This window comes from Atractosteus spatula, chromosome 2, assembly GCF_055471065.1.
Source record: "Atractosteus spatula isolate fAtrSpa1 chromosome 2, fAtrSpa1.hap1, whole genome shotgun sequence".
In the NCBI taxonomy this organism is placed as follows: Eukaryota; Metazoa; Chordata; class Actinopteri; order Semionotiformes; family Lepisosteidae; genus Atractosteus; species Atractosteus spatula.
Genome location: NC_142707.1, coordinates 9,549,313 through 9,620,217, shown reverse-complemented (window position 1 = coordinate 9,620,217; position 70,905 = coordinate 9,549,313). Strand labels below are relative to the sequence as shown.

Genomic DNA, 70,905 nt, shown 5'->3' with positions numbered 1-70,905 from the left:
GTGGGCTCCAGTTGTGAGTTGCAGGGTGACATAGCTGCTGGCTGCTGATCTTCTCTGCTCTTCACTGATTGAAAAATCACATTTATACCAAGGTCTCTCTTCATTCAGGGAAAAAGAGTTCAGCTTTGCTCACACCCTAGGCCTCTGAGCTAGAACCACAGCTTTAGCTTTTAAACAAAATGCTCAGCTGTTGAGGGTTTCAACTAATTGGGGTTACTAATGCAATTGCACAGAGCAGTGAAAATGGACACTAATATACAGGTAGGTTGCTTTGGATAAAGGAGTCAGCAAAATAAATTATTAACAATTGTTTATAGAGATAACTTGGGTTAGGTGTTGGTGGGTTTCAGTAAATATTTGGAAGACAGAACATAGCTGACACCACGAAACAGTGATATGTTTTCTATTAAAAATGGAAGTTCAACGTTTTGCAGACCATTACTCAGTACAGTACATTAGTTGTTCCCCTAGTGTGTTGAATTAGGCCTGTTATAATCTTTAACAATCCGAGACAGACATAATTGTTTGAGGTTCCTCTCATTGAGCTGTGTGACGGGGACACTGCAGTTTCGTGCCCTACAGGCTACAATATCCCAGAGGGAAGAAGCACCTCTGTTATTTGTGCAGAGTCACTGTGAGGCCAGCTTTAACCTCTGCCTCCTTTTCATCCTCTCCTCTCATGCTTTCCTCCTCCTTTTTCTTCTGCTTGTCCAGCCAGCTCCGTTTCTACACATTTCAAAGCAATTACTTCATGTTGATTTAGCTGTCATGCAGGGCATGTGTTTTAACATGATTTATAGAGTGCGCTCTGTGCCAGTTGACTTGCGATAAATTGCACAATATTCAAAAAGGCTCATTTGCTTAGCATTACATTAGAGGGCTGATGATTGCTACACAAAGTAATGTAAATGAGTTCTGAGAGGCTCCATCACTCATAATGTCATGTACTCAATCCTATTATTATTTATTACCATAATTGCACCATGTTTCCTCAGGCGATGAGTTAGAATTGATGTTTCTGGTGACGGCTCTACTCAGACACACTCGGTGTACTGTACTGTGTGTGCGTTTGAGTGTGTGCGCTTGTGAGCATGAGTAACAGTGTCGGTATCCTACTCATTAACATCTTACTTCCCGGTGCTAATTAAATAAAAGAAATGTAAAACATGGCTAGTGCCACATTTAAACTGCCATTTATTACTGGATATTGCCTTTCAAAATATTAAGATGTAATTGGATGCCATTTCAAACTACAGAATAGGAGTTTCATGGTGTGTGAAAAGTGTAGTTTACACACACTGTGATAAGCACTGTACTGTCCAGTGGAGTAACTCAGCATTTATTCAGAGGTGGTAGTGGGGGCAGACCCTACTTAAGGAATCTCAAAGATGGCTCACATTGCACGTACAAAATGAAGAATTGCATGGTGTAGTACTGTGTGCATTGTGTTATATGTTTATTCTTAGCGGGAAAAACTTGACTGTGTTGTTAGTTTGGGATCTCAAAGTTTTTTCATTCAGAGCTATCAATAATGTCTTCTCCCCCGCCCCCCCAAATAAAAAACAACGAGATCTATGATTGCAGATGTCTGCCTAATCTTTGCATGAGGGCAGCGATCTGACAGGAAGCTGTCTACTATCAAGGTCTCATCTTCTACACTAAGTGTAAAAATCAAACAGACAGTCATGGTCTGTGTGTGTATATGAGATGTGTTTTTATCTGTATGAGGAAGGAGCCAACCTCTCATGGTTATCTCAGTCTGAGCCTTCCTATCTGGAGATGGGTGCAGATTGGGCATTCCTGACTCCTGGAGCAGCTCCCAGTTCGCCTACCCTGAACTGCCACACACACACAGCCAGCTGCACTCTTCCCACAGTGGATCACCACTGGGACCGCAGTTGTCTTCTTCAATTCTTCCCAGGTTTCTTGTTTTTCCCCTAAAATGTAGAACATCCTGTTTTATTCATTTTTGCCACAGCATGCTTTGGTTTGCGATGGCCAACAGCACCCATTCTGTAGATAGAATGGATAGAAAACAGGGAGTAATGCAAAGGGTGAGTACTCAGATAGATCCAGTTAGTGGAGTTCTGTAGGGATATTTATTAGTACCACTGCTCTTGCTAACATCAGTGATCTAGATTCTGGTTAGTCAAGTTTGCAAATGGTACCATAATAGCAGGATTAACTATTAGCTCCCATTTGAGCTAGATGGGCTGAATGGCCTGTTCCCATTGGTAATCTTTCTTATTTTCTTGCATAAAGTTCTATCTGCTCCCTTACATAGATGGGTGCATGCACACTGCAACCTCTTAGTGAATTCTCCACAGTGCTGTTGCATAGGAAGATTGATCACTTACATTAATGTCAATGGCATTTTCGGAAACAGAGTTATATGTATTAAGTACCTACTGTATACATTGAAATGCATGCAATGGTTTTGTTGACCATCCTTGCCGAAAGCACTCTTTCTTCCTCATGCACAAGAAAGCCCACCTGGGCCATGCATTCTGAATTTGAGAACAAACAGCACCAAAACATGGTTCCTTTTGAGCACGAATACGGGACTGCTGGATAAAACACCGAAAACTGAAAGTAAAGTACAAATCTGACATTAAAGGGAAAAAGAAGGTGGCTAAAAAAACAGCAGGGTTGTTATTGTCTTTTCTTTTTTTCCCCTTCTTTCTGCCTATCTGTTGTTCCCAGCCCTAGGATTCCTTTGAAGGGCTGTTTTTTAACAAATGAATTATTGACTTAAACTGGCACAATTAATCAAAATATAATGGGATCATGGGACATTAGCGGGCCATGCATCAAGGCAGATGATGAGCTGTGTCTGGGCTGAGGAATGGGCCTCTTTAATCACTCCCAGATTAACGGGATCAGGAGAGAGGGAGAGGGATGGGATGGGAGGGGAGAGGAAAGACGGGAGAGAGATGAAAGGGGTGAGAGGGGGAGTGGGAGGTGGATCAGGAGAGGATGACAAAAGGGGAAGGTGAGAGCTTTTTTGGGAAAGCAAAGCTGTTTTAGAGAAGGGACTAGGAAAAGACCCAGGTGAGCTCAGAGATCCAGAGACATGGAGTGAGAGGGAGGGAGATTTAAAAAAGAGAATGGAGCAGAAAGATCAAGGTGTTGTGCAGGCGAATATGCTGTGATCTTTTTGAAAATGATCCTTCACACTATGACAGACTCACGTAATGTAAAAAAAAAAGGTAGATTTGGTTGTTTTTTTTGTTTTCTCACTTGATCTTTAAAAGGGATATCCACTCAAATCTCATTCTGTTTGTATAGTGATTATCTGAAGTGTTAAGTGTAATTAATTGCATTTTTAAGCAATAAACACAAGGAAATGATAAAAATTCCCCGCTTTAGGTGGTGTTGCTGTTTATTAATGGTTTCTGTTAAGGCAGAGGTTTGCCTCCCTGGTCCTGGAGAGCCATAGTCCTGCAGGTTTTAGAAGCAGCTTTGGAAGAATAAAGACTGCACATCTGGAAAGCATGTTAACTCTTGCTAATTAAGTAACTGAAAGATCAAATTAAGAACTTCAGACCTCAGCTGGAAAGAATCCCAGAAGAGACTGTGGATCTCCAGAGCCAGGGGTTTTGGAATACTCATGACCCACAAAAATGTTTTGCATATTGTTCAGAGGTGAGTTGGCATTAGCCTGAATGCTTGCTCCAAGCGCTGTGTAAACAGATGAAATGTGTTCTGGAAAAAGCACATGATAACACCTGCTCATGTCACCTCCTTGATCATTTTTTGTTTCTGCATACAGGTGTTTAACTTCAATATGAGGCAGCCACATGTATGTGCGGGTATCCCAGGATCAATACAATATCCATTTAAGACTGTACTGTAGCTCCCAGTTCTTCAGTCCTGCCCAAGACCCCTTCTGTTTCTGTCTGGCTGTGCCATTTTCTATTTTAATATCAAACCCTCGTACATTCCCAGTCATGTGTACAGCTAGGGTTCTTTACTAGAGAAAACTGAGCACAAAACCAGTGCCTCATCTGGGATATAAAGCCAGAATTTGCCACGTCTGAGTCTAGAGCCCTGACCGCTCCTCCACACTGCTGCCCTGCTTGTGTCAGATCAGTGCAGGCATGGAGACAGTATTGTACTCAAGAGCAGAAACCATATTCTCAGTTAATATACTCCTTTTTTTTCCAAATGCTGTATTTGGAATCTCAGTTGTGCTGTATATATACCGGCCCTGATGCTGGAGGATGGCTAAGATGCAGCATGTGTTCTGGAGCTACTCTGTCAGTGTGTGCTATAGACACACCTTGATTTGAAGGGGGACTTCTGATCTCTGTCCTTTTTGTTGTGTGCTATTGGTTAGGATTAGCTGATATTAGTACAGTACCAGTAAGTTTCTGACAGTGGAGCCATTGTACTTAATGTCCCTGATTGGAATAAGAACTGATGGTGAGGCTGGCAATTGGCAGGAGGGAACTTTAATCCATCAATCATGCCCTGCTCATATTGTCGACAAGGATTAGTTTTCCTTCATGTTGTGTTGCTTTGCTGCTGCTAAAGGCTCTTGTGATTTGGTGGAGGGATGGCTTGTGTGTCTGCTGTGGAGAGTGTGTACAGTGGCGGCTGCTTCGAGCTTGCATTCCCCCCACCTCTGTGGCAGGGCCCTGTCTCCAGCTCCCCTGTCTGCGATAATGTATGTTGTGTCTCGGACAGATCAGATCTGCAGTGCCGAGGGTCTGAGCCAAGCATGCACCGGGGGCGAACAGAGGCTTGTTGGCCACACACTGACCTCTGGCTTAACCCTTCCGGGGCTGCAGGTTGAAGCTCTGATCACTGGAAATAAACTCTCAATCGGCTTAAGGTTGCACCAAGAGTGATTGTCCTAGTATACACTGTTTGTATTAGCTGTTTTCATCTGTCACCAATGACTGGCAGCAAAAGAAAGGGGTCTTTGTATTATATCAAATGCAGCAGACAGTCGCACATATTTTCGCTCTTAGTTAAATGATTGTTTTGTCAGGTACTGTTGGTATAGACATGTGGGGAATCCTAGGTGTATGGCCCATTCGCTCATATGCCTGCAGCTCACCTTATTTAGAAACCACAGGAATTTAATATGTCTCTTATTGGGATATGAGTGTCTTCAGTAATTAATGCATGTAGTAGAAGGCTTTGTATTACAGTTGAGTCACAAAACCTCTTTTAGTATAAAAATATCTTTGCCTGTTTGCACAATTACTTACCAGTGAGTAATTATGTGCACCCAAGGTATAAAAAGTATAAACGTCTTCTGTAAGTTTGTGTGAGAAGTTAAGCCTGTATCTTGTGTGGTAGGATTGTCTTGGTTAAGTGAATGTGAACAGCACAGCCTTGTCAAATAGAGGAGGGGTGTCAGGAGTACTTTAATGGCTGTCTCTAATGACTTAGAACCATTGTGGCTTGACGGGACTGCATCCCAGCCTTCCAGGCCTGTATGATTCTAATGAGGAATAGGATTCTGGTGCAGAGATGAGGACCCGCGCTGGGCTGTGTGAGTGTTTTCCAGACGAGGACACGTGACAGCCATGTTATCGACAGTGTTAACTCAGATTCGTAGGGCGACTTGACTGTGGGCCTCACTCGGCCCGCTGTACCGTAGCGCAGGCTCTTTTAAAAAGGTAAACACTGAATTCCCTCTTGCTCTCTCCGTCCCACCCCAGCCTCCCTCCGCACCCCTCCCACTCTCTCCTTGCCCAGTTTTGTCGAGATGAATTAGCGCGGCAGCGCGCTCGTTGTCAGAGCAGGTTAGCCGTGTCGGTGATATTGTTCCTGGCACCACAAGCTCCTTCTCTCCCTGACATGCGTGGCGCCTGTGACAGGGACTGCATTCGCAAGGCATTATCACACAGCTCTGCTCCCCGAGCTGACAGCAACATTAATCAGACCCCCCCTCAGCCCCCCCTGCTTGCTTTCTTACAGCCTTCCTCTTCCTTCTGCCTCTTCTCCTGCTCTCTTCCTTCCTTTCACTCCTACTCCACACTCAGTCTCCTCTTCTGTCTCTCCACTCCATTTTTATTGTGGAAACTGGAAAAACAAAGTTTTTTTCTGTTGTTGTTGGGCCTTAACGCTTTACATACACACGGTTGCTTTCATTGCTCTATTTGTGGGGACTCCTCATTGACTGTGATTCCTTTTTCTTTACTGTTCTGTGCGTCAGCAAAATGAAGCTGAACACACGCAATGAAAGTAGAACCAGAAGGAATAATTCAGGCACTTTTAGGTTTAAAAGGAGGCATTGGTTTATAAGCAGGGCATTCACATAGTTTGTCAGTTGTTACTGTGATTGTGGGAGAATGTCCTCAAATTCTGTTCCTTCACAGACAGTGGTGCATGCCCACACACACAGTATAACATGCTCCTCCCCACCCCCATATCTCTCTAAAAATGACGACAAGCAGCAATCTATCTTCCTGAGTGACAGGCGCTCGATGGACTGCATTATTTACGCTTTGTTGGATTTAAAGAAGGAAAAAAAAAACTAAGTGAATTGAAAGAAAGGACAGAGGGGGGAGAAATAAAGAAGTTAGATCATTTACAGGCCTGGGGATGCTGTCAAGCCAGTGGAAATGAACAGAGACAGAAGAAGGAAAGAAACGTCATTCATAGGAGCCGACAGAGAGGAAACTCTGCCAGGATAGCAGACACCAGTACACACACCTGTACACGTCTGAGTCATGCGGACACACATCCACTCAGATAAACAGACCATGTACTCATGTCATGATCTTGAACAGGGGTGTCCATGGCAGAACTCCATTGCGGATTTGTTGGTTACCTTTGTATGTGAGAATTGGGTTTGCACTTCTAAAAATCAAATGTAAAGTACAAGTAACATCACTAGTAAAGATGATCAATTCAGTGATGGGAAAAGTCTAAATGCTAGCAAAAATATAATATACAGAGCATCAAAGAAATATATCAGTTACAAAGGCAACACATTGACATAGCTCAAAAAGGTTTTGTGCATCAGGTGCACTGACATTAAATTGGACAGACGTGACATAGGCTATATTCATTAAACAAAGTAACGTTTGTCACCAAGAGGGCTGGCCAACAGAGGTTCTCATCGCTTGCTGTCCCTCACAGTTCAAGATGGTGGTCTTCCCTAAATCTGGAAGTGGCTGACAAGAGCAGTACTGGTGCTGTCACTGTCTGACAGGTGGAGCGGGTGTTGCCTCAGGAGGAATCTGGATCTTGCACTGCGCAGCCCGCTCACAAGCCCGCCCGCTTTTCCATCCTCTCACCTTGTTTTGGGTGCTTTTTCAAGGCCCCTCCCCTGAAGAAGTGAGCAGAGCTATATTCTTGCACCGATGAACATTCATCTATCATATCACACAGCAAAAGGGCTTTTTCAGTAGCTGCTCCGGCTGAACTCCAGAGCCAGCTTGAATCTCGGGCCTTGTTCAACTGCTACACAGCTCTTGGCACAAGTCTCATGTCCACACCCTTCTTAGAGCCCTGCGCCACTCTGGCCCTGCCAGACGCCTCCTCTCCCCTCCGTGGTGACACACACACTGGGCTGTTCTCACACAACATTGCTCTGAAAGAGGCCCTATACTTCTCTGTCCTCTGTTATGATGTGTTTCTCTTTCACGCTATGCTCCATTCGCCACCCACATGCCCCAGTGCTGGTGTTTATCCTTCTTCGGTTTTGATTTTTATTTTTTGCTGCGCGATAGATGTGCGGGTGATGGTTTTGGGTGGTGTGGAATTTTGTCTGTCATCTGATTAAGGGGAAATACAGTTGAGCTGAGATGCCTGATAAAGCCCTGCCAATCTTGCTGCCCCTATGCCGGGGTGCGTATGTGTGCTGGCGTGAAGTGTACATGCACTTTCTGTAGTTTATGTAAACGGCTTGCAGGAGAAACTGTTGTGGAGAGGCTTGGAACAAGTAGCAAAGTGGCCAAACATAATTACATTCCTACTAGCTGCCTGCTTTTGTCTGTTTGATGACTAACAGACACATCAAACAGAGCAGGTCAAAGAAGAAACTCAAAACCAGAACATAAGAACCTAAACAGTTAAAAATCAAAGGAGACCATTTGACCCATTGTGCTTGTTTGGTTCCTATTAGTTTATTGACCTGAAGATCACTTTGTCTAATTTCTTGAAGACTCACCAGGAACCTGCTGCTTCTTCCTGAGACCCTCCACCCTGATACTGGCCGAAACCAGAATACTAAATCCCCAGTACCAAGAGTACTTAATCCATGCAGCGATGGCCTAGAGGTTATTTTTTAACAGAAATCAGAGTAAGGTAAGGGGTGAAATGGAGAAACCGGTGAACTGTGGCCACCTGAATAGAACACAGTGCCTGACAAGCTAACAGCAATGTTGCTGGAATAGCAATGGCCAAGACTGTCAGCCTCAGAGAGCGTCTCCTACATTACTGCACTGATGTAGAATCTCCATATGCTGGAGAGAACATTTCTTGTTATACTGTTAGGACGGTCTTATTTTACCCTGACTCAAAACAATAACACTTCCTCTGTTACAGAAAGGCACGTTTTATCGGTGAGGATCCGCAGAGAGCCTAGCTGTCACTGCTGGGCTGCTCTCAAAGGAGGGGGGAGGGTTAACAGAGTTAGTGGGCTACATTTCCCCAGGTAGCATTGGGGTGACAACAGGAAGCTGCTGACAGAATATTCATCCCTTGTACCCCCCCCACCCACCACATTTATGAGCCACAGCCACCCCCCTCACCCACACCATGTCTCTCTAACAAGAAGCGACGCAGGCAAACGGGGCTTGTCAGGCTCAGCTAGCGTCTCCACGGCCCCTCTCCGTGCTGAGAGGTTCAGACAGGCGTTCCAGAGATCAACCGTCCTGCAGCCCCACTCCAGGGCTGTTCCAGAGGCCCTTACTACAGTGAAGCAGGGTAGGAGCATCCCGGCTCCTGCCTGCTCAGCACACCCTGCACTTCAGCGCGACTGTCGGGGGGGTGCAGCTGTTACACAACAGCGAGAGCTGGACTGCGGACTCATGCACAGTGGGGTCGTGAAGCTCCTGCAGGCAGCCAGCGGATGACAGCAGGGGCAGGGCTGTGGCTTTCTTAATTGTCTCTCGCTCTCTGTTAAAATCAGATTGCGACAGCGCACTGGACACAAATTCACTCGCTCTCTCCTGCATGTACTGTCTGTGTAAGTTATCAAACGTTGATGATAAACAACAGAAAATATCTGTACTGCTTTTGTGCAAGCTGTTCTATATGTACAGCGTATATAAATTATGCGTGTGCTACATTTTCCTTAGTGGTCCCAAAGCTTTCCTGCGCCATTTAATACATGACAAAAGCCCGCCAGTTTTTCCTTTGTTTTTTTTCCAAAAGGGTTTCGCGAAAGCGATAGAAAATGACAGGTTAAGACATTCCCAGTTCCTCACTCTGCAGGAACAAAAAAAAAACTAAATTAAAATGCAGATGTAAGCTTTGTGCTGGAACAAGTTGAATAATGTTCTAAATCTTTCCCCAGTGATTGGAAAATTAGGCCTCATGGTGGAAACCTGTGCCCGCTTAAAGAGAGAGGGAGAGAAAATACTTGGTCCAGGTTTCAGGCAGGATTCCCTGTGTGCCGCGCTTTGTCTCCTCCTCGCTGTCTCTCCCCGTTGGCGTCTGTCTGGACCTGCAGAGGCAGCTGGACAGAGTTTTCTGGGGGTGGCCGTGGGTCTCCCAGATCCTGGAGCCGCGGGTGGGTTTTGACAGCCTCCTGTCATCAGGCACTCCTTTCCCCTGCTGCTCCTTTCAACGGCGCCTCCTCCCCTCCTCTCCCCTCCACGCCGGGCCTGGCCTGGCCTCGCTCCACTCCATGCGGCCATAAACCTTTCAACAGCGCGTCCAGGCGGAGGAAAGGGGAAAACTCTACCATGACACGCAGTATAAATAGCCTTTTATATTTCTTTTGGGAACCAGCTCGTAATGTCTCCATTCTCGGGACAGAGTGACACAACGCATTAACACGTTATATTTAAAGGTGCTGGCATCTTCAGCCGGTCTTGGAAAATGAAAGGCCAGATGAAATACCATCCGTTTCCTAATCAAAACTGTTGTGTTTCCCACACCTACGCAGGGATTAGCTTGGTATGGTTCCATCAATCTAACTCTTCAAACTCTATTACCCAATAAAAGATTAATAAAGAAAAAGAATTAGATTAGTGTGGAGCCAGCTTTGTTATTATTGAAATGCATCTTAACGTTGACTAAGTTCACAGAGTCATAACACATTTGCTGCTGGGGGATTTTATGAATGCGGCCCGTCTCAGTGAACAAGCCCTAATTTAAAATTAACTCCCCCCCCCCCAACACACACACACAGACTTCCACAGCTGGATCCTTCAAACCCAAATCCTCCTCTGCTATCAGGCAATCAGAAAGAGACTCGGAGTGCTCGCCTCCTTAATTGCGACAGTTCAAATAATTAACTGTGTGAGAGGCGCGGGCGTGAAGAAAGATTCCCACTTAAGCGTGGGGAAGTGCAGGCCTGAGGCCTCTGCCCTCACAGAGGGGGACACTGGCTCCGGTTGACCAGCCTGGGGTGCGGGGGCGCACGTCTCAAGAAACGCATCGCCCCAGATTCGGCGGGCCGGAGGAGGGTAGGCCGAAACGCACCACACAACTGTGAGGGTTTTCCTGAAGTTTCCGCCCGCACCGCTGTAACCCGGCACCACAGACACCTCACACCCCCTCAGCTGACAGCGCTGTTTGTCCTTATTAATGCGCTGACAGGTAACTGCGGGCGTGACGGGAGCCTTTCAACACTAAGGCTCTCCGCGATGAAAACTGCAGAAGAAGGCAGAAAATGAGCAACCAGGAGTGCCTCTCAGAAAGGTGCAGCTGAATCACTGGGATTCAGTCTATTTTTATAGAGCTGGAAAAGCTACTTGCTATTCACTGAGCTGCTCTTTCAGTACCGGCACGCTGATTTTGAGCTTTACGACAATGTTAAACTACAGCCTTCAAAGTGGGGACCTCCACTAGGATACAAAGCACGTCTTGAGTTAATCCATTACCACCATTGCTAATCGAGTTCAGCGTGCACCTTCACCTACCCCACACCAGTCTTCTCCTCTCTGATGCCAAATGTTAATGTTTTCTTGTTCAGTCCGCTCATTACCTAATCAGTAATCGTGTAAAATGCTCGGCTCATCAACAGGACATGACCCAGACTACTGGGTTTTTGTATAGTGTTCAAATAAGGGGATTTCCCATTGAACCTAGGCCCCCTTAATTAAAAAAAAAGTTTGTGTTTTTTTGGGCAGTAGGTGGCGGCACATTTTATTTCTAATTGTTTTCTGAGGCAACACTTAAATTTGTTGCTTAATTGATTTTGCTATGTTTTTCCTGATTATATCAAAATATTGTTACTAATAATTATTCAGGTTTTATAGTAATGTTAAATAAAGTTTAAAATGTTTAATTAACAATGATCAGAATCTTCCAAACTGATAGCTCATTGTCACACTGTCCAATATGAAGTGTTCCAATAGCTAATCCATCACATTTACCAATCAGGTCTAACTGGATTATGGTCAGCCGCAACTTCATCATCAATTTTTTTTCGTGTCTACAGTTCTGTGAAGTTGAAAGGCTGGTTTCTGTAATGACAATTGCAGATCTGTCAGGAATAACTGCTATCTTAAAGCAAAACTGGTCAAATCTTAGTATGTGGCTGTTGACTCCTGTGTGTCTACGTGCAGAAAGAAAAGAGTGAAAATGCAGAGTGTTTAAGTTTGCACAGCAGTGGGCATGGTAAGATATTTACAGAAAATGCTTTATTAAATTGTCAATAAAAAAGGGATTAAAAGGTGGACAAAATCCAACTAAGGAAAAGGAAGTGGGATGTGCATGGTTGTAGGTAATCCACGATTAGCTGCTGAGGAAGGGATCTGTAGTGCAGCTCACAGAGATATGCTCAGGGAAGATTGTTTTTGTGGTTTTACAACATAACCAGGGGAAGAGAAAACGCAAAGGAGCTATCGGCTTCATATTCACATTAATTATTTCATAAGAAATGTCTTGGGGGTGGGAGACAAGCTGAGAAATCATAAGAAAAAAGAAGTGAAAAAGAGATGCTGTTTTAGGTTTGGCAGTCATACTCTCTGGATGTGTCCCAAACAGCTTCACCTGCGATTAATTATAATCCTCATGGCAGGTCAGGATATTGTTCTTGTCATTGTGTCTACAAAGTGTTTACAAAGCGGAACTGGGGGGGGGGGGCTGACTGCAGACTCCAGGGCAGGTTTTTATAGGTCACACTTGTAAACACCCAGAAGATTTCATTTCCAAACTGACATCACATCTTCTGCTTTGTGCATTTGCTCGCTTTTCGGCTTACCCTGTTGCCACTCGATCCATCTTTGCTGTTTAAAAAAAATAACAGGCACGCTTGATGGCATTGTTAAGAAGGGATCTGTCGTTTTCCCCACTGAAGGCCTCCACTCAGTAACAAAAGCACAAGAAAAGGCTTCTGACGTGCAGTAAACAAGGCAGGCCCAGAAGAGCTGCGAGCTGCGCTGGAGCTTATGGAGCACTGCAAGAAAAGAAGTGTGGCGGCATCAACATTTGTAAATATCTTGTCTCCTCACAGAGACCTCCCTGGCTGCAGTGCTTTCTGCGACACACACAGTGCACAGAGTCACGCCTGCCTCTATTCTCAATGACAGTCTCATTCCTGAGAAGGTAAAATGGTGACATGTGTCAAAAAACACTGGCTGCTGTTTGCAAAAAATGCAGAGCACAAAATTTAGAGGCATTTGCCAAACATGAAGTAGATGTATTGTATTAGTACTGCAGTATAAAAACGACTCTTATCACTTTCTTAGATCTAAGGAAAATAACTTGTCCCGTGCAGATCGAACATTTCAAAGCACAATCTATACTTGGTAATGTATCGATGAAGGTGAGCATCACTGCAAATTGACTGTGGCTGAGAAAAATGTGACCGATGATTTGTCTAAGGCTGTTATAATTTGAGCAGTACTGGATCAACAGGAGATCAATAACCCAGGTGAAGCCAGAGGAAAACAAGGAAGGGCTTTAACTCTATTGCAAACACTTTACTCTGCCCTGCCCCCCCCAAACACACAAACTTGTAGAGAACAAATAGTGAACAAAGATGTTCATTCAGGGCAAGAGCGAGTCTGCAGATATCTGAATGAACGTGAATAAGTTCTAAGTACTGCAGCTTTCTCTCCCTTTCCCTGTCTTTTAAATCGAAGGAAGGTTCTTAACGAAAGCCACATGACGCTGCTGCCTGCGTTAGTATTTCTGACCTCGTGTAACTAATTCCCTTCATCTGTGTTCCATTACCCTGCACCGCGTGCCACCTAGAATTAGGCAGCCTTTCACCAGAGAACCCACTGTGTTTTGACATTTTGTGGCTCGATCTTCCATGAGTGACAGATAGTCAATACGAACTGACAAACATACACGTCTCAGAGCTGGGGAAACCGAGGCTGACAGGGGCCTGACAACAGCAGGCCGAGTGACATTTCAATTAACAGCTGGCATGGCTGCACCCCAACCTAGCCGTCTTGTAAGAAAGGAACGGCAGAAAAAACAACAGCCCCCTTCCACAAACCCACCATGAGCCGTGAGGCCCTTTTCACAAATCCTCATGCAGTGGGCCATTAGCAGGAGGACAGGGCTTGCAATAGATCTTTTCAGTCCCACCATTTTGAGTGAATGTTCACTCATTTCGCTTGGCTGGCCCAACATAGTATACGGTGCTGCTGTAGCCATCAAGCTTTTTTGCTGTTCATTGGGAATCCATAGGTCATGCAAGCCTGGGCCACCACAGTTCTCTTTGAGTGACTAATCAAGTTGAGAATATTGTGGCAAAATCTGCGAGATGGATTTGTTTTTATTTGCTTTCCCTATACATACTAAACATATGGAGTTGACCAGAAGAATCATATAAGTACAACAAGAATAAATGAATAAATGGACAAGCTAACACAAACTGAAAATGCAGGGAAAGCATTTTGCAATGTCATGTTATATTGTAAGATTTGAACCATTACAGTTCACAGAAACTGCGAGGACAAAGCAATAACGAAGGTTCCCTGCATTGTTACAGTGAATAAGCTCAAAAAGCCAATTACATTACCAGTTTGAGAGTTGACAACATTATTTCAGTCTGGTCTTAGAGCGACCAGAACTGAAGAATTGAATGGAGAGCTGAGAGATCACAGGGGCTATCTGAAAAGGAGTCTTGAGCAGGCACCAAAAGCTGGTGAGGGAGTGGCTGTCCATTTTACCACTGAGGAGTGAGAGTGGAGAATGAACAGGCAGGACAAGGAAGAGGACCGAGAGGGACCACAGAAGAGATTGAAGGTGGGCAGGAGCAGAGAAAGACGAGGTGGGTGAAGCAGTGCTTTGGATCAGATGAGTGTGGCCATACGGAGCCAGCAGAATGATTGCAGTGACAGAGTAGATGCTGGTACTAACCCAGAGAGGAGGTTTACCAGTGAAATATGGATCAGCACTGGACCCCAGTGTGTAGAGGGAAGTACAATCAGCCTGAGAAACCGGCAAAATAAATAAAAATAACTTCTTCTTTTAATACAGGATGTGCTCTTTTCTTCAGATCACTGCACATTTTTCAAACAAAAATCCAGAATTTGCAGAGGACAGCAAAAATTTTCAAAAGGGTGGTTAAAAAAAAAACCCAACAATGGTTTCCATTTCCCCTTCGTTTGAAAGTGACCCAGCGCAGCTTTTGATCAGGGAGCTGTTGAAAACCTACTGCCTGGCTGTCCCACTCCTCTCACCAGCTCGGTACATAGACCCCCCTCCAGACAATAACATCTCATTTCCCTTAAACACCACATAATCCTCTCCGCTCAGATGTGCTGGGCTTCAGTCTCTGGACAACAAAGGAATAAAGCTGGCCACCACAGAACAACTATTAGTGATGAGCATGATGATGCTTGGTGGGGTTTGAAGTGCACGACCAGGAATGATGTGCGCTTGCGAAGTCAGAGCTGGTGTAGCAGGAAGGGAAATGGCTCAGCCAGGAACAAATGGACCGGTAGGGTTTAGTGAGGAGTGACCGCACTGTCAGCGGTCAGGAACAACCTGTGACTTACTGCTGGAAGCTGAAGGATGACTGTCCTATTGCCATCAGTCAGGTGCGCGCTATTCTCAGAAGCTTAGTGCAAATGAAACACAAGTGATAGGCATTGCACAGGGCACAGGCAGTATGGCCGTGCTAGTCCAGGCCTGATACACAAGTCAGACAGTGTTGAATTAAATCACTGATGCAAATGTCTGGAGTCAGATATGCACGGTGCTTGTAAATATTATTAGCAGACTTAATTTGCACACAAAGTGATACTGGTAGCTTAATGAGGAATGCTGTTTATTATGGTTTAATAAGATAGCCTCTGCATTAGTGCTCTGCGATAGTCACCCTGCGCTTTAAACAGGTCTTGTCTTCTCTGTACATGGGAGCAGCTGGTGTTGAGAACGTCAGGACTCCTTCGGGTGCTGGTGGAGAGGAGGGAAAGCTGCAGTACTCTGGCGTGCCAGCAGGTGGCTCTGGTGGAAGGGGATGGCACAGAAGACTTTGTCATCAGGGTTTAAAGGGAAATCTGGTGCCGGGTTCGTAATGACAAATCTGGGGGAGGAGAGGAAAAACAGAGGGAGTGAAACATGGAAGGGGGGTGGTGGGAGAAGAGAAGGGGTGATGACATGGAAATTGATATGGTTCATTTTTTATTTTCATGCCTTTTCATAGCAGGTATTTCAGGATCAATTTGACATAATGTGACAGGTATTGCAGTAATGTGAGGGTTTCATGTTGCCTTCACCAGGGTTCAGCCAAGGGCATGGGTCTTGGGGATTTTAATACACGATGCAAGAACTCAATACCTACTGCCTGGAGTAGCTTTTAGCTTCGCCACTTTAGTCCTCTGAGATAGTTATTTGCCCATCTAATGCATTAGTATCCCTTCAGAAAGAATTATAATATTTCTCAAGGCTGAATCAGAGAACATAAAGCCGGAGAGGTATATACAGTATCACTGGAACACATGCTACAGTGTACATTGCAGAATGTAGTGACTGAGTGGCTGGACTTTACTGATACAAAATTAAACATGATACAAAAAACAATAAGTGTCTCACCTTTTCCTGGCGGGGTTAGGGGGGTCAAGCAGGCGGTACAGACCAAAGCACAGGATCCCCGCAGAGTCAATCGCCTGACAGAACAGCTCCTTGAAGTTTCCACACTGAGGAGGAAACAGAGCAACCATGAGCAGGTACACGAATAACATGCAGAGAGAAGCTACTCAGTTAAATGCAGCAACCCCCCCCCCTGCCTTTTTTCTGCTTCCAGAGAAGAAAATACCACAAAAAGAGTGCAGAGCGGCTCCAACGTCTCATGGCAGAAGTCAGAAAAGAGCCAGAGTTTAGTTTACTGTTCCTCTGTTTAAGAAGGGCTTCCATTCCTTTTCTAACCACTGCATCCAATTCAGGATCACAGGGGAGCCGGAGCCTCTCCAGGCAGGAAACAGGCATAGGTCAGGATGCACCCTGGAGGGGACACTAGTCGGTCACAGGGCATACATAGATACAGACACTCACACCAGGGCCGATTTCTCTAGAAGCCAATTAAACCTGGCAGTTTTTCTTTGGACTGTGGGAGAAAACCAGAGTACCTGGAGGAAGCCCCCACAAACACGGGCAGGACCCACAGACTCCACACAGAGAGCACCCCAGGAACTGAATTCAGGGCCCCAGCAATGCTAACCACTGTGCCACCCTAAGAAGTCAGTAACAGCATTCTAAGGGAAAAGAACACATTTATTTGGTTTCACTGCAGCGTGTTAAAAAAAAAATCAAAGTCCCGTGACTGAGGATTACTGTGTGGACATACTGCAGAGAAAGGCGCCAGAGTAAAAGACTCACAGAGAAATGAGCAAAGGGCTCCTCTTGCAGGGACAGCTGAGCTATCTTGGAACGCTGGCGCAGTGGTGATGTCAGCAGGGGGGAGGAGCCTCCATCCAGGACGTTCTCCTCCGCCAGCTTGACTTCCAGAGAGGGCGTGGCCCCGGCCGTCACCAGAGTGCAGATCAGAGCTGGCATATTCTTATTGAAGTAGGTCTAGACGAGAGCACAGTTGGGCGGTTAGTGAGTACTCTGCCTTAGAATCCTATGTAACAAAACGGCCCTGGCGGGTTATTGGAGATGATTCTCAGGAATCCTTCAGGAACAGTTTGAATTGAATGAGAGTGTTGGCTTGAATTACTTACAGAAGAGCCAAGGGAACAAGAAGGGCCTGTTGACTTCATCTTGTTTATAAATTATCTTCTTGTCTTCTGTTATTTCAATGATGTAGTTTCTGATTTCTTTCTTGTACTTTTTCATTATATACTCTGAACCTGAGCCTAACATTATCCCTGCGGTGTTAACTTAAACCCAGACCCAAAGTCTTTCCCTAATCCTAGCTCTATTACTAAAGATATTTTTTGTTAGACCTCTTATAATTGAGTCAATATGGCATCACATTTCCCCCATCCATTGATACAATTTCAAGCTTTTTTGCAGAGCGAGAGAGATCCTGAGGCAGATTCAAAGAGTAGTACTGCAGAAGTAGCAAAGTTTGTTTATTATATCAATTTTATTTAGTTAAAAATTATGTAGAAATGTTTCAAAAACAGCCTTCACTACAGGAAAAACAACTCAGTAAGTATGGGCACCGTTTGCTGCGAAAAGAGATAATTCAAGTGATCGGTCTATCTTACTGAAAGTTTATCATAGAGCATTTTTGCTTTACCGTCTGTCAGATCTGTGTCATATTTTGTTTTTCCTGTGGTTTACGGAAAATTCTCACCATCACTTGTCTGTACTATTCTGTGAAGTATTACTATACTTCTACCGTGATGTAAGAGTGATGTGTTTCTCTTTGCTGTTCCTTTTCCAGTGAGGATCACCGTAGGCCAGCAGGAGAAGGAGTCTCCTCACCGCAGATATGAGGGAGTCCAGCACTTCCTCGGAGAAGACCATGCCACTGGAGAAGGCCTGGGTCAGGTGCAGGTCACTGAAGCCCTCCAGACTGTCCACCTCATTCACAAACTGCACATTGGAGCTGTTGGCTGTAGACAGAGAAAATCACTGCCCAGTGCATGCCAGACTGGCTGAAGCTAGTGTCCTCAGCCTCAGCCTCTGAGCAGGCCGGCTCTGTGGGTGCAGTGGAAATGGGTATGAGTCCTGACTGACTCACTGAGGACGGAGCATCTAGTCACTCCTCTGCAAGATACCAGCTGCATTATATCCTGCTGTCTTGAAACCTTTTTAAAAAGCTGTCGAACACACCTTATTACAGCTCTGTTTAAAAATGCACAGCCAATACAGTTTAAATTCCATTTTTCTTTAAAAAATGTTTTTCTCTGCTCTTAGGACAGAATTCTTATTTCTGGGTGTTATATGAACTTGTTTCTGAATTAGAAACTGAAACTAATGCTCTATTCCAAGGAAAAGGGCTCTGTTGAATTATAGCTATAAATATAATTTACTGTAGCACACTGTGATAAGAAGGGTTTGGGAAATTCTTCCAATTCATTTTGAAACATTAGAAATAAATGCTGGTGCAGTTAGATAGTTCGAGGCACAATGGCAGCAGTGGCCCAGGTCCTCTGTGTTCTGAGAGCCCGCTCAGTGGTGCCCTCTACAGGAGCCAGTACCTAACTCCATGAGGAGGGGGATCTCTGCTCCGGTTTTCACAAGGGATCGCTTCCTGCACAGCTCTGAAACAGGAAGACAGAGATTCGGTAGAGTCACGCCTGCACGCGTCCCCATGACCACACCGAGAAGAACAGGCCAAAACAATTGTACTTTACATGGTTCCTTTTTATGATGAGCCCTCTACAAAGGCAAAACTTCTCTTAAGTCACTTGAGCGGAGCGTCATGTCACCACATCGGTGTTGAGGGGACTGATAGAAGGGGAGTTACACTATGCCGCCATCACCCAGCCACACTGAAATTTTCTATCTGGTCTGAGCTATACGTGCTGTCCCATTGTTGAACCCTGGAGCAGAAAGCTCAGCCCCAGCACCCTCTGCCTCACCTATTTGTACTTGTTAGGCATTGCCATGTTCCAGGCAAATGCAGAAAATTGAATGAAAGGCGTACAAGCTTCTCTTGCTAAACCTTTCCCACCCAACACCTCCTTCTTCTTCACTGCTGGGAGTACAGAGTAACGCCCATTTTTTAATGTGTCTGTGTGGAGAAGGTCTTGAATCGATAACCAACCCGAAACCTCCACATGGATCAAAATCCAATCACATCACAGCGGTCGGGGTCCTGCAACTCCACGGTGGCACCTAATTTTGGGAGACCCGCGTGACATACTGAATACTTCATCAGAGAAAGAAGAGAGTCTCCTTTTCCTCCACCTCCATCTTATCCTCTTACAGATTCCCAGCAACAGGCGGGCTGAGTGTTATTACAAGGCATGTCTTAATTATGGATTAATTGTATCATTAGCACATTTCTGCTGCAAGTGGCACATTAGCCTGTCAAGGTTAATTACTGTAACGTGTTTATTTTCTGTCAGCACTTATTGAACGGAGCTGCACAGTTTGCAAACCCGCTCCTCCACACAGACAGATCAGGTCAGTAATTAGACACTGTAGCCCCTAATGAAGGATTCCCTAGACTCCAACAAATACAGCCACCAGGGCTCTATTGAATTTGTGTCTTTCCATTGCTGCAATGCAATGAGCTCAGGGCGTGTTAAAAAGCAACCAGACCAGGGCTTCTCAAACTCTGACCCTTCTAATCCACTCCATTGCAGTATCTATTACACCCAGCTTCGCACTTCTTTAATTGTTAATTGGAAGGATAGATATAACTATGAAAGTGCTAGTTGCAATGAAGGACTGCAACAGAGTGCATTGTCAGGGCTGGAATTGGTAAACCATGTAATTTGGTAAACCCTTGAAACTCAGTACACTGGAGGACCTAGTTCCACCAGACCTCTCGCCTAAATAGTTGGGCTAATAACTTAATCAGCTGTATAATTGTAATACTACTCATTAGACCCTGATATGTCTTAAAGGTATAGCAATTGTACCTTAAATGGATGACTGCTTTGAATAACCTGAAAAAAAATCCTATATATGTCTAACAAAGAAAATAATTAGGTTGTTAATTATTTAATTGACAGCCCAGAAATGAAAGCCGGAAGAGACTAGGCCCTGTGGGACTGGAGTCTGATATCCCTAGTCTAGTAAAAGTTATCCTATCCCTTTAAGATCCTAACTAGTTTGTCCCCCTTCTGTCTTTCCCTCGCTTTCTTTATTGCAGTCAGTGTGCTGAGGTACAGTATAATAGGCTTCGCTCATTACAGGCTCTCATTATTGATTGCACTGCAGTTCTGCATAACTTACTGTGCCTTGAAGAAATACTGTTGGGAGCGCAGAATATTTAAAAAAAACAAAAAGAAAAATGGCAGAGGAAAGGAATCTATTTTTCTTCTCCCTCAGTGGCTGCAAACGGCACGGCCTGAATGCGGCTGCTCCGGAGAGCTGCCTACCTGCCCCCTCCTGCGCGCCGGGCTGCCTGTGCGGGCTGTCCGGGAAGCTCATGCAGTGCAGGTTGACGCAGGCCAGGATGGCCTCCTTGTCCTGCAGCGAGGGCTCGGACACGCAGGCCCGCTGGGTGCTGAGCACCACGCACATGGCGCAGCGCTCCACCGCCAGCGCCCGCAGGTCGGCGCGGCACAGCGGGGAGCCCTGCGGACACCGAGGGCCACACGCGCCCGTTAGACACAGCGCGCTGCGTGTTTACCGGGGCAGCGGGGGCATCCCGTTGCTTGTCTGCTTGCAAACACTGGATTTTGGAAATGTCAACGAATGCAGGTTTTAGTTTTCAGATTTCACGACTCAACCAGGTTACACAAAATACATACTCCTTACTGGAATCAACTTTTTTCTTTGCCGTCTACACAGTCCTTCAAAATGACGGCATATTCTTGGCAACCTTCTACTCATGTAGTTTCTACCCTATTACCGTGGTTCTTTTCACTGTGCTTCTAATACGATTAGAGATATTGGATACAGAGCTTGCTGTGGACCTTTGTAGATGTTTCATTTATTCTTAACTACGGTGAACTTTCCCTTCTCTGAAGTCCTTCACTGAAGAAGGTGATTTCTGCGTCAGCGGCCTGGAATGGCCTCTCTTTCAATCACTTCCTGACAGTCGTGATGTCTTCATTAGACATCCAATTAGATGCAAAAATATAGACACATTCTTACAGAGCTCTGTGAATGTGGACTCTACAGCCCTCTACTCATTAGTACATGCAGGTTGTTCTTGTAAGGAAGTATGAAAGACCCCAGTTTCACAATAGGAAACTGGTGCTTAAGAGTAGAACACAAGACAGAGTTTGCTGCTGTTTGCTGCTCTTGGAAAGCCAATGCTGAGTTCATAATAAAGGGAGAGTAGCCTTTAGAAAGCCTTTAGAAAGCCATGAATGGCTTCTTCTGCTCTCTAGACCTGGAGTTGCCAGTCTGAGGTTTGATCTGGTCAATGCCATTCATTGAGGCATGGACTGCTACAGCGGGCCAATGAATAGTCGCTCCCTCTGTTGGGAAATAAAGGCAGGTCCCTTTATTTATGTTGATGAAAGCAAAGCGAGACCCAGAATCCGGGGGACTAATGAACCGCCCGGCCACTTTAATTCGCTGGTCTGGCCAAGAATGATGCTCCCTGCTTGCTGCAGCCCACTGGAGCAGCGCACGCTGTCAGGCTGCAGGGAGCTAATGAGGACCCTTCTCTGCTTAAAAGCACACAGACAGATTGGACGCTTTCCTTTATAAATCTGTGTGCTGATTTGTATGTTTTATATATATGTACACATATCTGTTCTTCAGGCTAAAGAGTTTTATTATCTTACCAATTAGACTCAAGCTGTTTCGCTCAGTGTAAATCGATGAAGATGGCTCGTTGCAGTGTCGCCCTCTGACCCCAAGATACAGAAACCACATTATAAAAGTACATGTCCGAAGAACCCAGCCTGGGCGGTCTCAGTACGCCCTCGGTGAGCACCTGTGAAGATGTCACTGTGGTGTAATGTACATAATCCCCATATCCACGTGCACCTTGCTCACAGGAACTGCAGAGATTGATCCTGGCCTCTCCAAAAGCCAAGCAAGCAACCTGCAGCCCTCACACACAGGTACTGTGTGCTCATAAAGGTCATGCATACAGCTTTGAGGTGAATGGAGTGTAGTTTTTTTAAAAGTGATCAACAGGACTGATCTGTGACATCTGACCTGTGCAGATTTGTGGGGGCTCACCGATAAGAAGAGAAGTTTGGGGAAGTAGTGGATGGCGGGCCACTCGCGCTGGAAGTAGGCGCGGGACCCCAGGAACACCACAGTGCGCAGCTCGGCGGCAGTGAGGTTGCTGGCTCGGAGGGGCATCATGAAGTCCCGGAGCCCCAGCAGGCTGGAGCGCTCGTCCCCAAACACGCACACCAGCACGTGGCCCTCCAGCTGCAGCTCCTGCGCGGACTGCCTCGTCTGCGGGGCCACACACAGGAGAACAGCTCAGTTCCCCCACCCACAGCTCAAGAGGAAAGGAGCTGGCATGTTCCTGCATGTGCAGTGGTTAGCATGGGGAGCTGTCTGTGGGGAGTTTGTATGTTCTCCCCATGTTCACCCCCTTGTAAGTTTTCCTCTGGGTGTGCCTTCCTCCCACAGTTCAAAGACATACTGGTAGGTTAATGTGCTTCTGGGAAAACTGGCTGTGGTGTGAGTGTGTGTGTGTGTAGGTGTGTGTTTGTGTCTGTGTGTGCCCTGCGCTGGGCTGGTTTCCCCTCCGGGGAGTAGGGACGCAGCTACTTGGACCCTGAATTGGATGAGCGGTTATTGAAAGTGATGTGAATTCCTCAGCCCTACTACCCATTTCCATATAGATGTTGTTAAGAAAATGTATATTCTCAGTTAAAATAGAATACTAACTTACCCCTAAAGGTAAGGCAATAGAGCTTTAGAAACAATATATGGGGAAAACTTTAGGACTCAGGAGGACAAATCATCCCTTATTTGTATGCAGCAGTTTTAGCACTTTAGATATATTACATCCAGCAGCAGCAAAGTGAAGTGATTACGTGGTTGGCAGGGTATGTGCACAAAGGCTACTGGAATTCAGTCCTTCCCTATTAGACACGTTCCCTATTTCCTGCATGCTTCTCCCATTTGTTGAAGGGTTCTGTTGTTAAGGTAGGGGCTCATGTTGCAGTGCACAGGGACTCACCAGGGTGGCCTCCTGCAGGGAGACAGGCGGGCACCAGTGGAACATCCCAGTGGAATCTAGCTGGCCCTCCTCTTTCTGAGCATGCAGGTGTTCCATGGGTACTCTATAAAAACACACACAGCCAGAGTCAGCGTTCTGGATAAGGCCTCCGGACTTGAGAGTTGAGTGTAGAGTGTTGCTGAGCATCTACTGTAACTTCAAGAGCACAGGATCTCAGTATTGCTGGTTTCTGCGTGATTGTCCTTGGGCTGCCTTGCTCAGCAACATGTAGCAAAGTGAAGTGGAATTCTGACCAACAAAATCTCAATATATGACTTCATACATCCTACAGAGTGCTTTTCAGGCAGTAGTAGTTTCACGGCTATGGCCAAGAGTCATTTTCAAAGTGTGCCCCTTAAGCAATTCCTGTGGCTAGAAGGTTGCCGGTTCAAATCCCGCAGCCGGCAGAGGAATCCTACTCCGTTGGGCTCCTGAGCAAGGCCCTTAACCCCAACTGCTCCAGGGGTGCCGTACAATGGCAGACCCTGCACTCTGACCCCAGGCTTTCTCCCTGTCTGTGTGTCTGTGTGTCTCATGGAGAGCAAGCTGGGGTATGCGAAAAGATAATTCCTAATGCAAGAGATTGTAAAGGGTTAATAAAGTGATGTTATTATTATTATTATTAGAGCAGGCCTGCAAGATCACAGCAATTTCATAAAAACAAAGGAAAACAACCTCAGACCTTCATTTCAGATAATACGTTTATACTAGCAGTAATGTGCAGCTGGAACGGACTCTCCCATAACGCCTGCCAGATGTAAATTAGTTTAGAAACCTATATCTAACGATTCTCATTCATACCCAAGGTATATGCTAAGTGGTCTTTGTTTTCAATCATCATCTCGGGAAAACCTATCTGTAGGGATAGAAATGATATTGGAAAACCCATTTCATACTTAAACATTTTAAGGAACACACAAACCCAGTTATAATAATCCACAACAATCAGGATACTGCCAGGAATTCATGGCTCCTTTCATTGATTAATAAAAATGAGTCATCAAATATTTAAAGCTGCATTGTCTTAAGAAATCCAAACAGCTGCAGCGCAGATGCGCACAGATCAGTAGAAAGTGAAAATATATTCAGGTTCCAGAAGAGACAGGGGAGCACAGGGCATGCACACAAACAAAAGTACAAGGACTTAACACGTGCATTCAGACACTGACTCTTTCTGCCTCTGTGTCTCACACACACACTCACTCTCAAAGGCCTTGAAAAATAACACAGCATATAAATAGAGGGATTGTCTGAGTTCCAAAGGCCTATAAGCATTAACAAAGTCAGGCAGATGATTTATTTCACAGCGCTAATCTTCACACTAACTCATCTTTCCGACACTTCCCTGTGACAGATTTTAATAATATTAATGCCTTGAGCAGTCCAAGCCATCGGGGTAACAGACATATTTATCAGACTGCCAATTCCAGTAAAATGAAACTCTGAGTAGAAATATAACATGTTTAAAACTCTGGCAAAAAATAAAGCAGAACTAACAGTGACACAAGCCTCTGCCTCACCTCATTCATTGCAGCTGGTGCGATGTGCTCACTGATTGATACATGGATTGATTCATTTATTGGCTGAGATACTGTTCAGCCTCTTGCTTTTTCATTGATGCAGTGAATTAATGAAGAAGCCTGTTTGCACCTTAAGACAATATGCGTGCAGTAAATGTGCAAAAGATTTAACAAACACAAGATATATGCAGATAAATACACCACACCAGCTGGTTAGTGAAAAGTTCACAGAAATCTTCCTCATTCATTTCTTCCTTTCAGTGCTGACGAAAACCAGTACAGAACAGCTTTCTGTATGATTAATCAGATTTGTCTTCCACAGTTCTTCTTTGTAACTCCAGAGTTCTCTGTGTGTACTGGCACCGTACTGCTTTCAGAATGTGACTTAGTTTCTTTAACAGATGTGCTTTTTGAGTGTGTTGAAAGCAGCTACATAATAAGAATAGGCATTCATTTTGTAGGTCTGTTTTTCATCCACACTCATAGAAGTGTTCAACAGAGAATGTATTTTGAAGGATCCAGAAATAGTCATGTACAACTGTCTGTTGTTTAAAAGATGCATTGAAGTCTCCTAAAGTGCTCAACTGTATATACAGGCACAAAGAAGAAACTTACAATGACATCTCTGAAATAACCTACATACTTATTGTTCCTCTCTTTCTATACCTGATATTTAAGCACCCACAGAAAAGCTTGAGAAATCAAACCGGAATCACTGAGATTGATTTCAGACCAATTACAAATGACAAAAGGGAACTGTTGCTGTCATTCGTCCAGCTGATGTGAATATATACCCCCAAAGAGACTCGTGCTAATCTAAGAAAAATGGAGCCTGTGATAGAGAAAAGGTGGAATAATAGTTTTTTTTCCACTTGTGTCCTCCCCCTTCAGCTGGCGTGTTCCAACATATGGACTCGACTGCAGCACAGGTGTGCGGAGAGAGAGGCCGACCGCGCGTGCTCGGAAGAATGAGGGGCTCACCTGTGTGGCAAAGAGGGGATAACTCCTAGCGTGTGTCGCCGCGCCCTCAGCCTGTGTCCCAGCACTGCCCTGCCAGCTGTGGGCCAGAGAACACAGTGGAGAGGATGAATTCATGGGGAAACAAGCCCTCAGCCAGACCACTGAGCCTCATTACAATGTCCTGACATCTTATTAAATACACAGAGATCAGTGCCCAGTGCTACAGAGGAGGCGTCTCAGCTGTGATTTGCCTGCGAAGTCCAGAAAGCAAGTTCTGCTAAAGATAATATTTGTGACAGACTGAATTAACTGACTTGCTGTGAACGTTTTGGCCCCGCACACCTGAAATTTGTTTTTGGAAGACTTTCCATTGACCTCGAGGGGGTTTCCAATGTATTGAAATGGTCTGAGTCCAACTGATTCATTATCGGTAACAGATGGAAAATAAATCACAGGCATGATGAGTATGTCTTCACCGAATCGTTATCCAAGGCTAAGTCTTGCAGGACGCCTTTCCCTGACCCCAGAAAGCTAAATCAACAGCTCCACCATGTGTCAGAGCTAGGAAGTAACACTTCAAGGCAATGTTTTCTGCAGTGGCAATAGAGATACTCGTCCTGCAGAATCCAGGTTTGTTCAGAAAAAAGTTCATTTTTCAGCGGGTTAGTAAAAAAACACTTTCCATCCCTAGAAAACCAGAATGAGAAAGTCTTTCCAGGCTTCCCTTGTAGGTCTGGAGGTACTGCTAGTTACAGTACCAGTGGTCTGACCATCAGGTCTATAATGTCAGACAGCAGGAAGCTAAAGGAAATGAAAATTCTAAAATCACATATTGGGTTTTAGAAATCAAAAACACGCAGGTTGTTCAGAAGCATGTCAAAAGCTAAACTTTTCTGATGTTGTCTGCTTTTATATTGTGTAAAGAAACGACCTACTTTTTTCCTACAGAACATAGTGTTTTACAATAATCCCCCCCCCCCCCCCACAGACGCGTGTCGCTTGTCGCTCAAGATGCAGAGCTGCTGACTTGCCTCTGTTCTGGGCGGAGCAGGAGCACCTGCGCAGCTGGCTGAGGGTGGTGACATCACTGTGGCAGCTGGAGCAGAACAGGCTGGCCCTGCCACACAATTCCCACACTGCGTTACAGGCAGAACAACCAGCGTGCAAATGAATCACTTCAACAGAAAGGGGACTTTTTATGTTTTCTGTTGGTGCACAGGGTTGATATTATTATTTTTTAAAGTCATTTCTTTCAGAATGTTTCAGCTGAAGAAAGAAAACCCCGAAGCAGGCAGCTTCAGGAGTTCTTCTGAATTTGAGGGGATGATGCCATCATGATGTCATAATAGAGCATTTATTGGAAGAAGTGCTAATGTGCAGGAAGCCTTTGTTCTGTAACACATTCTCTGCACAGATGGTGATGTCCTCAGCAGTGTGGCTGTTGCTAGTGAAATGTCAGGCAACTTGAAATATAGTGGAATTAATTTGGATGCTTCATAAAGTAGTCAGATAATCATCTTTTGGTTTCTCCAGTGTATAGCTGTTGTATTTTTCACAGGTAATTCATCTTTTGTTGCTCTTATTCTCTTGCTAATTTTTATTTTCCCAATTCTTATTCTCTCTTTCCCTGTAGGGCCTACTCTCTGTCTTCCGCTAGTTTTCTCCCAGAATGCACTCTTGGCAGCTGGTGTTCCAAGTTACCTTTTGGCATCGCTGGCATTGCTTGCAATGAAGAAGCCCAGGGTCCTTTCTGGAAGTTTGATGTACCTGGGCGGATTCACTACGACGCTGGAAGACGCACATAAACCAGGTTAGCATCCTTCGCCACAAAGCATCCTGGGAATCCCTCCCAAAGGCCGCACCGGTCAGTCAGAATGAACGGCTCTACAGATGACTTGTGCATTTTAAAGTTGGATGACCATCTTCCAACATGGATTACTCTCAACAAGGGCTCTTCCCTGTACTTGAGGACTATGTCTCAGGTAATGAAATGTCATCTCCAGTAAAACTACTAAAGATGCAGTTTTGAATTTTCTGACATTATATGTCTCTCAACGAATCACCTTTGAACAGTATACAGAATAAGGACATTGACCTCTTTCTGTATCTCCTTTGCCTTGTTAAATAAGTAAGACCAATCAACTCAGACATAAAAAGCACGTTAAGGATGCTAAACAGGCCTGTGAAAGGTGGTTTTCTTAGCTTGCACGTGTGTATGTGGTTTGACATATGTACTGTTCTGTATACAGGCAGTCCCCTGAATGCCCTACTTAAGCAATGCATCGCCTCTACCTGCTCTCCTCATCTTCAGTCCAGTACTCGATGCCGATGAGCAGCAGGTTCAGTCTGAGAAAGCACAGCCTGGGAGACAGAAGGAGCCGAGCACAGATGAGGAAACAGCAGGACTTGACCCAGCCAGCATACTACAGCCTCCAATGATTCAGTATCCTAAAAGTAACTCACTTTTCAAGTTATAATTTTAGCCCCCAATACCGCTCGCCCATTTTGCAAAGCCACTTATGCTGCAAAGCCATGATAATAGTGTGATGAGGGAACATAATTTCAGCACTGTGCTGGGTCAAGGCTTTCCTGACTGATGCTGAGCTGCTTTTAAATTCTGCAGACGTTAGTCTTGTTACGTGCGCTTGCTTTGGAGTGGGCTAAACTGGATATTTCCAAGAGGGATACTTCAGTATTTTTCCTGTAAATGAATTGTTTGACATGGTCATTTAACACACAGCTCTAACCAACTGAACTGAACGAGGAGAATTGATGATTGCAGGCTGCTTTCCTTTTGCCACCTAATCTAAGAAGAATCTAAGAAGGTTGCTGGAATAGGACCCCAGAGAGGGGCTCTACTCAGTCGACCTCTTTTTGGCTTGTCTTAAAGGAAGAGGCTACAGGGAGGTAACAAAGAGACTATATTTGCCAATAATATTTTTCCACACTTGTTAACAAACTTAAATTAAGACGCATTCATACAAATTTATGCTGATTAAAGCAAATATTGACTGAAGGAGAGCAAACGGTCGCTTACTTGCTGGCTTCACAGAAAGACATCCCCATGAAGGCGCTGGACAGGTACTCAGTGTAGACCTCGTTATAGAGCCCTGCCATGTAGTGTGCACGCCAGGTCTCCTTGTGCATCTGCACACAAGAGGTCGTGGGTTTGAGACACAAAGCACAGGCAATCTTACTCATCAGAGTTCAGTGAGGCAGTGTGGCTGGTTGTAGTGCTACAGGCTGGCCTACGTTAGGAGAGTGGGGCTGTACTAGTAGCAGCGAACAGGAAAGGTTTTTGGGGAAAACAGTGGACAGAATACAGTCTCCCCCTGCATGGGAAACACTGAGGGGTACCTAGTCACTACTGTCTCTAGCCTCTAAGGGCAAAGAATTGAGAGTAGTCAAAGAGATTGAAGGGGAGGCACACGATGTTCAAGGCACAAGGAGAGCCTGACCTCGATCTCGCCCTGCATGGTGAAGAGGTTGGCAAGCAGTGTGGACAGCCCGGGCACCAGGCAGCTCTGAGCCATGAAGCCCAGCTTGAGCTCGGCCAGGCAGATCACAGAGTCTCCACGGCTGTAGTCCCAGTGTGGGATGTTCTGCAGGTGTGCCTGGGGAGAAAACCACAGATAGCTAGACATCCAGATAGCAATCTAACAACAGCCAGCAGGGGAAGGAGCTGTACAATGGACTCCTTCCAACTTCATTAGGCCACATTGAACAGGAGCAGCAGACAAAATTTACAGACATTAAAACAAACTGCTGAAACAACTCACACATTTGACAGCTTCAAATATCTTTAAGCATCCATTGAGACCAAGAAAGCCCAACTCCCATATTCAAGGACTGCAGACTATTCTAGTGTCCCTCCATCTCTTACTTGCATCATTGAACTTATTAGTTTAATTGGACCAATTAGACCAATTTTACACACTGGGCTGCTTTTTTAAATGGAGCTGTGAAACCTGTGGGATTATGGCCCTTGACCAGAGGAGCTGCTCAATTCTGCTGTGGACAGATTTTAAATTTATCATACAGCTGTGCTTGTTGGTTTTAGCCTAAAAATAAATTACAGCGGGGCTGCATTGAGCTGCTGTTGAGCAGATGTTTAACCACATTCAAGATGTTTTGTAATGACTGTTCTTGTAACACCATGAACATTTTCAACAATAAATTAGGTAAGCTAGGAATTTATGGAAATACAGTAATGAACTATTGTACTTGTGTTCATTATCACCTTGCTGTTGTGCTGCAACATCTCAATGATGACTCGAGTGTCAGGGCAGTACTGCTTGACAGAGATCACCCTTCAAAAGGAAAGAAAATGATGTCAAACTTCCTTATTTGTTTTGATAAGCTTTGGAAAGGGACATGTGTTTGAAGACTTTGCCACAGTCAGACAAGCCCCTACCTCATGAGGTTTGAGGTGTCCTCTGTCTGTGGGTCTTCACAAAACCTGTTGGACAGAATGATGCAGGCATCTGCTTTGCACATCTACAGAGGGAGAGAGAAGGAGAGCACAGATGTCTCTCAAGCACACATTGGTAGACATGGAACAACACAGCATCCTTCTTGGTTTTATATTTGACCAGATCCATTCTGCTCCGAAGAGTTTCCCCTTCGCCGTGTGCTGCTTGAACCCCTCTCCTCACACACACACACACACACACACACACACACACACACAGGGTCAACTTCAGTTCCACTGTGATGACCTCTGACCTTCCGTGACCTCAGCCCTACCTGCACTCGCTCCAGGTCCTGATGCTCCAGGACTGAGCCCTGGAAAAAGGTAGTCTGTAAGAAATTCCGTCGGAAGAAGGCCTCCAGCTCTGGGTCTGGGCAGAAACTGTAGCGGACAGAGGCAGACAGCCTTCACATATACAGTAGGACTCAAATCCCACATGCACCAGCATTTACTTCAGATTCAGTCCATTGTGGTTTTACTATGGGACTGTACATTTTCAGATATTTTTCATATATGTTTTTCTTACGTTCTCCGTACAAATTGCTTTAGTAGTCATCCACATGGTATAACATCCTGAAGTCACCAGAGGGATAATTGCATGCCCCAAAACATTGTAAAACTTTAATCCTCCTAAGAACAGAGGAATAGTTACAAACGAGAGGAGGCCAGCAGGTATAGCAGTTAGTAACTAATTGATTCCGGGATCTTGAGGGAAACTGGGGTGCCGCTGTGCACGCAGTCTTTGGAGCCCCTGTGTGGTGGATAGTGGATAGAAGGGATTGTGAAAACATTTTACAACTCACTTTCCCAAGAAGAGCACTTTCACGTTGACCACCCCTCGATCCTCATGCAGGAACTCCTTCATGAAGTAGGAGGCACTGGCCAGCGTGATGTTACCGCACACCACCACGTGCCTGGAACACACACAGAGCACGTCCCCCCGTAACCACACAGTGCGGGAGGACACGTCACACACAGAACAGCTGCCCCCCTCGGAAAACTGGGAAACTGGGGAACTCAGAAACTGGGAAAATGAGAAAGTGGGAACCTCAGAAACGCAGAAACTGGGAGACTCCGAAACTCAGAAACTCAGAACCTCAGAAAACCTGAAATCTGGAAACTGGGAAACTGCAACATGTAGCTTTTTAGGGCTTGTTAGTTTTAGATATTTCTGGCTGAACACTCACTTCCTCCCGCTGACTACAGTGTAGCTCCCGGCAAATCTCTTCCGGTTGCTGATAATTTCCACTATTTCAGGAACATAGCTGGCAAAAAGGGCCTTGGAAACAAGAGAGAGAGAGATGGGGGGGGCTGGTTGGTTCAGAGCAATCTCCCTTTGCCCTGCACAAGCCAAGGGCTCTCTCCAGCCATCAGCAAGAGCCACCCAAGAGTGCATCCAGAGCTCGTCATTCCATTTTTTCAGCATCATCACCTAGGACTCATCGTTGTATTCCTGTATTATTATCCACTCCTGTAAGCTGACATCTACTGTAGTGCTTCTTCCTGTTACCTGTTCACAACTTGACATGCCCTGTATTGATCCTAGACAGCAGGACTACAGATGACCTATTATAGGACACTGACAACTGCAAACGCCGCATCTGGTCTCCAGGTGGCATCTCTGTTTGCTACTATGCCGACCTACATGTGCCACGGCACATCACTGAGCCCCTGCTGTCCTTCCTAGCATGGGTTAGGACCCCCAGCCTTGCTTACCAGGCCCATGGTGATGAAGAAGATGATGAACAGGCGGCCCAGGGTGGTGTGGACCTCCACATCTCCGTAGCCCACTGTGGACATGGTCACCATCAGGAAGTACACGCAGTCGAAGTAGGACATGTTGTGGGCATTGGAGAAGGCCAGCCAGGGGTCCCCTGAGTTCTCCACCTGTGACACAGCAACACAAACCGGGTCCTCTGTACCTCTGTACCTGTAGAGTGCTCACTCTGCACTGCGTATTTCACTTTTAACATTTATGTTGAACCTCACATGAGGTTGTCTAGCTTTCTGTTAATGCTCTTCTTTTTCTTAACATTCTCTCAACTGCTTCAGAGGACACAGGCTGTTTGGAAGGAATGTTTCCACTCCTTCTGTAGTTTTCAGCAGGTTTCAGTCCTGAGACTCTCTCTTGTACATTAGGTGAGTCCCAAGTGCCCTGGGAATGCCAACATGCTGTACTTGTACTCATCTTAACCCTGCGCCAGGTGTGTTGATAATGTAAGACTTTAGGCTAGGAATGGGCAATACTGGACCTGCAGAAAACATCTCTGAAACCTGTGAGAGGCCAAGAAAACCTGCAGACACACCGGTCCTCCAGGACAAGGATTTTCCACTAATGCTTGAGGTGAGGCTTGAGCAATGGGCAGCTCAAGCATTGTAGGGGATTTCTAGGTCTTGCACAGTTTCGGAGATATTTTCTCAATGAGCAGTCTAGACCAAAAAGAACAGCCGATTTGGCTTCTTATCCCAATTGTCATTTCAGTTAAGCAATTAAAACCAGGAAGGGGTTGTAATACAAACCAGAAGACTGCCTTTGTCTAGCCAAGAGCCATACCCAACAGTAACGACAGTCATTCAATGGTCTGCTACATTTTGTGCTTCATTTGTACGAATGCAGTGTTGAGAGAGAGCATGTGAGTCATCATCAAGGCACACGGAAACCACCCGTGGGCCGCGGCGGGGAGAACTCACCAGGTGGATGAAGCCAGCCGCGGTCAGCCAGATGCTCAGGATCATAGCGATGAGGCGGGACAGCTTGAGAGAGTTGCTGGCAAGGAGGAAGAGGAAGACGTGGGAGCTGCCTCAAAAGAGAGCAGCAGTTCTCATTCTCCCAGATAAATGCTCTTCTACTCCAGACTGCCTATCTCCAGCAAAACCCTCTGCCTCTTTTTCTACCCCTCTAATTCCCCAGAATTTTTCCCGATCCAGCCTGCCATTCAGTAGTAAATCACAAAGTCACCCCTCGCTGCAAAACTCCCTTCCTCAGTGAAGCCTCCCCTGCATCCCTGTGGTTAAAAACAGATGTCTAACTCATGTGTTTCACTCTGAAATTACACCATCTGTTGTACCTACTTGCTGGTCAGAATGTTGAGGATCTGTAAGATGGTGGGGAATTCAATGAGGCGCAGGACCCTCAGGAACCGCAGGCCTGGGTGGAGAAGAGAGCAGCTCCTTGTGACTGGGCACAGGCGTCTGTGTCTTGCAGCATGTGAGGAACCTGTGGCTTCAGTGCACCTTAGCAATATACTGTCTGGATCAAGGGGCAGGCGTGTGTTTTGTGCAGATGTGCAGGCGTGTGTTTGTGTATGCACGCCTGTTAAATGGCACATTATATGCGTATGTGTATGTAGGATTTCACTGCGTCTCCGCACACGTATGTACACGCCGCATGTTTCTTTACGGGGAGTCCAGACCTGAGTGGAAGGACATGTAAAACTGAGAACAGGTGGCGCTTCTTTACCCAAAGGGTAGTGGGAGTAGTGAGCACACTACACAGTAATGATACCCTGGCTTCTTTCAACAAGTGGCTGGAAGAGATGCGGGGATAAGTCGGCTCCTAGCTACCAAAAGGGCTAGACTGGCAGGATGGCCTCCCCTGGTGTGTGGCCTGTCGTGTGTTCTCATGAGTGTGCGGCGGGGGTGGCGCGCGCTGCGAGATTCCGGGCGGCCTGACCGAGCCAGTTGCGCTGGGTGTACAGGTAGATGAAGGAGATGGGCACAGTGAAGAAATCCACGACAGAGTTCACCTCCACCCAGAAGCGGAGCAGGTCCTGCGCTGCCACCAGCTGGCAACCAGAGGGCATGAGCACAGTGTTAAAGGCAGGGCAGGCTGGCGCTATCCTAGCTCACCTGGCATTCGCTCACTGCGAACACAGCTCACAGCCTGTAGTCCCATCTGAGAGAACAGGAACACTACATGTCCAATTCATGAGACAGGGCAGTGTCATGAATATAATCCTGGATTTCATTCATAGAAGACCCTGGTCATTTTTTTTGTGTGTGTTAAGAACAGTTTGGTTGGACACAGCAAAACAGTCCCACACAGTTGTCCGAAAAGCTTACAGCGAGCTTTAGAAAAACCTCACTGTTGGGGTGACGCTCACCCGGAGGCCGAAGTACAGGAGGTAGAAGATGTTGAAGCCCATGTCGATGAGGAAGACGGGGTCGTAACTCAGCTGGCAAGACTCCACCAGCCTGTGAGAGACAGAGACAGAGACCACGCAGAGTGTGAGCAGCCTGAACGCTCTTCAAGAACATCTTCTTTTCTTTACTCTCCACTGTGATAACATTGTGGAAAATGACGTTCATTTTAAAATGCCACTATTTAATTCTCTGATGTTTTTATGCACTGTTTCTTTTTCTGTTTTTGTAAAAAAAAAATAGAATACATTCACAATTTTATAAACTTTTCATGAGGTTTAACTCCATATACTGTACTTCACGTGGGAGAAGTACAGTAAGCCTAAGCCAAGCGAAATGGGGAAAAATTAGGTCTGTCAGTCTGTAGGCTCGTGAGCAGGTCAGTTCAAAGATGGACAAACCTATTCCGCGCCAGTAATGGAGGTAAATGATATGCACTGTTGTGCTCTTTTTCTTTGCCTAAATAGCCCAGACTGAAAGGACATACAACCCATCTGACACTCACTCCCGGGAGAGGATGAAATAGGTGATGAGTGAGCCAATGTTGAAGAGAAACACCAGCACCATCTGCAGGACAAAGACAGGAAAGGAGACAGGGAGTGTAAATCTAGATGGTTGCAGGTTTATTGAACAGTCCAGCTCCTAACTCTTAATGGTACAAGAGGTGAAAATCACCTCTTTTAGCTTTTGAGAAAATGTCAAATGATTGTCATACCTCTCTGACCACTGTACCTTCAAGGCTAGGCAGGAACAGAAGCAGTGCCTGATGCCTTCGCCTATCAATTTGTATTGTTCATGCAAAGTGAAATGTTACCGTAGAGGAGTGCTTGAGATTTCTATGGATTCTATGGTGATTATTGTTTGTCTCGTTACCTCCCCCCAGCCCGCCTCACCAGCACTCTCCCGGTCCGGGTCTGCGCAGACAGGAGGGCTATGGCCCACTCCTTCACTGCGCCCCTCAGCTCCTCCTGGGGTCCCTGCAGGACAGCGCAGAACAACACTGAAGACACAGGGGAACCCCCTGGCATTCAGAGGGCAGGAAGACACAATCCAGGACACAGTCTGCAATGGCAGTGTCTGAGTGGATAGGACACATTAACAAACACCAATATCAAGCTTGAGTGCTGGGTATTTTTAACATTTTAAAAGAGATATCTTTTTCTCTGCTTTTCTCTCTACCTCTGAGGCTAATTAATTTAATTATTTGATGGTGGAGTGGTTGGCATTGCTGCCTCTCAGCGTTGTTGCCTGGGGTTCAATTCCTAGGGTGCTATCTGCATGGGTTTTCCTAAAAAAACATAACACTTTTGTTTTACAAAATATACTTCATTCTACAATGTACAGAATACCAATGTTACAATGAGTACACACTCAAACAAAGTTAAAAACGTTTTCAATCATGTCACTGTGCAAGTGGTTGTTATGGCTGCACTGTGTTAAACAGCTGAGGAACTAGACTCCCCCTCTCAGAAAAACGGGTGCTTCACCTTCCTGTGGTACAGGGGCTCCTGCTGCACCCTGAAGGCCCTGTGGCACGCTCTCCAGAGCATGATGGCCAGGCCGCCCCCCAGGAAGATCACCAGCGAGGAGGTCAGGTAGGCCCACCAGAGCCGCCGGCCGCGGTAGAAACACAGGGGGTGGGAGATGGGCAGCAAGTCTCCTGTGGCCTCTGCCATGCTCTCTGCCTCCTCTTCTGTCCTTCCAGCAGAAGTTTTGTGCTTACTTTGCCCTTGGCTCAGCTGGATCCACAAACTACTTCATGGCTGCAAACTGTTGTGCCGCATCTGCGAACGTCATGGGTGCGAGAATAAGGAAAAAGAAACAGCTCCTGCTTCACCCTCCCTATCCTTATGCCCTCAGCTTGTCAGTGTGATAGACCCACTACAGGCCTGCTCTGATGCCCGAGTGGTGGGTGTAAATGTGTGTACTAGCTATGAGGAAAAACTATGATACATTCTGTAATTTAGTACTCATATTATTGAAGAACAAAGTTTAAGTGAAGTTTTAAATAGATTTGAACTCACCTCTTAGCACGTACAGTTCAGGGTAGAGTGTGTGTGTGCTCAGGCATATTTTTGGCTGTTCTTTTTGTAGATATCCAAGTGTTCCTCTCCTCAGGCTGTTCCTCCGCATTCCCCTGTCTGCAGTCGCTGCCTGTAGTTTTCATAGTTCTAATCGTCACACTGTGACATCACCTTTCTGATTATGACATCATCTACAACAGCACGAGTGTTCCAGTCTGACTTTTCAAAGACCATATTGCTGTGAATTCATTAGCTACTATTGCGTTACCAACACTGAAATTAGAACTGTGCATACTTCTAATTCTGCATAGTGCCTATTAAGTCGAAGTTTTAATTATTAAAATGATTGCATCTGGCAAATGTCTTTGCCTAAGGTGAGTTACAGTCATAATTCAAGCACTTTAAGTGCACATAAAATATACAATTTACTACGAAAACCTTCAATCACAGTAGTACATATTGTACAATTATGGAAGTCCAATATGACAATTTACTCAATTCCACATATAAACTGTAATACTAATGTATGTTTATATTCTGGTAGTGGCTCAAAGTGGTGGTCCTAGAGGATGTATTGTCTTCTGTTTTATTGAGTAAACTTTAACACAGAATCCCTTCAGCTGAACCTCTTGCTTGACTTGATCTTTCACTCACTCGTCTCAAAGACACACTGCTGACACTTCAAATATGTTTAGCAAACACTCCTGCCACAGCTTGTTTATTAGAGTTTGCTACCTTGTTTCTTTCCAAATGTGATTACTAGTTGGCCAGCAAAGGGTTACCAGAGACAGGTGGGAATCTCCAGTTTCTTAAGTGTTATAAGTATTGACTAGAAAGTGAGTAAGTTAGATTAAGAGCTCAGCTGAAATGAAAGAATGTGCAGAGATTCTCTGTGACCTGGGCTGAGACCCATGTGGAAGGAAGGCTCCACCCCTCAGGTATAAGCCCGCATGAGACCCCGCCCCCTGACAACAGTTACCAGGGGGACCAGTTCCGTGGCACAACATTGCTTTAGTTTTATTCAGATGTTCCATGGCCTCAACTGGCAAGCTCAGCAAATATACTGCATTTCAGAAATGGCAATTATTTAAAGTTAAATCCTTGATATTTCTGATACCTCCATGAAGAGTTCTTACATTTCCCTTTGTAATGTACGTGTATTCTATTTTTGACAGTAATGTCAATAATGGTAACTTGTAGTTGAAGATCTTTTATAATTAAAACTACAGGATAATTTTTAATCTTTTAATTAATTCATTGTAAAAGCTACTCATAAAAACCTGAAACATGAAACTCACTGAAGAGAGCATCATCGCCATGTTAAAGAGGTGGATCTGTTAAACCTGGTGCAGTTTTGCTTTTTCTGGCAGTAATGTCCTCATTAGCATCGAAGGAAGAAGGCACTCTTAAATCATAATGTAAAATGTTTATTTGCACAGCTGTGTGTTTATAATAAAAATCAAATCAAAGCACATTTCCTGGGAAGTGAAAGCACCTGAACACATTACCTGGGCATTACACAAAGAACAGCTAAAAGACAAAGAACAGAACAGATTAGCAAAGCTGACTGCTTCCACAAAGCAGCATGAAGCTTATTTGCTGAAGCAGACGCCATTTCTAATCAGCAACCGACACACAACTCACATACACATAGTGAACAACAGGCACACAAACACAGAGAGACGGCACCCAGCCTCAGACTTCCGATATGGCCCATAATGTCTCGCAGTTACAGAGGGACTGCATGGAGCGCATGATGTTTTAAAGACCCCCAGTCTGTTACAGAGGAGCCCCTGACCTAAAGCAGTAAAGTGGAGCATCTCACTCCTGTGAAAGCACTTTGACTGTAGAGCTTCTTGTGTTTCACAGCTCACCCAGAACACGGAGCGCCCTGCCATCTGCTGACTCGCAGTGTGGTGTGTGAGCCCTGGGTCAGGGGGTGCCCATGCGGTCACACAGCGATCTCAGGGCCGCCTGGCCTCAGGGCACAGTGACGCGGCAGATCTCCACCGGCGCCGGGCCGCCCTGACTGTCCGAGTACTCCACGTGCCCGTTATGCAGGTGTCCGTACTCGAAGCGGATCCGCAGCTCGCCGATTTTCGACTTCGGCAGGATGTCCGGGATCCACTCAATGACGAAGGGTGTAGGGTCCTTCTGCTCTGCAGAGGTATTCCCTGGAACAGGGGGAGGGAATAAAGAAATCAGTCACGGGAGGGGCTCTCCCCTGAAGGTGTCACCAGGACATCGCTGGGTCATGGAGAAAGGGGACAGCTGAACAGCCAGTCAAGCCCAGCCAGCAAGCTAGGCGGTGCACCTAGCACAGGCTCCTGCAAGCACAGGGACAACATGCAAACACCACATAGACTGATGTCTGTGAAAAACTGAAACTGAACATTATTCTTTCAAATACTGAATTGAGTTTTGGGCACCACAATACAAAATCCATATGTACTGCAATGCTGCTCTACAGTGCACCCTGAAAAATGAAATGGGGTACATTCCCAGGTTCAAAGCAATGTCCTACACTGACAGGCTAAAACAATTTTTTTATACTAACTGAAGTATTCAAAATCCTGAAAACCACCGACAGCGTCGACCTTATGGATATATTCAACAAATGGAAACTAAAGGAAATATCTTTAAAACTAAGAACAGGAGGTGCTGTTTTACCTAAAGGTTTGTGGGAGTCGGGAACAAGGAAGCCTCTTCTCGACTGCTAAACCTCCTCTGTTCTTACAGGACCTGCAGCTGTGATGTAGCAGTGCTGAGAGCCCTACCACTGTTTGTACATTCGACGTCTTCTATAATTAGTTTAAATAATTACTCTCATTTCTTATGTCTCATAGGTTTAAAGACCAAGCGCAAGCGAAACTGTCCAATTGCCAGAGCGTGGCTGCTGATCTGAGAGAAGGACAGTACACACACAAACATGAGGACCGGGCCAGGAGGCAGCAGAGCTCGGATGTGAAGAGCCCAGAGCCGCTCCTGTCCGGGACCAGACAGCACTCACACCTGGGACCCCCGAAGTACAAGCTCCCTGCTCAAGCCATGCGAGCCAGCGAGCCGCGCTCTGCTGTGAGGAAGTGCTCTGCCCAGACGTCCCGCTTGCTGCCAGGGCCTGGGGCCCTGGGGCCGGACTCACCCACACGCAGGAAGGTGCGCAGCTCCAGCGGGCGGATGGAGGGCTGCCTGTCTGCGCGGCTCTGCGTCTCGGGTTCGACCGGCACCTCAGGGCAGCGGAATGGCTCAAACGACCCGTCCCGATTTCTTACGAAGCTCTGGGTCACCTCCAGGGGCATCTGCCAACAAGATTGATGAGTAACTCCTTCTCAAAGTTAGAACTGAAATAAACTGACTGTCTGCCTAAGTATTTTTCAGAATGGCAAGCTTCCATGTACTATAAAAAAATACATAGTATAAATAATTGTTTGTAAACTGCTGTGCAAAGGCCAAAGATTTTAGAGCCAGTCAGGAAATACAATATATGTATGTTATGAGCTTGTACAGTTTACTTAAAGCCTCTGCTAGTAACTTCTGCTATTGGAAAAATGTTCTTATTAATACAGACAAGCCTGGGCGAGGGGAATTCGTAGTGCCCATTCATCAGAATCCTCTAAAACCCTACAATAACCTATGATGAACATCATCAGCCAACACAAGGTACTGTAGTAAACCGAGGTACTGTAGCTAATCTGTCACATTTACCAATCAAGTCTAACTGACTTACAGTCTGATGTTTCTCACCATTTATTTCTCTCCGCACTTCATAAAGTTAGAACACTACTTTTTCTACTACAATATACAGATTTGACAGGATTAAATTTTAGTTTAGAACATTAGGGCAAAACGCTCAGCATCAAGATCGAGATCACCATCATGCTCCTGCATAAAGAAAAACAAGAGCAGAACAATGCAAAATGTCTAACACGTCTGCACAGCAGTGTACAGTATATTGCAAAGTACTGACAGAAACTATGCACATATGCATGTATTGTATATGACTAATGTATTTAAACCACCTTTTGTCAAATCAATACATCATAAGAACACTTAAGAAAACCTATGTTTAGTCTGCACCACTGTTTCATGATGAAAGTTAAAAAGATCAATCGCTGATGATTTGAAACTTCCGCCAAACAAGAAAATCTGTGTTTTTGCTCTCTCTCAGTGAGTGTTCTGGGAATTGCATGTGCTTCCCAATGCATGGTGGGAATATGGAAGATGGTGCCAGAAGACTGAAGAGGCGAGACAGCTGGGTGGCCCACCTCAGGAGTATCGAAGATCTGCTTGACGTGCAGAATGTTGGTGATGTGCCAGGTGTATTTGGAGAAGGTTCCAAGTGGCAGGGCATCTTTGCGCACAAATGCTAATGGAAAATTAAACAAATGGCACAAAAGAAAAATCTTGAAATGGGGCACAGAAGAGCAGATCTTGCAGCATATTTACAGGACTCTGCCTAAAGCCCCGTCTCTCCTTCCACATCCATTTTTCTCAGTGTCTGGACAATCGGCTCCTTTTCCACACTGCCGAGCACAAAATGCTGTAATAAAACAGTTAACATGTTGACACTTACTAATTGCTTTTTCTGTCTCACGATACATTTGGAGATCTTTCGCATTTACCATGAAAAGCGCTGATTAATGATGTTTTATTTTATTGTTCGTTAATCTGAGAACGAAAGCTACCTGGAGTCATACAGTTTACTCAAAGGGAAAGGACGCAGTCCTTGCTCCAGCCTAGAGCCTCATCAGGCCAGAGCTTATTCTCCATTCTGGAAAGGCAAGAGGACTCTGGAGTATGGGATCCAGGGGTACACCAGGAAATACTGCTCCCCTTTTATAAAGCTATGGGCACCAGAGCCACTGGGGTAAAGAACATTACTTGAGAGTAGTCCTTTTAAGCTTTCTTAAAAGAGTGAGGGGGGGATCTTGAAAAGCTTGCATTTTCTTTTAAAAAAATTAAGATTTCAAAAAAACATTAACATTTTAGTATACAAATTTAAATGAGCAACCTAACACAGATCCTTAATATAAAGGGGAAGCTTGGCTTTGCAGTAGTTTAATCGCTTTATTGCAAATGTCTTAAAGGAACCAGCTTGGTCACGCCTCCACAATCAGCGTTGACCTTCAGCACGAACTGGTACTGCCCGCTGTCTCTGGGCCGTGGGGTGAAGCAGTAAAAGAAGGAGGCACCCGTGGTGGAGTTCGGGAGCCTCTTCTTCTTGCTGCCGGCCGAGAGGCGCTGCTGCAGGGCGTTGAAGAAAGACTGGGGGATGTGGAACACCAGGGGGTCGGGCTTGCCTGGAAAAAGACAGACACGAACACACGGAGGAAGTACTGGACAGAGAACTCGCAGGCAGATCAGCACACCTGCCAGCAAGCAAAGGGAAGAAAAGACCATGTTATCTGGGAGTTTCTACAGGCTGCACTGAAGGAAAATAATGAAAACATCCTCTGTTTGTGAGTTACATGTTAAAGTGTTTTAATGATATTCTAATCATGAACGTATAAGAAACAGCCACTCCAGTAAAATATGCTGAATGTTTAAGTCTCTACAACAATGAAGGGTATTTTTTTAAGTATATCCAGCACACTAATCTAAAAACTGTTCCAAGTGAAGGAACTGTCCAGCCTTCTTGACCTACTTCGTATCCAGCTGTATAAATGCCCAAGTTCCATGTGGCTGTCTGCATCAGGCCCTGCACAGCGTGTGAAAATGCAGATAAAGTACTTACTGGTGCTGCATAGCCGTGCTGTTTATTATCTGGGCACTAAGGCTGCACATCCGGCTGTGCTCAGGCTCTGCGGACTGTAACTGCAGGGATCCTTACCACCGAACTGGAAGTGCATGGTCTGGTGGATCCGCTCAGTCACGCTGGCCAGCCAGTGCTGGAAGGGAAGAGACACGCGGGCTTCGTCGTCCACCGGCTGAGCGCCTCCTACAGGCACACAAGGTGTTACACAGTTACTGCGGAAGGCATTGCACGGAAGACACTTCCTGATTAGCGCACATCTTTCTTTTCTTCTTCAGCAGACCTCAATGATATTGACAACGAGAAATACAGGCAGGCCTTTGAACTGCCTATCTGTGTATTTAGATGATTCTGGGTATTCTTGCCACCTGAGGTACAAGAGATCTGCTGCCAAATGTTATATCAGCAGAAAACAAAAATGTGCTTTGTGCTTACTGAAAATCTCTCTTCATCTAATCTATTGCTGTTAATCAGGGCACTGATTGCCTAGAAAGCTGTACCTGCAGTGTAAAAGGAAGGTGTGTCGTTTAAAAAATAAAGACCAAAAATCTAAAGCCTTAACTATAGCACCCAACCAAGAAAGCTGTTACACACTCACAAGCCAGAGAGAAAGGAGCTACACTGCAGACTCCCTAAGATTGAAAAAACAGCAATAAGGAAAAGAAAAGTTGCAGATCTCGTTTTAAAAAAAAACTCAATGCAATGTGCATCTTTAAATTAGCATATCTCTACAATAAACTACTTTGACGTCCATTTTCACTTCTTGCACAAAGCTTATTTCACAATAAGTGTTCATGTGAGAAGTCCAGATCTCACATCTCCACAGGTCAGTGTGAAACTTCCACACTGAAACCTGCACACATGTACTAGTCTTGAAGTGTGTCGGCAACCTGCTACAAGAGGCAGCCCCTAGTTTTCCCACCTGGTTTCTTCAGCACTGTGGAAATGGGGTGCTTCCTGGAGGTGAACCTCCGCAGAGAACTGGGGACCCCCTCTTTTGCAGGTAGGGTGGGAACACTGGCTGCAGGAGGTGAGGGAGAACACAGAAGTATTACAGGAAGTCCAACTCTATCCAAGATAAGATACAATACACCTCATCCAGAGACCACAGAACGTCGGCTGTGCTGTACATATTCTTTCTTGCTGATTATGTGCATCACAGATATGAAGTAGGTACAATCGGACACTGACAAAGATCAGACACTGAAACGCTCTAGAAACACATCTGCACACCCGAGATAAATCTTAGATGGGCCTTCTGAAGTCTGCTGATAGTAACCCTGAATGCCCCAGTAACTCTGTGCCACAACGTTCCTGCCACCTGCAACCCAGAGCACGTCACTTCTCTCTCATTAAGCCGAGAGATTGTCGCAGTACAGTCAGAAGACACATCACTGTTTCACATACCAGCTCACAGGCAGGCACTTTTCTTCTTGTACAGGTCTCGTCACCCTATTTATCATTTCCTACATAAAAGCAGATGGGTTGTCACATTTTGCTGAGGCACATAAAGGATTCAAATTTAATATTCAAACGGGGGTTTTGCTGTATGAGTAATAGGAGGTAAAGTATATGTTGATTCTGAAGTGATTCATCAATGTGGTCAATCTGAAGTCTACCTTAATTACAGATGCAGCTTTTTCCTCCTCACCTTTCCAGAACAAATTAAATTCAATCTAGTTTTATTTGTATAGTGCATTTTACAATGGACATTGTCACAAAGCAGCTCTACAGATTTCCGGGCCTGAACCCCCAGTGAGCCAGCCTGAGTTGACAGTTGCAAGGAACAACTCCCTTAGAATAAAGCAGGAAGAAACCTTGAGGAACCAAGGCTCAAAAGGGAGAGGGGCCAGGGGCCAGGGGCCAGGGGCAAGCCCTTACTGAACACTAAGTGAGAATCTGAAGATCATCATGAGAAGGTTGAGCACTTATGTACACCTGTACTGCTCATGTCAGGGGCGTAGCACATGGCTGACTGCTTGTGGGCTGAAACTGGGGTGATGTGTGCTTGGGGAGGGGGGGCTGACCTGCCACGCTGTCTTCTAGCTTTGACCTCTTGGGTTTGTGTGGGGTACAGCGCTCAGCCGGCTGGGGGGGGGCAGTGGCGTTCGTGACAGAGCACTCAGCGCCCACGTGCAAACCTGGCACAGGAAGAACACAGGGAGAGGTCAAGCCCGCTCACCACGGGACCCGTCGCAAGAGGTATTGACCTGCAATGATGAAAGGGCTTCTCATGAAAAACATCAAGACGACACAAGAACATAAGAAAGGTTAGAAATAAAGAAATAATTCAGCACATCTAGCTCTAGCTCAGTTGTCAAGTAAAAAAAACATTTAGCATGCTTGAGTTTGTAAAACTCAAAATGGGGTCCAGACACGAAATTCATCTTTGACAACTGACTCACAACCGATACAGAAGTGATGCGCCTTGTGCCACAGCCCCGCCCTCTGAGAAATGAGGGCCGCGCGAACGTGCTCTCGATTCAGGTGAAACCCGCCGGCACAGGCCAGATATAAACAGATGGGCTGCAACAACGAGTAAAAACAAGCGAAAACGCACGCCGACAGTCACCCACCGTCGGCATCGTAGCTGAAAAACCCCGAGAACTCGGCGGCCAGCTTCTCGTCGCTGGCGAAGGCACAGACGCAGGCGTAGAGATGGAGACAGTACTCCTGGGAGCCGGAGCTCGAGGCGTCGGCCAGCGCCGGCGAGGAGGAGGAGGAGGAGGGGTCCTCCGGGAGCTTCAGCGCGGTCCTGGACGCCCCCTCGGGCCTGGCGGCGCGCTGGCAGGCGCAGTGGTAGCGCAGCCCCTCTTTCCGCTCGCCGAGCGTCAGGTGCAGCAGGCCCAGCGGGTGCCTGGCGCTGCGCTGGCACTTCACCACCATCACCGCGCGCGACAGCCGCTGCACCAGCGGCCCCAGCGACTCGGTGGCCAGCTGCCACAGGGCCTGCTTGGTCTCGGCCGGCGCCTGCAGGGAGCCCAGAACCGAGCTCTTGAGAGTGAGGGGCGTCGCCTCCGCCTGGCACTCCATGGCCTGCTTCATGTGCAGGCAGGGGCGCTCCTGCTGCGGCGGGGGTGCGGGCTGTGCGGCGAGGGGCGCCCCTCTGCCGGGGGCCGAGCCCTGCCGGCAGGAGGGGACGAAGCAGTGGCCCAGGCTGATGTGCGTGAGCAGGGTGCCGTCGGCGGTCGAGATGGCCGTCTCCGTCACGCCCAGTTCCACGAAGCCGCGCTGCTCCGGCCCCCTGCCCCTCTGCCGCACCGAGAACACCTGCGCCTCGCCGCCGGCGGCCCCCCCGCCCGCACCCGTCACCACGCGGACCGCCTCGGCGCCGGCCTGCGCCTTCCTCGCGCCGTCCCGGAACACCGCGCCGCACGCCTTGTTCTTGCAGCTCAGGCCCCGCGTGCCGTTGTACATGCCGCACTTCGGGCACTTCCGGATGCCCCTCAGCGTGGGCTTGCCCAGGTTCGACAGGAAGGAGGGGGTCTTGGTTCTGTCCCGCGATCCGGACGCCGCAGGAGCCGGTCCTGCGGACACGGGGGCAGCAGGAACCCCCGTGCCCTGCCCCGTCCCCTCCATCCTCCTGGTGAGAAAACAGCAAACGCCTACCAACGGCCAACATGGGGGACAGAGGTTTGAACAGCGGGTTTCAAAACACGGAGTTTTATACAGAAGGGAAAACGGTCACAAGCAGCCCCATTTTGCAGAAAAGGTGGGAAAAGAAGTTTTAACTAGCGTTCGCGACTACTGTGGTTTAAACCACCAGAAACCTGTCTCCCTCGTGAAGCCACAGACGTTGACCAGCTAGGGACTAGCTAAATGATTTCTATTCAAGGGTTACTCAAAACATTGCAGAAAAAAAAAGTTCTCTAAAATCGAAAAAAATCCCTGCATTTTTAGAAAAAAAATTTTTGAGGCGCTATTCAGAGTAATGAAGACGTGGATTAAAAAAGTAATCGTTACAGGTAGTAAAAGCTGACTTTAGTTGCACACTTATTGGGTAATGCTCAGGACAAAATCAGCCTACGCAGTGACCAATAGCGAAAAACATTTTTCATATTTAATTGCTAACGTTTAATCGTCTGAAATATGCCTTTTAACCTCTGCAACTGCTACTGTCTTTACATTTGACAGCGAATACTGCTGTATCCTAGAGGCGTTTATGAAGTGGGCTTTATTATTCTGTAACCTCCGACTGGTCTAAATTCATTCTGTGCACATAAACTACCGCCCGTAAGCGGTATTTGCAGTTAAATGGAGTCCTACTTTTTTTTTTTGCTGCTAACTCGTGCAGTTCGCTGGCTACAGTTTAATGACAAATTGTTTTGCAGGTCGCCTGGCGACCTCTCGGTGCGGCAGGAGCATGCAAACCCCTTTTGGAAAAGAGTCACGTGTGACGTCCCTTCTTCCTCAAAGCTTTGCAAATAAAAGACTCTCCTGCAGATCTGCAAGGTTGAACTAGTGCGTTATGCTGTAGTTCAGTGCCAACACCCAGCACAACACGATGTCATTTTAACCCTTATTTCCGCCCCAATGGCAATAAATGTATTATCGGCAATTCTATTGCGTGATTGGCTTCGACTGTAGTGTACCTGGTTTTTAACACCTCCGATGCTGGCTCTGTATGGTCGGTTTTGTCAGACTCAGCCGCTGCCTCTCCTTCACGTTCGACGCCATTCCTCCTTACAAAAGGCTTCAGCAATACGGCTGTAACGAGGCTTCCGGTTGGCCAAACCGCTGTCACGTGACACGAAGCCCCAGCTTCCTAAGGATGCTGGGAACTGTAGTCCTGATCTGACTAGTACCTCCCCGCCGTACGTTAACCATGGTCTCTTACAACAGAACCGGAAACCGAGAAGTCTGCCACTATCTTCCTACAGGCTACTGGGATGCAGTCAGCATCACACTTTGAAAACATGCAGTTAACATTTGATTTCCTCAAAATAACCGTTTTAGGAAAATTAATGCCCACTCCCAGCCTAAAGCAAAAGCAACTAGGGTGCTGTTCTATGCTTTGACATTACATTTTGGCTACAATTCATCTTTTATTATATTATCCATCTAATGAAAGTTCTACTATGAAACTGGATCCTCCTGTAATCAGAATTTTATAATCAAGAACTACTTTTGTGATCTCGATAACATCTCAGGTTACACAATAATTGTCAAACATCATACGGAACTTCCTGTTCATTTGGCAGTTTATGGCTTATGAATGTGCTTGAGTGAGAAAACCACAATTACCCTCCTAGGCAGCACAGTCTCTCTAGGGGTGAAGGAGTAATCATGAAGTCTTGTGTAGCAGTATACATTATTCATCAAATTAAGCACGTGATAGAGCATAAGTTCCTAGATTTAGCCTCTGTATTTATTAGCTCTAGTAAGGGAAACTCGATTTCTCATTTGTTACTTGTGTCAAAGGTTGCAACATCCCATAATTTTTATCTAGTGTACATCACAGCCAAAGTAAGATGTGTAAATGATAGAAAAAGACCACACAGGTTATCACAGTGTATTTATATGCATTTGCATTTTAATGGGACATTAAAGCAAGAACACGTTATAGTAGCATATACATTAAAAAAAGGTTCTTTCAAAAGCATGTCTGAGAATGTCCTTAGGCACTGCCTACTCTTAGTGATAGCTGGTTTAAATAAAATAAATGGAAATAAGGCAAAGTAATGGGTCTTGTCCAAGTCTGGTATTATAACCTCAATTAATTAACAGTGCACCTTTCTGATCAATTTAGGTTTCATAAATCAAAATATCAATTTTATACACAGAAGTCTAATTAGTCTAATTCTGCACTGCATAGCAATGCATCAATTTAACCTAGATAGATCACAAACATGCACTATGAACAGATTCTCCTGGACCAGTGTTAACAGAGTTGCTTCCAACAGATTAAAAAAAAGTAATAACAGGTTTTACTTGATTTTATACACTTTCAAAACATTTGATCTGAATTAAATGTTTGGTTATTTACATACAACAGTTTTGTAATAGCCCTCCAATACAAAAGAAAAAGTGGAATGCAAAATTTAAAAATACCTATCATTTGTGTAAGTACATCAATTTTGTGAAAAAAAACAATAGTATTGTGCAATATTTTCTGCCTTTAAAACAAAAAAGTGGCAGTAATCCCTGCAATTTGTTTAGTTAAAAAAAAATGTACAACAGCTGACATCCAAGATTTTTCATAAAACAACTTCAAAACAATGTGTTAGGTCGTGAACATTTTACATGATTTTCATCCCATTCACCTGGGGCCTCCCCCTTCTTGGACAAAAATTACACCAATAACTAATGACAGTCCAAATGACAAGAAACCAAAAACGTCCTCATTATAAAATATCAATTTACTTTAATTCCCTGTAGAAAAAGGTCACATTTGTTTTCCTTTTTTAAACTGACAAAGGCATAGTCCTTTTAAACTTGTATTAATTTTGTATATGCGAGCCTCATCACGCCTTAATCACTGTGTTTGGTATCCCGCCGTGCCAAATCCTGCCTGGTTAGCTATCACACAGCCATTCAGTCCCTGTGTGGGCTCAACCCTGACGTTAGCACCCGTCCACGCAGCACTGGCCTGTGTTTGACTAGACAAAGAAAAAAAAACACCACCGTCAGGTTACTCAAGTCTGGAACTACTAACGAAAACAGCGGCCAGTCAATAAAACTGGTGTTATTACTAAACTCATTTGATTACGATTAAAATCGCCACCCCCACCCCCTTCACACTAGAATTACTATGAAACAAGTTTGGACCAGACCTACCACAAATGTAGGATGGGTCAATTTAAAACACCAATATTCTGGGTCTAAAAGAATGAAGGAGAAAGATTCGTACACAAAATGCTCCACCACAAGTAACTGGCATAAAGTTTAAAAAGATTTAGGAGCATCTCCATCATTTGCACTGCATTAGCAGTAGGTCAAAATATAAACTGACAGATCATGAACCAAAATGTGTGGGGTGAAGGAAAAAGCACTACCTAAAGCAAAAAAATATATATTTCTTGAACAAGCTGAATGCAGTGAGAGGTCCACAAAGTGGATTTTGCCATTCATTGTAATTTAAAGCATTGAAGCCATATAAAAAAAAGCATCACAGCCTTGCTAAAGACAGTTTAAATTTATGTTCACAGAAAATCAGCATATACACTGTGGAATATAAGCCTGGTCTTGCAGATGTATCACTCTAAGCAATGGGCATTTCATGCTATGTCAAAAACATTTATGCAGTGTTAAGAACACGTGCCTTGGACGAAAATGTTAAGTATTGTCTAATCCAAGTTCGGTATTTTCATCTACTTATTGGTTCTCATCAGTTGCTGGTAAAGACTGAAGTTTAAGATTTCTGTAATGTTCAGTCAAGTCCATTCTGGAGTTAACAGACTTTTGCTGTAGTCAAGTTCAGCCATATCACTGAAATAAATGCAAAACTCTAGGGACACCATATCACACAGAACATGCATTGTTTTTAAAAGAAGATATGACTCTTTCACAAGGTCACACTGAAACAATGACCTGGAACACGCACAACACATCCTGGAAGGTCTTAAAACTCCTGAAAATCCCCTAGTTTTTGTACCCTAAGTCCCCCCATGTACTGAGTTAGGTGCTCAAGTAAGATTACTAGTTATCTTAAAGAATAAGACCTTGAGACCTTCAAAGACCAGAGCTGTGCAAGTTGATCTTTGAATGGGACACACAAGTTACAGCACGTGGGTCTGTTCAAGTAATGTTAAACCAGTAACAGGACTGCCTACAGTTCAGCTCTTTAGCAGCCCAGTCCAAAGGTGAGAGCTTAGAGTGAAGACGTTGAGCCCTAGACATTATGGTTTTATAGCATACTTCCCCTAATCTTTTGATTGCTCCTGAAAAAAGTTATCTTCATGATGAATAAATCTGTCTTGTAAATGTGACTTGTTTGAGTATAGCAAAGATCACAGTAGCTCAGTCAATCCCCAGCAAAATTCAGAGGTAATAGTATTAATGTGAGCTAACTGGCGAGCACGGTTTTACATGTCAAAAAAACCTTTGGATGCTGAAATAAGGAGGAAAACTGTCATAGTTGTACTAATTTAATATTGATTGAATATTTACAAAAACAGGGCATGTTCCTAATAGTACAGGACTGATGGCTATATCTGCCTACAGTCAATATAGTATTGAAGATGCTCCTCCTGCTTTTAGGTTTCAAGACCACAAACATTTTGCTCAAGCAGAGCAATAACAGAAACAGCCACTTTACAAACCATTTATTACTGTATAGAACTTGCAGTCATCAGGTATTCAAAAGTGACCACTAGTAAGAAGCGTTACCATTTTTCATCTTTTCGGAAAAAGACAGCCAGGGGAAAGTAGTATTAGTATGGCAACCTTTTCTCTTTCCTGCAAGAGCACCACTGGCTTAAGTCTGATTTCACAAATATTTTAGTTCCAGAGGGTTCTCAGTTCCTACTGGGATACTATTAACATCGTTAATGGTTTGCATCTAAATATTATTGACTTGATTTTGGCTCGAGTCAAAGACCTTCGCACAGTACAACAGTTAACGTGAAATTGACTATATGTCAGTTCTATTCATTTCTCACGTACTTTCCACATCACCATTTAGAATAGTAAGCATTTTAAGACTTCAACAGTTTTCCCTCCAGCTATTGAAGAAAAAAAAATTATGGGGGCATTATATATGCAATCTGTTAAAGTTGATTCAGTTAAAAGATGTTAAAACCAATGCTAGAAATGCAATACAGTTCAGTTGGGTTTTATACATTTAAAGTTTTAAACAGCATAATGACCGTCTACCTAAAGCCAAAAGGACAGTTTAAAGCACATATGAATGCTGAATGTTAGGGTTACATGCATTTGAAATATTCAGACATGGACAAATTAATATAGTAGCCTTTTATTCCTTCCAGGAAAAAAATTGACACAAAACTGCTAAAAACTTGTGAAGTTACTTTCCATTTTTGCAGAGGATTGTAATAAAAATAACATTTGATTAAACACCAAACAAATGTCTGATCACTCTGACAGGGGAGGCACTGTCCATTTTCCCAATTACTGATTAACTGCAAAATCAGCATTTAATACAAAATTAGGCTGATATTTCTTGACATTGTCACAATAATAACAGATCCCACTTTTCCTATGATATGCATCTTATCACCCACAAAACTGATAAACTATCAGGCAGTACTAAAATGATTCACTTTCATCTGTATAAAAATAGTGGTGCATTAGCGTCCTATTTCTACATGCCAATCACCAGGGTATGCAGTAGAAGTAAGCACTGCAGGCAAATGTTTACTAAACCTTACAAGCACCAATGCCAATCCATATTAACATCAAGCACAATTCCACAATCTTGGAAAATTGGGTATGCAGGTCTCTCCACCATATGTCATTCATGTGCAGAATAACTTTGCTTTGTCATAAGTGGAAGCACTTTTAATAGCCTACATGCCTCCAGGACCAGTCTAGCTGGTTGGAAATCAGATGTTTTTAGCAATATCAAGGAACACTCTAGTGTGGCACTGATTTTTCAAACACCTATTCCGTGTCAGAGGGATATGATAAAAGAAGATGAAAACACACCTAAGACAGGCAGCCCCACAAGCCCATGACCCATCCAAGGAATTATTTCACTACATACCGGCTTCCACCTGCTACTGACAACTGTGTACAAGTACTGTGATCTCACCAACCTCACTCTTAAGGAAACCCAAAAGCCACATAAAAGTAGTTTGGGTACGAACAAGGTGTACTGCACTCTTGGTGATCAATACCCCAAATCAGATGCTCTCAAAATACTCAATTCAGCATTTAACCACCTACGTAAAATAGAAAAGAGACTACATCCAAAAATAAGTTCCCCGACAGCTCCCAGTGAAACTTACTGTTGGTAAATACAACTGGGTGCACTAACAAAACCACTTGAAATGGTCATCAGTAGCAGATGAAAATCAGACCAGTGAATCACTAAATACGGAATAACGTATGCCAAGCACCAACTTTTAAACCCTTCCAGCTAACATTCAAGCATCATGACACTATTCATTAACAGATCTGACCAGGTGCTGCTACACTTTAACTCAGAAATTGAGCAGGTTCTGAGGCCCATCTTCTTACCCATATCAATGTATGAACAGCCTACCTCAGATTTACCAAGGATAATAATCAAATAAGGCCTTGAAAGGCAGCTTTCAGATGGGGCAGGTCTATTCATTGCACTCTTTACTCCTGCAGTTCTTTAAAATGGCATGGCCAGTGTGATTAGGAGTCAAATTAGCCTTGTTACTTGAACACTAAAGATGTCATCACTAGTTTCGTTTTCTGTCCACCCCGTTTACATATAGTCTTTTTCGGTGACCGTCTCTGATGCTGATGTTGTAATGTCTGACAATTAAAAAGCAAGCCAAAGCAGGCCAGTTCTAGCCAAGGCCCTCTGGTTACTTAAAGTGTTGCATGAAAGTCAGAGGAAACTAATTGTGTCAAAATGAACAGGGCTGTCAAAATTCTATACAAAATTAATGACTGTTGATCAAAAGCATACTTAATTTAAATTTTTCTGGGGTAATATTTCTCAATTTTACATGGTCTTATGGAAAAGCATCATAATACACATTCAACATTGTGAACTTGATTTAAGGAAGCATTTACTCAATTCACCCTTCCCACAGAAGCAAGAAACTGTTGATCACACTGGGAAACAACATGCAACACATCTGGTGCTAAAAGGGATCCGGGTGCAAATGTTCAAGTTTGAGGTTTAAAAACACACTTTTCTGCAAATGTCACTGAAGAAATTTACATGCCTGACTGGTACATAAACCACATATGTCAGGCTACACAAATTTAGAGCACTGATATAGAAATACTATATTTTAAAAAGAAGAAAAGTTTTATACCAAAGATGAGAAACGAATGCAGGGTCACAGTTATCTTTGGGCTATGCTGAATATGCACAAAAAGAAAACTTAATTGTATTGCAGCATGTTTTTTCTGAAAAACATTGACCAAAGCAGCCCTAGCCCAGTAAACTGTACAATGTCTAAAACACATTATGACCAGTTTGAACAGGACAACAGACTACTAATGTACTAATTACAAATCCCCATCATACGGCCCAAACTCCCCCATAGAACACGATTAACAGCAATCCGTATATGATGTTCTGAAGTACATATGAGCAATACTGTTGATTACAAAACAATTCAAAATTCAGATGTTAACAGTTCATTTTAAAAAATGACACCATACACAATCAAGGAGGGAAAATTTTAAAAAGTTGGATGTCTGCTCATGTATCAAATGCAACATTTCAACTGTACCCAAAAGTGGGGCAGATCCACTTACAAACTGCATTGCACTTGTGTATGCTTAACACCAGGAAGGAGTGAGGCGAAGCCCACCCTCTAGTCCGAAAGTCATGTCTTTCAAGAGTATTAGATTGAAATGAACCTTTTCAGTTCATAGAGTTCAACTGTGTTGAGATGGGTAAGATGAGGAAAATGATCAGGTGCGTGCCTTGGAATGGGCAGTATACCTATTAATTCTGGGAAAAAAGCATGAACTAAAAAAAAGAAAAAAAGCTCAAAATACTTAGTAAATGCAGGTAACTCCCCAGACTTCCTCGACTTCTCATTGGAACTTGGGAAATCTTCAATTTGACAGAACGAAGAACGTGTCCTAGAATATCATCTTTAAACCAGCACGGTGGCAGACACTGCGCTTACTTACTTGAAGCCCTGCTGGTTCCATGCTTGCCCATAAACTCCATATGTAGGCACTTGCCAACCGTTGGGGACATACTGACCAATCTGCTGCGCATTGCCATACCACTGTCCCCATTGCCCATATGGCTGGGCAAAGCCTACTTTATTTTGCTGCAAAAGAAAGATTTGACATTCTTAATGTTCAAGGTCCTCTACTCCTACTCAGAGCTGCACTTCAAAAGATTTTTAAAATCTCGATACGGATACAGGTACCTCTGTATAAACAGAGTGCAGTGACGACAGGTTACCTACAATAAACAGTCTGTTGTAAACATTCACCCTGGTGCTTCAAAGGTAGTATAGGCATTTATGCAATATGCTCATTACAAATCCTGGGCTATGTTGCTTTTTTTCATTTTATACCCTACATTAGATGTTTGTAGAAATCACTTGTTACTGTACTGATGATGCAAGGAAGGAAGTTTTAAAATAAACATAAGGATAAAACAATTAACAGCCATCTGACTTCTAACAGAAAACTTGGAATTTTGCAGAAAATATGCCAGTCTGCAGCCTGTGCTCACAACAAAAACGATGATACATAAGAGAAAAGGTCTCCATTCCATACCTGGGGCACTTGTACCTGCTGCATGGGGTTCATCATGTCTGGAGTCTCCTTGCCCCAGTAACACTTGACCACATGCCCCTCTATTGAAGTCCCATTCACGGACACAATAGCATGAGCTGCTCCTTCATGGGAGTTAAATCTAGAACAAGTACAAGAAAAACAGAAAGACCTTCCTTTGAATTAAGTGTTAAAACTTTCATGAGAACCAATTTTAGGAAGAATTGTTGAAAAGGATTAGATAAATGGGCTTGCTTGGTCAGAATTTACATGACTGCCTTATATAATGGCCATCATGCAAATGTTTATTACATACAATATTTTTATATATACAGTTTTTTTAAATCAACAGTCAACACGTTACACTCTAATGTTCAACCTCTCTGTCTCTCTAGATTATATAATAAAAACAGTACATTTATTAAATATCTAGTTATCTGCTGATCCAAAATGACCAATTACCCAGTTACAGTAAAATGCAGCATTCAGTCAAATATCACCAAAATGATCTTTCCACATGTCCTGCATCACCCCTGTTTCAAAAGGAAGTACCAAATTTACAGTCTCTGGCTTCATTGGAACAAAGTGACAACTCCTTGAGAAGACTACAAACCTCTTTCAGAACTGTGAATGAACTAGTTTTAGTGTTGTGGGTGAACAAATGAATAGAAAAATCATATTTTAGACTGGACGCGCAGATACTTAATAGGGGTGCTTAAGCTCCACATACCTGATAAACGAATAACCTTTGTCAGGAAAAACTCGGATTTCCATGATCTGCCCAAAAGGGGAGAAGGTCTGTCTCATCAGTTGCTCTGAAAATAGGACAAAAGGTATTAGAAAAATAAAAACAATATGTAACTCCATACTTTGTGCAACCACTATTTACAAGGCCGTCCATCCAATGCCAGGATAGATCTGCCCTAGCAATAAAGCACTTACCCGTCAGCCCAGATGTCACTCCACCGCAGTAGACTGTGCAGTTGCTTGGACTAGACTGGTTCACTACCTCATCAAATGACAGATGTTTGGCATTTGCTGTTGAGGAAGAGTGAAGACACTTTTAGCATAAAACACATGGAATTCAATAGTGCACAGAAGGTTAAAAAAATTACTTGCTCAAGAACCCCCAAAAAGTTTAAAATCTTGAATTCAGTGTTCATTTAAATTCAAATGATTTTGCTACAGATGGGCTGTGTAGCAGGGGTGATGAAACGCTTACACAAATTGATGATGCATAAAAAGGGGCATACCCTTTTAACATTAGCAAGTCAACTTACTTTCATAGGTAGACTTGGGAGCAGGGGGCTTTCTTGTAGCCCAGTTTGTCCTGATCTGTCTCCCCCCAAGCCACTGTCCTCCCATTTGCTGAATGGCATTTTCTGCATCCTGTATTAACACAAAGTGTGCACATAAAACAAAACACATGTTGCATGAGTTCTTGAATATCAGATTTAAGCTGTCTGCAATTTAAGTCACTATTAAAATAATCATACCATGAGTGTCTACAATAAAGTTCAGTTTTACAAACAAAGCAGTGTGTCTGAATTAAATTCTCATGAACAGACGCGGAAGCCCGCTTGAAAAACAGGGGGAAAAAACTCACCCATTTGTTGAAGAAAGAGACAAATCCATAACCTTTTGATTTACCGGTAGCCATGTCTTTCACCACACGTGCATCACTGCAGACAAATAAAAACAATCAGTTGGACGGATCAAGATGTAAAACTTACATAAATTGTTTAACAAGCTCAAAGTAATTTACACCTTTTCAAACACTGAGTTAATGCGCTATTGAAAGTCAAACACTAGTGGCTCTAGACACCTAGCAGACACTAAGAAGACCACAAGTCTTTTTAACAGAATTCAGTAAGTTCACTAGCATACACCAATTTTTTTTTTTAATCAAGGAAAAAATTGTAAAGATGTTTATGAAGCACAGTTTCTGAATGGACGTATTCAGACTGTATGCATTCATAGCAAAAAGTGTAAGCACTTACGATATTCTTCCAAATGGTGCAAAGGCTGCTTTAATATCTTCTGTGGTGATTTCTGGGCTCAGGTCTCCAACAAAGACATGAAAATGATCTAAAAGAAATGGAACATACAGATTGAATTCATTTATGTAATGTTTGGAATATAATATTTAGGCTCTTCATCCAAGGACTTCAGAGCTAAAAATTAGTTATAAGGTGGTCTGTGGAAAGACCACAACAACCTCTCTCAAAAAAAGCGGTGAATATACCACATTAAAGTTAATTGAATTGAAGCAGCTCTTTCACTGTCTGTACAAATTCTTCATATAACAAAGGCTCCAAACAAAAGGAAACTTTTCAAGCTATTTAGCCTTTTTAGCAGTAGCCAACTAATCCTAGGATCTCTTTTAGCTGTTCCTAGAAAGAAGTCAGGATACAGCCATATCCAGACCTTTCCAAAACCCACAGGATGGCAGATGGTACACATTTCCACAAGACTTAGAGGACTACTGCCTTTGGTGACGCTTTCTGGCAATACATATCTTTCAACCTCACTACACTTTCAGCCAACTTTCTATACTACTACTACTCAAAAGATGTGGAAGGTCTCCCTGATGAGCATTATGATGAAAATACTTACTACTTGTGTCTTTCTTCTGGCTACTTGGTGTTGTGGCCCAGTTCACTTTAACCTCCTAGAAAAAAAAACAGCAACAATTTGCATATGTATTCAAATAAGCATGCATAGAACGGTTGTGGTAAAAAACTAAAATCCTATGTACAATGTGAGAATCTCTCAACATTTGCAGTGATGAGACAACCTGATCACAATCATATGAAATATTTGCATAATTTCTCTCTAGTTGTAATTTGGAATAATTTAGTAAGAGTAAAAAGGTCTAAATAACAAGGAACTTACAAACGAGTGAAAATATGAACTTGTTTAACTCCTCAATGGTCCTTCATTACCTGTTGAGGATAAAATATTTGAAACTGAATGTTTTTTTAAAGCTACAGCTTTTGCAAAAACATGAGGCATATGGGTGGCTATAGGGCAAGGCACTTGGGGACTACAGTGCAGTGACAGAAGGGAAGTACAAATCAAAGCACTTACTTTATAACCACCCTGTGTTAAGTCTAAAAATTATGAATATCATATCAAAAGTCATGGGACACCCCGAATGTTCCAAATTCTTTAAATTTTATCCTCATGACAAATTCATAAAACCATAGTTTTCCTTTTATCCGAAAGCATAACATTCAATTATTGCACTGCAAACTAACTGTTTACTGTTAATTGTGGTGCACTTGCATTAGAAATGAAGACACTGCAACGCCATAGTGTGAGGAAACACTGCTGCTACTGCTAGATTACATAGAGCACTAATAAGCCTTTTAAACAGATCTGCCTCAAAACAGACACTCAAGGCATCACAGGCACAGATGCATGCAGCAATACTGATGATAGGTTTCCTCTGTTGAATGCATTAAGACTTGTTCTTTAGTCAACATCCCCATCACTTGCATAAATATATTTGAGAAACAGAAGGAAAACAAATCTGAGATAATCCGAGAAACATCTGTCAAACTAGCAGTTCCATCTTCCCTGTATATTAATGACAAAATTACAGCTATGACCAAATGATTTGCATCGTCCTACCTTCAATGCGAAGGGTGATCTAAATCTTTTGGCCTTAGTTGTAGATTGTTAATGATCCACAAGACTTTAGATTTGCAAAAAAAAAACATTGTAAGCCTTCTCTTGTGTTCAAGGAAGATGTAAAATCTGTAAGCAGCCATCTACCAAAACTACTGGTGTCCCAAGACTTTTTATACAATCCTGTATAAGAAAACTGACAGGAAATATAGCACTTTTCCTGCTAAAGCTACAGGCATTTTAGTTAGTAGTATAAGGGAACATTTTTAAAAAAGTGAAGTACAGATACTAGGCATCCAGCCAGTGCAAACCAAAAACAGAGTGGCCTTCACTGTTGACGCAATTTCTCAGTCAAATTCCACACAGCACAACAACTATATTCTGTTACATCAATGTCTACATTTTACTTAGAAAAAACATTGCACCATTTCACAAAATGAGGATTTACAAACCAATACGATACATTTCTGATTCAAAATTAGATGTCACTTGTATACCAGAATTTAAATATTTTCAAGCTAAGTCTTTCCTTAAGCAAACTGTGTGAAAATGTTTCTGCAAAAATGAAGTTGTCCAAGCCAGTTTAATGCCATTGCCAATACAAAGTGGAAAAAGTCACTGAGCTTGAGAAAGTCACTAACACTTTCATAGATTGTACACTGTAACATGAGGCACTTGGTTCAGAGAGGAAATCGAACTATCACAGTTTACCCCTTTGCTGACAAACTGAACAGTGATCTTGACTTAACAGATTAACGTGTTGAATGTGATAAAAGTGAGCCAAATTGTTTCAGAAATGACTTACCTTGTTTAGAGACACCATTAAAACGCACATTTCAGTTTTAATTTGGAATCTGGATGTATTCAAACATTAGGGGCCAGCTATAAAAGTTGTCCTTATTTTAAAAAGCAACTCGTGGATCTTTAGAAACCGAGATCTTTCCTGAGACGTGTCATTCAAAACACTTACAAATGTGCAGATTTGTCAAATGTCTGTCTAAAATAACCTGAAATGAGGATCATTTTACTCCATGTTAAGAACTACTTTTCCAACTTGGCATTGCACAAAAATAAAAAATACATCTAGAACCTGCAACTTGCACAATACAAATTATCTGCTGCCAGTGTCAAGTCTTTTGACATTAGAGCCTTGTTAACAAAAAGACACCAGTGATTTGTGTGTAAAGCACAGTACGATGGCTAACAAGGTCTACAAAATAGCAGCTGAAAAAAAACTCATCCTCACACTGAACAGTAGTATTCACAGTTCCATCCCCACCCAGCCCAACTCACCCTGTAGATACGATAGCTTACCTTACCCATTATTTTACGTCCATTCATGGCAGCTAGGGCGGCAGCAGCATGCCGATGCTCATAAAACTCCACAAAGCAGTATGGGTCATTGCCGGCCGTCTGTAGATAGGAACATGTTGAGCACTTTTAGCAAATATGACATCACAGTATGGCCAAACTGGCTTACGTATGCATTGTTATACTGTTAGATTTTGAAACCCCTAGTAAGAGTTTTTCCATAGTCCTTTATTCACTGTACAGTCGTGTACAAGCAAGATACATATTCCAATCGAACACCTTTCACAGCCTGCTCATTAAGAGAAGCACCAAGTAATGAAGAGAATTGAGAAACCCATCCTTGCCTGATTAATAGATCACGAAACCAGGAAGGCAATTTGGTCCAAGAACACCACCTTGGCATGTCCGGACTATCCGAATACACTGCTGTGGGCAATCCGAACTCGGATGCACTATAAATCGGTCCTATTATAACACAAAAACCCATGGAGCCTGAAGGATAATAGACCGACTCACCAGGAACCGCATCACCCTGTGATGAAAGGTTATGTGCAACTAAGGACATGCCAGCTCACAACCACTGCATGCATTTACCACGAATTTGAAATGCGTACGAAACAAAAATGTGGCAACTGCACAAGTTTCAACTATACGTGTCAAAACGTGATATTCAACTGGGGCCAAGAAAAACAAGAACACGGATATGCCCGTTTCAGGGCAATCTGCCAACCTCACTTCGTTTCTTTTTCACCTGGAGATTGATACTTACATCAACAATCATCTTACAGCTTTTGCACGGTCCAATCTGACTGAAGAGCTGAAGGATAAGGGCTTCGGTCACATCCCGGGAAAGGTTCCCTACGTACCTGTAAAAAAAAAAAAAACCGACACACACAACACCGGGTGAATAACAGCGTATCAAAGCTCTCCTTCAGGAGAGTCCTTAAGCTGCCTGTCCTTAAAAACGGCAGAAGTACGAGGCCTTTGTATTTTTTTCCCCCACAGCCACTGTGAGGTAAAGCAGCTGCACACTGCACTGCGTGTGCAACAAAAGTTAAGAACAAGTTAATGAAAACGAGATGACGCAAGGAAAAGCTCGGCGTGGTGGCACATCCGTATTTTCCGCATTCCCTCCATACCTTCACTCGGCCCGAATCTGCGTCAGTCCTCTAGGTATCTTAATGGTGCAGACACTCGCAAATTAACAACCGGGGGGGGAGGAATTGAACACGTCTTCGTGGGCAAAACATTTACCGGATCGCGTTTGACTGCTATGTTCAGGGTACTCCTCGATCGACTGCATTGGTCGATTTCTGCCATCGGCTCAAGAGACGTTAATAAACATGGAGTAGCGATCGTTTCTCGTTTTTTAATATATATATATATCTCGTTTGAACGCAAATAAAACAAAGGAGCATAAATCACTCCATAGTTACACAATAACAAAGAAATGCCTGTAACTGCCACAAAAGACGGCAAGCGTGTTACGGCCAACGTATGAGCAACCATTTTGACTATAACGCAGCGCCAGCCTCGTAAACGCCGTTGCGCCAAAAATAAAGAACGATATAAAAAAAACTTAATCTCTAAACACACAGGACGTTGGCTGGCGACCGAAACAAAGAATAATTCAGCAAGGCGGGGGGAGGAGGGTGGGGGGTGGTAAGGCGCCACTGAACCCACCGCAAAACCGTTTTACCCTGGAGGGCCTGGAACTCAGTTACTCCTTAACTTCTAGAAACGATTAATATAAACTTGGCGGACAACTAAGACCACAAAACATCGATAGCTGGGAGCCGTCTTAAACTGTTCCCCGGGCAGCGCCGGACACCTTGGGGAAACGTAACCCAGTCCGACAGCTCAGCTGACACGAAACTAGGCCCTGTCCCCTCGTCAGCCCAGCACACCACCCCAAAACCCCGAACATTCATACCAAAAAATAAAGAAAAAGACAGCACTAAACTACCGAGGGTGGACAAATTTACATTCTTTGTTCCCCCCCCGACACGGTACTTTTATGTATAACTGTACAAGGGCCGCTAAAACAGGCACGTCATCACACAGAAAACCGGGTAACCGCAGCCAAGCTGTGAGCTTCGATCGCAGGCCCATTTCACTCGTCAGCACAACATAACGTGAAACACAGGCTGTCCGCGTCCCCCTTTCACCGCTAAAAGACACCGGTCGAAAGAAATATATCTGGAAAGACTCGGATCCTATCTCAGGCAGTTTCGGAGCGATTAATACAAGTGCGTACTCCCCACAGCGCCGAGAGAGTGCACGTTTGAATGAAGCACCGTCTGAACACGGACCAGCCAGAAATCGAAACAAAAAAAAAATCACAAAAAATATATACTCACAGAGTCTTGGGTTGCTCTTCGTCCATCATTTTCACAGAGGAAACGCTCGAACCCTGAGAGTGAACCCTTGTGGTTTTTTATTTTAATTTTCGACGGGGTTTTATTCGAGTAGGGCTTGAAGCACACAAACTCCCGTCGCCGCCTGCTCCTATTCTGAACAATAGAAAAGCAACACAAGATGGCGGCTGAGTCGGAGCGGATATAGCAGCCCGCATGCGCAGTAGGGTGCCGCGGTGGCTAGGAACAGTCAAAAGCGTTCGGCGCAGACGTCGGTTTCGGGACTGTAAGTTCCTAAAATGAAACCATTTGGTTTATCATGAGTTGTTGTGTTTCTCCCGTTTCCTCATTTATTACATAAACAAAAATAAATAATAAAATAATTACAAACGACGCTGATGTTAGAAAAAAAATATTTCCCCAGGAAAATATGTGCGCCGCCCGGGAATCGAACCCGGGTCGCAAGAATGGGAATCTTGCATGATACCACTACACCAGCGGCGCTTCTGATAATTCGCTACCATTTTGTTGCTGATAACAGAAGTAAGCCCCATGACGTCAGTTGTTTTGCTCGATTTTAAGCGCAGATTAGCTTTTTATGTAAGGCAATTTAGAATGCAACGCGGCACACGTTGCGAGATACATTTGCTGTTGTCTTACTTGCTACGTGTCTCTGAAATAACTACGTCCTTGTTCTAGATCATGGTGCTGCAGAGCCGCAGTCCATGCATTTTTTACAGGCAGCAATTAAGTAATTTGTCAAGGACTGTAGCAATTCAACTACGAGCAGTTAAGTAGGTAGTGTGTTCAGTTATTTAGAGATCGTTTGGAATACAAATCAGAATTTCCTTCAGCCCTCACGAACCAGTGTTCCCTCCATTGAAACACTATTGACTGATCAGTGGCTTAAACTAGTTCTTTCAAAAGCAGACGAGCTTGGGTGAAGCAGAAGACCAACTGGACGGGGGCTCTTCAGCATTGGGGCTCATGCAAAATCCCGGGGTTTTCGAAGTGTCGAGCTCTTAAAAAAGAAGTTTGGTATTAATTATTTTCTCAAAAGTACTATATCATTACGTACATTATGCGAGACACGGAATACACTGAAAATCATTAATCCTTATTTTCCATGTTAAAAAAAATAATCAGGTTGGAGTTTTAAACGCTGTCGTCTTTCCTATTACATTCGGATCAATACAATCTAACGTCTAGCAAATTCAGGATTTAAATTATGGGCTTAAAATTTATATTTGCATCTTTATATTGTGCTTTATTATAAGGTACAATTCTTTAAATTTACAGTGCTTGGAATCTGGCTTGTTAAGCGCATATTGTTGTGCGCCGTTGTCCGGTGGATTTTAAATTAATTTCAGACTGCAATACCTTTTCATAACACCAGATGGAAGTACAAACTCGCAGGTGTTGCGCTTCGAAAAGCTGCTTTTGAATGCTAGGACCATAAATCGAAACATTTATAGGTATTGTCAGCAGTTTTTTTTATATTAAGAGCATAGTTCAGTAAATGGCGTTAGTAAATTTAAAAAAAGGTTATGTAAACAGCATTTCGGTATACGTAAAAGCTAACTGAAACGATCAGTATTTACAAAGTTAATAAAACTTTCGGCGACAGCGAAAATGCGGTATAATTTACACTGATATCTGATTCTGAAATAATTGTGTCCGGAGTCTAGTGTAACTGACAATGACTTTTTCCAGACTAACTAGATTCATATAACCCCGTGTAACCCCGGCGTTCTGGCCAAGTTTCCCATTGGCCCTTTAAATCATGGCCTCCTAATAATAATAATAAAAATACAGTTATAGCGCTTTTCTGGACACTCCACTGATAACCCCCATCTCTGAACTGGCTTCATTACTCTGCTCGCCTCCACACTGAGAGCTGATGTGTGGTGAGCGTACTGGTACACTATGGCTGGTGGATGCTACACATTGGTGGTGGTGGAGGGGAGTCCCCATTACCTGTAAAGCAATTTGAGTGGAGTGTCCAGAAAAGCGCTATATAAGTGTATGCAAAAATTGTATTATTATATACTAAAATATATATCTGGATTGTAGATTCCAATTTCCAGCTTTAATCAACTCACGCTCGTTTTCAAGTTAATACATACCACAAATAACGTGATGAATAAATAACCGGGTGAACATTTAAATGAAGTCAAAACACAATATTTTGTCTATTAGCAGTTTGCTTACCTTATATTACTTATATTATACACCTATTTAATTACTGTATTTTGCGTGTATTCTTAGGATTTATTGTGCAAATGTTATCTTGTCTATAGCAAGTAGACAGTAGGTACAGTAGGTATTTTACATCTAACGTCAAAGGCTTATTTCAGCTAAAATTTAAAGTCAACCGGTGCGCTTTCCCAGAATCAACACTAGAGGGCACGGTTGGATACCACGTGGAAGTGCTTAAAATGAAAACAGGCGGCGATTTTTACACAAAGGGTGGTGGGAGTGTGGAACAAGCTACCCGGCCATGTTCTTGTAGTTGATACCCTGGCTTCATTTTTAAAAAAAAAACATATGGTTATTATCCTCAGATCAATTAGCTACTAACAACAAAAGTGCTTCATGGACCAAATGGTCTCTTCTCATTTTTGTATGTTCTTAAAATAATAATTGAATGAGCAATGCAAAATGATAACCAATTTATTTACTTTCTGTGTATTCTAAAAAATACCCAGATCTGCAGCTTCCAAAGTTATGACTGAAAGGGAATGACCAGTTTAAGAATTACAGTACACTGTGATTCAGAATCTTGAAGCTATTGAAGAGTCTGTATGTAGAGGTTGCACCTTGCCTCTGAGCTGTCAGGAGCTCAGTGCAGTGCTGTAACAGGGCCTGCAGTAACGCAGGGCGTCTTGCTATCTGTGCCTGACAGAATCACACCCCTCTGAGCTCCCTCCTCAGTTATCCTGACAGCAGAAAGACAGAGTGAGCCACAGTGCCATGAATAAAACATAAAGCACAATGAATTCCTCTAACGCAGCCCCACAAAAGAAAGAAATGAAACGTCCCAGAACTCAGAGCACAGTCGACTTCCAGCTGGAGAACATTGGCCTGTGTACATTTCAAAGACACTTTGGAATCTTTACTGACAGATTTCAGGATTGCAGAGGTCTGTAGTGGCTTAAGAAACAACTGATTTTCGGGGAGCCCAGCAGCACAAATGCATTCGAATCTTATCAGCTATAATAAGTTGTTTGACACTAAATATGAGATGTTACAAAGCAAATCATGACCACAGACACATTTTACAAGTTTAATTGAATTTGATGTGAAACCATTTTGAACAGGATGAATGTTGTCCCTTGAAGATCCCCTTTAGTTTTGGTGAGAGCTGTGAGACCCCGACATATAGCACAGGACCTAAAAGTAATTGTTATAGAGCAACAGATTCTCCCAGTCTTGCCATTATGATTTGTAGCTTCTAAATACAAAGCACTTCTTTTTCTTTTTTTCTTTTTCTACAGACTATGTAAAGTAGTACAAAGAAAGACTTACTGTGTATCAAACCAATTTAAAAAACTCTTTGCTTGCAATTGTAATTGTTATGTCTCACTTTCGATCGACTGTGAACGGATTGTTCCCTAAAAGCCAGTAAGACAGAAAACAAAGCAGAAAGAACAATGCTGTAAAGCACACACAAATATTGGAACACGTGCATTACAAACCTGAAAGGCTTAAACAAACTGAGCTGTAGTTTGTTAAATAGATAGTCATTGGTATTTCAAATTTGTCTTAAGTGATACCAGAGCTGATTTAATACAAATAAATACAAAGGGAAAAAAAAACCTTTGAGGCAATGGTTTTCTTTTGTTTCCCTCATTGTCTAATTGGTCTAATCACAATCTGAGAATTTTTAGGCTTTGTGGGCAAAAAAGGCTTTAATATTCAGTGAGTTGGATGGATCCACCCTTTTAGTATATGTTTTAGCTGAACACAGAGAGTTACAGTCAGTATTAATGAAGTCTGGTATTCCTGAGGTAACTGAAACTTGGGGATACAGCACAGTCTGTGTACTGACTGGCGATCTACCACATGTTGGACCAACACTGGCCCATAACACTGTGGCTCACAGACAACTGCAGGGCCTGAGCAATGAGATATCTGCAATGCAGGAGTCTATATATAGCAGGAGGTGAGAGCGGCAGAGAGGCAGGGAGGGGAAGGGGAAGACTGAGAGAAAAGCAGAGAGAGAAAGAGACACATCACCAAGCCTTTGTCCAACATGTTTCTTAGCATAACACCCCCAGCACTCTTCCTGTCATTCCATACCATTCTATTATAGCATACTTTCACAGTGACGCCGTTACTGCCAACATCTCCTGTAGAGCACAGCCATCAGTGAATTCCCACATATGGACCACTAAGACAGACGTGCACATGGGAATACCAGAAATCTGGGATTGAAGCAGAAAGCAGTAAAATAGTTGGAGACAGACCGATGAGAATTTGGAAATACGCATTGGTGAAGACAAGAAACTGCATTGCAGTTGCTAAGATGAGATACACCAACCCTAATTGCTGCATATTCAAGGGACACAGAAAAACAGAACTCACAACATTTATACATTCATTCATTCCATTTGCCTTCTGCTTGAAGCTTTGGGTGGGGCAGGGGAGGTAAGAGAGTATGAGAGAACTAGGGTGAAAGGTGGAGAAAAGAGCTCTAAGCACTCCTCCACAAGTCTGAGTCCCCACAGGAGAAGTCTCCACTGATCAGCTCTTGCTGTGTCCTTAATTTTCCAAATGAAATGCAATCACAGTCACGTGACACTTTAGTATCACTTCATTAGCCCTGCAAATGTGGTATTCATCTTTGAAGCTGGTTTGCATGTATCAGAGACGTTCAAATGTTATCTCTATTACATATTTAGTGTTTATCATTATTTATCATTACACTATGCTGGGGCATTAGGACCCACATAGAACGCAGGGTGAGCGCCCCCTACTGGTCCCACTAAGACCTCTCCCCTAGCTGCTGTAAAGACTCAGTTGTGGCTTTCCTTGGGTGGAGGGAGTTGAATCCTGGGGGGAAAAGATCTATTCTTCAATTCTGGAAAGAACAGTTGAACAGTAGCAACAAAAAAGTCAAACTAAATAGACATGGGCTGTAAGGAAAGGGACACGTGTTTCAGAGTTCATCTCTGCCAGTCTTCTTCTTCTTCTATTTCACAGCCTTAGTCCCAGACTGTCCTGGGGTCAGCTGCTTTGGTTGCTCTTCTCCACTTGTCTCTGTCGAGCACATCTTCCTCACTCACTTCACATACCTCCATATCTTTTCTCACACAATCTATCCATCTCTTTCTAGGCCTGCCTCTTCCCCTGTTACCTTCCACCTCAAATTCCATTACCCTCTTTGTTACTTCCTCAACGTCCCTCCTCATGATATGTCCATACCACCGTAACCTCGCCTCTCGCATCTTCTCCACCACATCCACCACCCTACATCGTCTACGGATTTCTTCATTTCTGATCTTATCCTTCATTGAAATCTGCAGAATCATCTCTGCCAGTGTTTTAAGATTTACTGAGATGTATTTTTGCTTGGTTGGCGGGGCGTGGAGACAACCTTGGCACAGTTCAGGCTCGGCTCTGGGGGGGGAGAAGAGATCACTCAGCAGGTTCTCTGTTCAGGAAAGCCATGCTTAACTGAGCACCGAGCAGCAGTCCCCCGAGACACACGCTAATAAAACAATAAATCCATACCTGGCCACAACAGCCAGTCTCCCTTGCTGAGCATCTTCACTACCTGATAATTAAATTCCCTTTAAAAATGCATTAATAACCTTAGACAGGCACTAAGGTCATCTTTACTTTAACCCTCTCCATGGTACTGTAGCTCTTAATGGGTAGGTTTGCAAACTTAAAGCTTTTAAGTGCTGTTTGTTTTTTATATATAAAAGACAGGAACAGAAAAAAAATCAAAACTGGTTTGTTAAAATCACTCCAGGTTACTCCCCCACTTTTTAAAAAGAAAAGGCTCTGTACCTGTCACCGATTCAAGAAATCCAAGTTTGAATACTTGAGACCACATTTCCCAAAGCTGAGCTCTTCAAAGATATTTCTGTTAGATAATTACGCTTGCTGAGTCATTGAAATAGTTCAAACAGAGTTCAGGCAGACTGATGAACAGACCGATGGGCATAAACATGTAAGAAGGCTAAGAGGAGGGAGGTTACACTTTTTAAAGAAGAAAATAACCTGTTGTTTCAGTCAATTAATTTATCCAATACTTTGTATGAGTTTATTGATAAAGTAGTTCTCATCTAGCAAGAATGACAGTTTCCTTTTGTTTAGAATTCTTTTCAAGCAGGCCATTAAATGTGAAAGAGAAAAGTCAAACAAATAAATCTTCTGGCGGTCTTTTGGATTTACATTCAATTTACCATAGACTTATTATTTTTCTTTTTTCCGACCTCCGGTGTCTAACAGTTCACCTCAATTTTCATGTTATTTTGTTTTTTAAAAGAAAATATCTATTCCACATGTCTCAGGCTCAACTCCATGAACGAAAGTATCAAATCTCAAAGTGTGTAGTGTTTGTGACTAACTGAGAAAATGACTGATATAACAGGGAAATTTTAGTACTTTGAGGACTGTTCTTAATATCCATTTAAGAAAAAAGTAATTGTATGTCTGCAGGCTGTTTTCAATGAACATTACTTACTTTTTTATTGAAAGAAGTAGTATTTATTTTCAATTTATTGCATAAATATATGTATACTATATGTACTGTTGCAGAAAGATTACCATTGCTGTCTCCAAGCACCGGGGCCCTGGGTTCAATTAGGGTGCTATCTGAATGGAGTTTCTTCCAACAGTCCTTAATTGGCTTAATTAACAGTAAGTACTGTAATTGGCTCCAGGGAACATTGGCCCTGCTGTGAATGTGTATCTGCCTGCGCTGCGATGGGCTGGTATCCTGTCCGGGGTGCCACTCTGCCTTGTGCGATAGGCTCCAGGTCCCCCAGGACCCTGAATTGGAAGAAGTGATTAGAAAATGGATGGATGAAAGGATGGATATTTCTACGGGAGAGGGACCTTTGGAAGTTCGTGTTTCCCACATGTGCAGGATTTTCTTCTGCAGTTTGCTTGAGAACACCACTGCAGAAAGGTGATGTTTAACGAATCTGCTAAGAAGTGCAGCTTACCTGCATGCATGCTGTTGCCAACATCTTCCACCCACTGCTAAAATTCTTAAACTGCTTTTCAGCAAATATTTGATTGGCTTTAGAACGTCCAAAATGCAGGTTTTTATTTTTTTTATTTATTTTTTTATTTTCAACCGCAGGCAAACTGCCCTCTCCTTAGCAAATGAATTAGCATGCCAGTTTACCCACAGCTTGCCCTTGGTTCAAACAATGTGCAAACAACGTATTCAATGTATTGCTTGCTCACAGCATTTCAAAACCATCTGTCTAATGTGCACCTCAAGCCGCAGCACTGTTGATGTAACAAGACTCACTTTTGCACTTTCAATAAAGAAAAGAAAAGGGTTCTGTTTCAATAATTCTCCTTGACAGTGCAAACTCATGATCCAGTGCTTAGAACTACGGGTCAAGCACAGTGGGACAGCAGTGTGAAGATTAAAAACCTGCAAGGGGAACAAGCAAGTTGCTGCACTGAACCATTTCAGGGTTTATGAGCTGCAGACTCCTGCATAACATATGGTGCAGGATATTACACTCCGGCTACTGTACTTCATTGTGATTAAATTGGGTTGGAATTAAATGTCATTTCTTCTGCTTCATCAGTACAATTTGTACAGGATCTTTCAGCTCATAAATTTTAATGGAGCAATGTAGTCTGTGACTATTTCCCCAGGGACGCATGCACACTGAAAACTCATTGGTATAGAGGCAATAAAAAAGGCAAAGTGCAGTATTGGGTTGTTAAATGGTTTTATTTGGCATTGGGAAGAATGTGCCACTGCAGTGTGTGAGAAGTCAATGCAGCGGTTTTGCAGCACATACATTGTCACAGTTGTTGAGCAAGTGAAGTTTGTACAATTCTATTCCAGTGCTTCTGGATACACAGTAAGTGATATTTTATTTAAGGCAATTCATTAATTTGACAGTCAACAAGCAAACCAGTCTTATCCATCTATATCAAGCTCAAAGTGTGAGGCCATGCAACATGATTTATTGACTGATTAGTTGAATTATATGGATGTAAACCATTTTCTCTTTAAATACGAAAAGCTGCCCCATCTTCTTCAGATATCAATTCCCCCTCCTCCCCAACATTTTAATTTTCCTCCAGTACCATTTACTGTAACAAAACCCATGAAACTCGAATATGCCATTTACCTTTTCCTACATTACCTATTAAGCATTCATTAAAACAATCGTATTTCTATCATCATTTCCTAGTTCTACACTACCCTGAACTGCACTGATCACATAAGAATTTATACAAAGCCTTGTATTAAATCCAGTGTATTGATTTCTGTAGTATAATGCACAAATTATGACAAAACCACCAGGACAATTTTCTCCAAGTGTTGGAGAAAAGACAGTTTGGGAGAATGAAAAGGCTAAGAGGGTGAAAAAAAACTTCTAAAATAAAATGTTTCTTGTTTTGTTCATATTTATTACGCAACATAACGATTTAAGGCAGGTGTCTGCAGTAAATGCAAAGTGCTTTCCGTGTCACCCACAGATGCTGAGACCGAGACAGCCTTTGTGCAGCTGACAGGGATCTGTCTACAAATGCCTTAACCCCTTCACTTCCACCACCTGCCGGAGAAGAAAACAACCTCTCATTGAACGTCTTCATCACTGCAGGCGTGAAAAACTAAAAATGGCATCATGTCAATTTTAAGGAAACATATGCATTAGCAATCATAAGCAGCAGCACCCTGTATCTTACATCTGATTGAACACCTTAATGAACAAGCACTGAACAACTGAAATAAGTGGTTGCTTAATGAACAACCATTACCATAAAAGCTACCTTTGTTTCAGACTCAAGGTGCCAATACCGGTAATCTGTAATGATACGTATGTATTTCAATTTTCAACACCATCTGTCATGCATGGC

At 43.7% G+C, this 70,905-nt stretch overlaps 3 protein-coding genes and 1 non-coding gene across 5 annotated transcripts; all 4 read right to left on the bottom strand.

Annotated features, from left to right (window-relative positions):
• Positions 1-15,461: 15,461 nt before the first annotated feature.
• On the bottom strand, positions 15,462-36,081 carry LOC148839186 (calcium-activated potassium channel subunit alpha-1-like). Its single transcript, XM_088934934.1, has 27 exons — positions 35,893-36,081; positions 35,299-35,382; positions 34,911-34,972; positions 34,369-34,459; positions 33,939-34,050; positions 33,338-33,413; positions 32,957-33,032; positions 31,982-32,152; positions 31,453-31,544; positions 31,069-31,179; positions 30,541-30,646; positions 30,209-30,291; positions 30,035-30,104; positions 29,253-29,408; positions 28,832-28,941; positions 28,087-28,155; positions 27,496-27,582; positions 26,826-26,911; positions 25,816-25,891; positions 23,276-23,378; positions 22,315-22,539; positions 20,550-20,748; positions 18,696-18,758; positions 17,977-18,107; positions 16,921-17,115; positions 16,138-16,241; positions 15,462-15,628 (listed from the first exon to the last, which is right to left on the bottom strand). Exons 1-27 carry the CDS (start codon positions 36,079-36,081, stop codon positions 15,481-15,483), a joined length of 3,075 nt encoding a protein of 1,024 aa, XP_088791060.1. The 3' UTR covers positions 15,462-15,480.
• Positions 36,082-37,841: 1,760 nt separating this feature from the next.
• On the bottom strand, positions 37,842-46,886 carry c2h2orf42 (chromosome 2 C2orf42 homolog). Of its 2 annotated transcripts, none has more exons than XM_088934947.1 (9): positions 46,774-46,886; positions 44,758-45,764; positions 44,209-44,322; positions 43,104-43,202; positions 42,260-42,367; positions 41,622-41,729; positions 40,695-40,795; positions 39,572-39,728; positions 37,842-38,603 (listed from the first exon to the last, which is right to left on the bottom strand). In XM_088934947.1, the coding sequence occupies exons 2-9, from the start codon at positions 45,758-45,760 to the stop codon at positions 38,410-38,412; spliced, it is 1,884 nt and encodes a 627-aa protein (XP_088791073.1). In that variant the 5' UTR covers positions 45,761-45,764; positions 46,774-46,886; the 3' UTR covers positions 37,842-38,409. The 2 variants fall into 2 exon arrangements, with proteins under 2 accessions (XP_088791073.1, XP_088791082.1); XM_088934956.1 differs by having other exon boundaries at positions 44,758-45,786; positions 46,774-46,882.
• An 803-nt stretch (positions 46,887-47,689) lies between these two features.
• LOC148839184 (cytotoxic granule associated RNA binding protein TIA1) lies at positions 47,690-62,013 on the bottom strand. The gene is made up of 12 exons (XM_088930345.1): positions 61,837-62,013; positions 60,246-60,342; positions 59,480-59,578; positions 57,149-57,203; positions 56,533-56,620; positions 56,139-56,214; positions 55,813-55,921; positions 55,475-55,570; positions 55,263-55,347; positions 54,536-54,674; positions 53,933-54,078; positions 47,690-48,780 (listed from the first exon to the last, which is right to left on the bottom strand). The coding sequence occupies exons 1-12, from the start codon at positions 61,863-61,865 to the stop codon at positions 48,657-48,659; spliced, it is 1,143 nt and encodes a 380-aa protein (XP_088786471.1). The 5' UTR covers positions 61,866-62,013; the 3' UTR covers positions 47,690-48,656.
• Positions 62,014-62,266: 253 nt separating this feature from the next.
• trnag-ccc (transfer RNA glycine (anticodon CCC)) lies at positions 62,267-62,337 on the bottom strand. Its single transcript has one exon. It is a non-coding gene; the product is annotated as a tRNA-Gly (tRNA).
• Positions 62,338-70,905: the final 8,568 nt, after the last annotated feature.

What these genes read in the sequence shown, in the direction of transcription:
- LOC148839186 (XM_088934934.1), bottom strand. Translation starts at nt 36,081, where the DNA reads ATGGCAGAGGCCACAGGAGACTTGCTGCCCATCTCCCACCCCCTGTGT. An exon ending in CCCGGACCGGGAGAGTGCTG is followed by an intron (nt 34,973 to 35,298) that starts GTGAGGCGGGCT and finishes TTTGTCCTGCAG; the next exon opens with ATGGTGCTGGTGTTTCTCTT. An exon ending in ACTGAAGATGAGGAGAGCAG is followed by an intron (nt 27,583 to 28,086) that starts GTAGAGGCGATG and finishes TGCGTCTTCCAG; the next exon opens with CGTCGTAGTGAATCCGCCCA.
- LOC148839184 (XM_088930345.1), bottom strand. Translation starts at nt 61,865, where the DNA reads ATGATGGACGAAGAGCAACCCAAGACTCT. An exon ending in GCACCATTTGGAAGAATATC is followed by an intron (nt 56,215 to 56,532) that starts GTAAGTGCTTAC and finishes ATTTGTCTGCAG; the next exon opens with TGATGCACGTGTGGTGAAAG. An exon ending in AGCAGGTACAAGTGCCCCAG is followed by an intron (nt 54,079 to 54,535) that starts GTATGGAATGGA and finishes TTTCTTTTGCAG; the next exon opens with CAAAATAAAGTAGGCTTTGC.
- c2h2orf42 (XM_088934947.1), bottom strand. Translation starts at nt 45,760, where the DNA reads ATGGAGGGGACGGGGCAGGGCACGGGGGTTCCTGCTGCCCCCGTGTCC. An exon ending in CACAGTGCTGAAGAAACCAG is followed by an intron (nt 42,368 to 43,103) that starts GTGGGAAAACTA and finishes GTGTGCCTGTAG; the next exon opens with GAGGCGCTCAGCCGGTGGAC. An exon ending in GCGCACCTTCCTGCGTGTGG is followed by an intron (nt 38,604 to 39,571) that starts GTGAGTCCGGCC and finishes CCCCTGTTCCAG; the next exon opens with GGAATACCTCTGCAGAGCAG.